The sequence below is a fragment of the Symphalangus syndactylus genome, chromosome 5 (assembly GCF_028878055.3).
Source record: "Symphalangus syndactylus isolate Jambi chromosome 5, NHGRI_mSymSyn1-v2.1_pri, whole genome shotgun sequence".
In the NCBI taxonomy this organism is placed as follows: domain Eukaryota; kingdom Metazoa; phylum Chordata; class Mammalia; order Primates; family Hylobatidae; genus Symphalangus; species Symphalangus syndactylus.
In genome coordinates this window covers 78,647,696-78,706,005 of record NC_072427.2, presented here as the reverse complement: position 1 = coordinate 78,706,005, position 58,310 = coordinate 78,647,696, and the positions used below count along the sequence as shown (strand labels likewise).

Here is a 58,310-nt window from a genome sequence, read left to right as displayed (position 1 = left end):
AGTATCTTTCAATGGCATGAGGTTAATTGTACAGTTAAACAACTTTCTATCCTCTGGAACTAGTATTATAGTGAAAATCTTTACAGTAAGTTGATGTTTACAACCTATAAGCAGGTGAAATCTCTGTATGTGACCTGTTTATCAGTTGTATTATCTTAGCTCTTGTGAACAGTGTGGAAAAGTAAGCCGTGAGGAGGGCGATGTAACCAGCTTTAAAGGACCTAAGGTGTGCTTTTTAAGCACACCCTGGATCACAGAAACTCACTAAGACAGGACTTCAGCAGCCTTTTGCGTTTGGACAAGTCAGCATAAATAAAGAATGACAAGGCAGCAGCAAGAGCTTCAACTACAGAGAAGTGAAGGCATAAGATACTATGAGGAGAGTGAGCAACTTTCCAAAAGCTAGTTAAATGTGCTTATACCAACTGAAATGTCGAAGAAAGTCTAGCAGGAAGGAGCTCTTGGCCTTTTGGAACATCAATGAGACATAGTTGCCACAGTCACTAGGTCTAGCACTTAGACCTGCAAGGAAGGGCAATAAGCATTAGGTAATCCTTGAATTTGAATTCTTTCACTAACTAAAGAGTAATTTACTGGAAAAAAAAAAAAAAAGAAAAAGAGAGAAGCAATGGGAAGCAGGAGGGGACCTGTGCCACAGTCCAAGCCACAGCTTGAAATCCCTGCCACAGGAGCAAGGAGCTTTCTGCAAGATTCACCCCACCCCCAACCCTCCACCGCCCAGGTAGTCCTGACCCAGTTGGCCCTGCACGCGACCGCAGCCGCAGTCCGGCGAAGTCCCTTTGGTTTCCTGACATTCCTTACAGCCAGAAGATTCAGGGAGAGAGTCGGCCTATGAGCAGAGGAGAGGATGTCCCTCAAGAGTGACACAGGAAGTGCAGAGGAAATGCGACAGCACCTGTCCTGGTAGACAAGGCCAGTGACGGTCGCCCAGCGCTGATTCTAGGATGCTAGGGCAATCCGCCCTGTGGACCCCGTGGAGAGGTCAGGCCGGAGCCTCGGAGGCCGGACACCCAAGGGCTGCCACGGAGGACTGCTGCGTTGCCCAGCGTCAGGGACTGGTTTGTAAGACAACCGTGGGAACCACAGTGACAGGAGAATCAGCTAGCTCCTCGCGCATGCGCACTGGCTGGGCCAACTCGCGCTCCGCTGCCAGCAGTCAGGCCTCGTCCCCTTTAAATAAGGGCAGCTGCGCCCCAGCAGAAGGGGATCCTGCTGCAGCCCCGGCGCTGCGGCTGGATCCGGGGTCCTGTTTGGGGCCGCGTGGGGGATGGGGGCGCAGGTGTCCCAGGGCCGAGCACCCAAGAGTCCGGTGTTCAGGACCTCCCTGAGCCGAGTTCCACCGATGCAGCGTGAGCTTCAGGGCGCCTGCAGGGTTCTCAGGACTCCTCTTCAGATGTGACTTTGGACCCCTCCGAGTGAGAATGGATGGGCTCACCACATGTGGTGAGGCGGGCCAGGGCCTCGCTGCAGCACAGAAGGATCCCATGGCCCTCGAGGCCTGGTGTCAGGTGAAAATTCACTGATCCGTGAGCCCTCTGCCTCCCTCCTCCTTTGAAAGAGCAGTGGACCGCCCCGCTTCTAAAAGCCCTGGGGCTCCTGCAAGCCGACACCGCTTTCCAGGACACGTGCAGACAGGGACCCGGCAAATCCGAGTAGAGACGAGGCGATCAGGCGCGCACTGACGTATCCTAGAGCTGATGGCGCGAATGCATGTCACCGGAGGCATATGGGGCGATAGCGAAACCAAGAAGGGTGTCCAGACATGTGCCCGGAGGCAAGGGGGAACAAGTGGCCTTTCCCTGAGTGCCAAGGGAAATGAAAGAAGACCTGGGATCCAGGAGGGGCCTGTGCCTCCGGCCAAGCCACAGTTTGAAATGCCTGCCAGAGGAGCAAAGAGCTTTCCGCAAGATTAACCCCACCCCCAACCCTTCACGCCCAGGCAGCCCTGACGCATCCTCCCCTGCACGCGACCCCAGCCGCAGTCCGGCGCAGTACCTTTGGTTTCCTGACATTCCTTACAGCCAGAAGATTCAGGGAGACAGTCCGCCTATGAGCAGAGGAGAGGATGTCCCTCAAGAGTGACACGGGAATTGCAGAGGAGATTCGACAGCACCTGTCCTAGAAGACAAGGCCTGTCAACGTCGCCCAGCGCTGATTCTAGGATTCTAGGGGAATCCGCCCTGTGGACCCCATGGAGAGGTCAGGCCGGAGCCTTGGAGGCTGGACACCCAAGGGCTGCCGCGGAGGACTGCTGCGTTGCCCAGCCTCAGGGACTGGTTTCTAAGACAACCGTGGGAAGCACTGTGACGGGAGAATCCGCTCGCTCCTCGCGCATGCGCACTGGCTGGGCCAACTCGCGCTCCGCTCCCAGCAGTCAGGCCCCGTCCCCTTTAAATAAGGGCAGCTGCGCCCCAGCAGAGGGGGATCCTGCTGCAGCCCCGGCGCTGCGGCTGGATCCGGGATCCAGTTTGGGGCCGGATGGGGGAGGGGGCCGCGCGTGTCCCAGGGCCCAGCACCCAAGAGTCCGGTGTTCGGGACCTCCTTGAGCCGAGTTCCACCGACGCAGCGGGAGCTTCAGGGTGCCTGCAGGGTTCTCAGGACTCCTCTTCAGATGTGACTTTGGACCCCTCCGAGTGAGAAAGGATGGGCTCACCACATGTGGTGAGGCGGGCCAGGGCCTCGCTGCAGCACAGAATGATCCCATGGCCCTCGAGGCGTGGTGTCAGCTGAAAATTCACTGATCCGTGAGCCCTCTGCCTCCCTCTTCCGTTGAAAGAGCAGTGGCCCGCCCCGCTTCTGAAAGCCCTGGGGCTCCTGCAAGCCGACACCGCTTTCCAGGACACGTGCGTGCAGACAAGGACCGGGCCAAACCGAGGTGGAGACGAGGCGATGAGGCGCGCACTGACGTATCCCAGAGCAGACGGCGTGAATGCCTGTCACCGGGGGCACGTGGGGCGATGGCGAAACCAACAAAGGTGTCCAGGCGTGTGCCCGGTGGCGAGCGGGAAGGAGTGGCCTTTCCCTGAGTGCCAAGGGAAATGAAAGGAGACCTGGGGAACTCGAGTTGGAAGAGCCGAGTCCGGACTCACAATGAAGCTGAAACCGCCACCCTGTCTTCCCCAGCCCGACTCCGGCCGTCGCCGTCGCCGCCGGGGGGAGGAGGGCCATGATCCAAAGGAATCAGAGCGGTTGAGAAAACGTTTTACTGGTGATCTGAGCTTGGAAACTACAGATGACAGTTTAAGAGCACATTCGGAGAAATGGGGCACACTCACAGATTCTGTGGTAATGAGAGACCCCCCATACAAATCGTTCCAGGGGCTTTGGTTTTGTGACTTATTCTTGTGTTGAAGAGGCGGATGCAGCCATGTGTGCTGGACCACACAAGGTTGATGGGCGTGTAGTGGAACCAAAGAGAGCTGTTTCTGGAGAGGATTCTGTAAAGCCTGGTGCCCATCTAACACTGAAAACAATTTTTGTTGGTGGTATTTAAGAAGATACAGAAGAATATAATTTGAGAGACTACGTTGAAAAGTACGGCAAGATGGAAACCATAGAAGTTCTGTGAGACGGGCAGAGTGGACAAAAGAGAGGATTTGCTTTTGTAACTTTTGACGATCATGACACAGTTGATAAAATTGTTGTTCAGCAATACCACACTATTAATGGGCATAATTATGAAGCGAAAAAGGCCCTCTCTAAACAAGAGATGCAGTCTGCAGGATCACACAGAGGTCGTGGAGGTGGATCTGGCAATTTTATGGGTCGCGCGGGAAACTTTGGAGGTGGCGGAGGTAATTTTGGCCGTGGTGGAAACTTTGGTGGAAGAGGATGCTATGGTGGTGGAGGTGGTGGCAGCAGAGGTAGTTATGGAGGAGGTGATGGTGGATATAGTGGATCTGGAGGAGATGGTGGCAACTATGGCGGTGGTCCTGGTTATAGAAGTAGAGGGGGCTATGGTGGTGGTGGACCAGGATACGGAAACCAAGGTGGTGCACACGGTGGAGGTGGTGGAGGATATGACGGTTACAATGAAGGAGGAAGTTTTGGCGGTGGCAACTACGGTGGTGGTGGCAACTCTAATGATTTTGGAAGTTATAGTGGACAACAGCAATCAAATTATGGACCCAGGGAAGGGGGCAGTTTTGGTGGAAGAGGCTCGGGCAGTCCCTATGGTGGTGGTTATGGATCTGGTGGTGGAAGTGGTGGATATGGTAGCAGCAGGTTCTAAAAACAGCAGAAAAGGGCTACAGTTCTTAGCAGGAGAGAGAGCGAGGAGTTGTCAGGAAAGCTGCAGGTTACTTTGCGACAGGCCTCCCAAAAGCGTTAGAGGAACTGTAAAAATCCGCCACAGAAGGAATGATGATCCATAGTCAGAAAAGTGAGTGCAGCTTAAACAGGGAACCCTTCTGGTTCAGGACTGTCGCAGCCACAGTTCGCAAAAAGTGCAGCTATTGATTAATGCAATGTAGTGTCAATTAGATGTACATTCCTGAGGTCTTTTATCTGTTGTAGCTTTGTCTTTTTCTTTTTCTTTTCATTACATCAGGTATATTGCCCTGTAAATTGTGGTAGTGGTACCAGGAATAGAAAATTAAGGAATTTTTAACTTGTCAATATTTGTGTAGTTCAGTTTTTCTACATTTTAGTACAGAAACTTTAACAAAATGCAGTTTCCAAGGTGTTTCCCTGTGAGTTAACAAGCAAAGAAGATCGTTGTTAATTACTACTTTGTAGGAATGTTGCTGAAGTTAACTGTGAAGAAACACCTGCCGACTTGCAGTTTAAGGGGAATCTATTCTCCCCATTTCCAAAGCATGATATGAATGGGCGCGGACATGTGGAGAGAATAGATCATTTGTGTGTTTGCAATGTGTGTTTTAGATAAATGGGGTTGTGTATTTAAATTAGCATTTGTGAATTTAATAGCATTAAGGTTACTTTCAAATGAGAAAAATGTCAACATTTCTATTTGGTTTTGTGCATTTTCTTTTAAAATGTAATCATGATTTTAGTGTGTTAGACTTGCTGAGTCCTAGCCGTGTTTAGAACATCTCTATTCTACATTTATCTTGGTCAGATTTGAACTGCAGCCATAGGTTTTGGGTGTAAGGAGGGTTTAGTGCCCTCCATTTATATTCTGAAAAGGGAGAGTGGATGTTTTCCCTCTCCTACATTAGAAACCATTCTTAAAACCTGTTGAAAATATAGAACCATTAGGCCTGCTATATCTGAGCAAATTAGTGGGTACCTTTTTTTTTCTTCTTTGAAGCACAAGCACCCCATAAATCTTGAGTTACTTTCCTTAAATTCTTTTTTTTTTTTGATATAAGTTTTCAGAGCAAGAGAATAAAAGTCATGTGTTATTAAACCTGTAAGTGGCTGGCATGCTTTCCTGTTTGTATTCTATTCCTTTTGCTGGATGAAACCAAGGATAGTTTAGGTATAATTGTCCAAAATAACCTAACTGCAGCAGAAATGTAGCACAGTTGCTTAGTACAGGCTTCTCACTTCTTACAGACCTGAATTCAAACTTGGATAGTCTGAGTTCTTAAGTTCCCAAAGAACACACGGTCATTTCTTGTTTACATTTCAACATAAATCATGTTGTCACCAATGATTTTGGAAGGCCCTGTTAGAGAAGAGTTTTAGTTACTTAGGTCGTATATTCGTATATTAATATAAACAAATGTCTAGTGTTTTGCTCCCGCGAGTGCTTACAATTTCATTCGAACCCTGAGTATGTGCCCTACCGTTACTCTTTCTTTGGTAGTTATACGTTGAATTCAAGTCTTTTTTGTTTGAAGAAGTACTAAGCAAACAAGCAATCAGAAGGGGAATGGGGCGTGCTAGTGTTTGAAAATGCTCTCTTGTTGCTCTAATTCTGGGCCTCTGTGCATGAATATTTGGATGCGTGCTGTGCCAGCATGGAAATTGGTCTTCACACACACTGCGGTTTTCCAGAAACATTCACAAACCAACAAATGGAACAGACATTCCATTTGTTAATGGGCATATATGTGAAGAGCAGTGTCGAAAATAGGCTAATATTAGGAAGTGGTTAAGTCCTTAATTACTTCAAGCGTGGTTATATAATGGACACTGTCAATGTTCATAACTTAAACCTGGGTACCCAGTCAAAATAATGCTTGGGAAATATTAAAATTCAGCTCAATTGTCTCACGTTCCTTTATTCATATAAATAAAGTTGAAAGGAATGGGGGAGATGAACATTTCCCGTTTTATGTTTGCGAAATGGTTTGACACAAACTTGACAGTATCTTTCAATGGCATGAGGTTAATTGTACAGTTAAACAACTTTCTATCCTCTGGAACTAGTATTATAGTGAAAATCTTTACAGTAAGTTGATGTTTACAACCTATAAGCAGCTGAAATCTCTGTATGTGACCTGTTTATCAGTTGTATTATCTTAGCTCTTGTGAACAGTGTGGAAAAGTAAGCCGTGAGGAGGGCGATGTAACCAGCTTTAAAGGACCTAAGGTTTGCTTTTTAAGCACACCCTGGATCACAGAAACTCACTAAGACAGGACTTCAGCAGCCTTTTGCGTTTGGACAAGTCAGCATAAATAAAGAATGACAAGGCAGCAGCAAGAGCTTCAACTACAGAGAAGTGAAGGCATAAGATACTATGAGGAGAGTGAGCAACTTTCCAAAAGCTAGTTAAATGTGCTTATACCAACTGAAATGTCGAAGAAAGTCTAGCAGGAAGGAGCTCTTGGCCTTTTGGAACATCAATAAGACATAGTTGCCACAGTCACTAGGTCTAGCACTTAGACCTGCAAGGAAGGGCAATAAGCATTAGGTAATCCTTGAATTTGAATTCTTTCACTAACTAAAGAGTAATTTACTGGAAAAAAAAAAAGAAAAAGAGAGAAGCAATGGGAAGCAGGAGGGGACCTGTGCCACAGTCCAAGCCACAGCTTGAAATTCCTGCCACAGGAGCAAGGAGCTTTCTGCAAGATTCACCCCACCCCCAACCCTCCACCGCCCAGGTAGTCCTGACCCAGTTGGCCCTGCACGCGACCGCAGCCGCAGTCCGGCGAAGTCCCTTTGGTTTCCTGACATTCCTTACAGCCAGAAGATTCAGGGAGAGAGTCGGCCTATGAGCAGAGGAGAGGATGTCCCTCAAGAGTGATACAGGAAGTGCAGAGGAAATGCGACAGCACCTGTCCTGGTAGACAAGGCCAGTGACGGTCGCCCAGCGCTGATTCTAGGATGCTAGGGCAATCCGCCCTGTGGACCCCGTGGAGAGGTCAGGCCGGAGCCTCGGAGGCCGGACACCCAAGGGCTGCCACGGAGGACTGCTGCGTTGCCCAGCGTCAGGGACTGGTTTGTAAGACAACCGTGGGAACCACAGTGACAGGAGATTCAGCTAGCTCCTCGCGCATGCGCACTGGCTGGGCCAACTCGCACTCCGCTGCCAGTAGTCAGGCCTCGTCCCCTTTAAATAAGGGCAGCTGCGCCCCAGCAGAAGGGGATCCTGCTGCAGCCCCGGCGCTGCGGCTGGATCCGGGGTCCAGTTTGGGGCCGCGTGGGGGATGGGGGCGCGGGTGTCCCAGGGCCGAGCACCCAAGAGTCCGGTGTTCAGGACCTCCCTGAGCCGAGTTCCACCGATGCAGCGTGAGCTTCAGGGCGCCTGCAGGGTTCTCAGGACTCCTCTTCAGATGTGACTTTGGACCCCTCCGAGTGAGAATGGATGGGCTCACCACATGTGGTGAGGCGGGCCAGGGCCTCGCTGCAGCACAGAAGGATCCCATGGCCCTCGAGGCGTGGTGTCAGGTGAAAATTCACTGATCCGTGAGCCCTCTGCCTCCCTCCTCCTTTGAAAGAGCAGTGGACCGCCCCGCTTCTAAAAGCCCTGGGGCTCCTGCAAGCCGACACCGCTTTCCAGGACACGTGCAGACAGGGACCCGGCAAATCCGAGTAGAGACGAGGCGATCAGGCGCGCACTGACGTATCCTAGAGCTGATGGCGCGAATGTATGTCACCGGAGGCATAAGGGGCGATAGCGAAACCAAGAAGGGTGTCCAGACATGTGCCCGGAGGCAAGGGGGAACAAGTGGCCTTTCCCTGAGTGCCAAGGGAAATGAAAGAAGACCTGGGATCCAGGAGGGGCCTGTGCCTCCGGCCAAGCCACAGTTTGAAATGCCTGCCAGAGGAGCAAAGAGCTTTCCGCAAGATTAACCCCACCCCCAACCCTTCACGCCCAGGCAGCCCTGACGCATCCTCCCCTGCACGCGACCCCAGCCGCAGTCCGGCGCAGTACCTTTGGTTTCCTGACATTCCTTACAGCCAGAAGATTCAGGGAGACAGTCCGCCTATGAGCAGAGGAGAGGATGTCCCTCAAGAGTGACACGGGAATTGCAGAGGAGATTCGACAGCACCTGTCCTAGAAGACAAGGCCTGTCAACGTCGCCCAGCGCTGATTCTAGGATTCTAGGGGAATCCGCCCTGTGGACCCCATGGAGAGGTCAGGCCGGAGCCTCGGAGGCTGGACACCCAAGGGCTGCCGCGGAGGACTGCTGCGTTGCCCAGCCTCAGGGACTGGTTTCTAAGACAACTGTGGGAAGCACTGTGACGGGAGAATCCGCTCGCTCCTCGCGCATGCGCACTGGCTGGGCCAACTCGCGCTCCGCTCCCAGCAGTCAGGCCCCGTCCCCTTTAAATAAGGGCAGCTGCGCCCCAGCAGAGGGGGATCCTGCTGCAGCCCCGGCGCTGCGGCTGGATCCGGGGTCCAGTTTGGGGCCGGATGGGGGAGGGGGCCGCGCGTGTCCCAGGGCCCAGCACCCAAGAGTCCGGTGTTCGGGACCTCCTTGAGCCGAGTTCCACCGACGCAGCGGGAGCTTCAGGGTGCCTGCAGGGTTCTCAGGACTCCTCTTCAGATGTGACTTTGGACCCCTCCGAGTGAGAAAGGATGGGCTCACCACATGTGGTGAGGCGGGCCAGGGCCTCGCTGCAGCACAGAATGATCCCATGGCCCTCGAGGCGTGGTGTCAGCTGAAAATTCACTGATCCGTGAGCCCTCTGCCTCCCTCTTCCGTTGAAAGAGCAGTGGCCCGCCCCGCTTCTGAAAGCCCTGGGGCTCCTGCAAGCCGACACCGCTTTCCAGGACACGTGCGTGCAGACAAGGACCGGGCCAAACCGAGGTGGAGACGAGGCGATGAGGCGCGCACTGACGTATCCCAGAGCAGACGGCGTGAATGCCTGTCACCGGGGGCACGTGGGGCGATGGCGAAACCAACAAAGGTGTCCAGGCGTGTGCCCGGTGGCGAGCGGGAAGGAGTGGCCTTTCCCTGAGTGCCAAGGGAAATGAAAGGAGACCTGGGGAACTCGAGTTGGAAGAGCCGAGTCCGGACTCACAATGAAGCTGAAACCGCCACCCTGTCTTCCCCAGCCCGACTCCGGCCGTCGCCGTCGCCGCCGGGGGGAGGAGGGCCATGATCCAAAGGAATCAGAGCGGTTGAGAAAACGTTTTACTGGTGATCTGAGCTTGGAAACTACAGATGACAGTTTAAGAGCACATTCGGAGAAATGGGGCACACTCACAGATTCTGTGGTAATGAGAGACCCCCCATACAAATCGTTCCAGGGGCTTTGGTTTTGTGACTTATTCTTGTGTTGAAGAGGCGGATGCAGCCATGTGTGCTGGACCACACAAGGTTGATGGGCGTGTAGTGGAACCAAAGAGAGCTGTTTCTGGAGAGGATTCTGTAAAGCCTGGTGCCCATCTAACACTGAAAACAATTTTTGTTGGTGGTATTTAAGAAGATACAGAAGAATATAATTTGAGAGACTACGTTGAAAAGTACGGCAAGATGGAAACCATAGAAGTTCTGTGAGACGGGCAGAGTGGACAAAAGAGAGGATTTGCTTTTGTAACTTTTGACGACCATGACACAGTTGATAAAATTGTTGTTCAGCAATACCACACTATTAATGGGCATAATTATGAAGCGAAAAAGGCCCTCTCTAAACAAGAGATGCAGTCTGCAGGATCACACAGAGGTCGTGGAGGTGGATCTGGCAATTTTATGGGTCGCGCGGGAAACTTTGGAGGTGGCGGAGGTAATTTTGGCCGTGGTGGAAACTTTGGTGGAAGAGGATGCTATGGTGGTGGAGGTGGTGGCAGCAGAGGTAGTTATGGAGGAGGTGATGGTGGATATAGTGGATCTGGAGGAGATGGTGGCAACTATGGCGGTGGTCCTGGTTATAGAAGTAGAGGGGGCTATGGTGGTGGTGGACCAGGATACGGAAACCAAGGTGGTGCACACGGTGGAGGTGGTGGAGGATATGACGGTTACAATGAAGGAGGAAGTTTTGGCGGTGGCAACTACGGTGGTGGTGGCAACTCTAATGATTTTGGAAGTTATAGTGGACAACAGCAATCAAATTATGGACCCAGGGAAGGGGGCAGTTTTGGTGGAAGAGGCTCGGGCAGTCCCTATGGTGGTGGTTATGGATCTGGTGGTGGAAGTGGTGGATATGGTAGCAGCAGGTTCTAAAAACAGCAGAAAAGGGCTACAGTTCTTAGCAGGAGAGAGAGCGAGGAGTTGTCAGGAAAGCTGCAGGTTACTTTGCGACAGGCCTCCCAAAAGCGTTAGAGGAACTGTAAAAATCCGCCACAGAAGGAACGATGATCCATAGTCAGAAAAGTGAGTGCAGCTTAAACAGGGAACCCTTCTGGTTCAGGACTGTCGCAGCCACAGTTCGCACAAAGTGCAGCTATTGATTAATGCAATGTAGTGTCAATTAGATGTACATTCCTGAGGTCTTTTATCTGTTGTAGCTTTGTCTTTTTCTTTTTCTTTTCATTACATCAGGTATATTGCCCTGTAAATTGTGGTAGTGGTACCGGGAATAGAAAATTAAGGAATTTTTAACTTGTCAATATTTGTGTAGTTCAGTTTTTCTACATTTTAGTACAGAAACTTTAACAAAATGCAGTTTCCAAGGTGTTTCCCTGTGAGTTAACAAGCAAAGAAGATCGTTGTTAATTACTACTTTGTAGGAATGTTGCTGAAGTTAACTGTGAAGAAACACCTGCCGACTTGCAGTTTAAGGGGAATCTATTCTCCCCATTTCCAAAGCATGATATGAATGGGCGCGGACATGTGGAGAGAATAGATCATTTGTGTGTTTGCAATGTGTGTTTTAGATAAATAGGGTTGTGTATTTAAATTAGCATTTGTGAATTTAATAGCATTAAGGTTACTTTCAAATGAGAAAAATGTCAACATTTCTATTTGGTTTTGTGCATTTTCTTTTAAAATGTAATCATGATTTTAGTGTGTTAGACTTGCTGAGTCCTAGCCGTGTTTAGAACATCTCTATTCTACATTTATCTTGGTCAGATTTGAACTGCAGCCATAGGTTTTGGGTGTAAGGAGGGTTTAGTGCCCTCCATTTATATTCTGAGAAGGGAGAGTGGATGTTTTCCCTCTCCTACATTAGAAACCATTCTTAAAACCTATTGAAAATATAGAACCATTAGGCCTGCTATATCTGAGCAAATTAGTGGGTACCTTTTTTTTTTCTTCTTTGAAGCACAAGCACCCCATAAATCTTGAGTTACTTTCCTTAAATTCTTTTTTTTTTTGATATAAGTTTTCAGAGCAAGAGAATAAAAGTCATGTGTTATTAAACCCGTAAGTGGCTGGCATGCTTTCCTGTTTGTATTCTATTCCTTTTGCTGGATGAAACCAAGGATAGTTTAGGTATAATTGTCCAAAATAACCTAACTGCAGCAGAAATGTAGCACAGTTGCTTAGTACAGGCTTCTCACTTCTTACAGACCTGAATTCAAACTTGGATAGTCTGAGTTCTTAAGTTCCCAAAGAACACACGGTCATTTCTTGTTTACATTTCAACATAAATCATGTTGTCACCAATGATTTTGGAAGGCCCTGTTAGAGAAGAGTTTTCGTTACTTAGGTCGTATATTCGTATATTAATATAAACAAATGTCTAGTGTTTTGCTCCCGCGAGTGCTTACAATTTCATTCGAACCCTGAGTATGTGCCCTACCGTTACTCTTTCTTTGGTAGTTATACGTTGAATTCAAGTCTTTTTTGTTTGAAGAAGTACTAAGCAAACAAGCAATCAGAAGGGGAATGGGGCGTGCTAGTGTTTGAAAATGCTCTCTTGTTGCTCTAATTCTGGGCCTCTGTGCATGAATATTTGGATGCGTGCTGTGCCAGCATGGAAATTGGTCTTCACACACACTGCGGTTTTCCAGAAACATTCACAAACCAACAAATGGAACAGACATTCCATTTGTTAATGGGCATATATGTGAAGAGCAGTGTCGAAAATAGGCTAATATTAGGAAGTGGTTAAGTCCTTAATTACTTCAAGCGTGGTTATATAATGGACACTGTCAATGTTCATAACTTAAACCTGGGTACCCGGTCAAAATAATGCTTGGTAAATATTAAAATTCAGCTCAATTGTCTCACGTTCCTTTATTCATATAAATAAAGTTGAAAGGAATGGGGGAGATGAACATTTCCCGTTTTATGTTTGTGAAATGGTTTGACACAAACTTGACAGTATCTTTCAATGGCATGAGGTTAATTGTACAGTTAAACAACTTTCTATCCTCTGGAACTAGTATTATAGTGAAAATCTTTACAGTAAGTTGATGTTTACAACCTATAAGCAGCTGAAATCTCTGTATGTGACCTGTTTATCAGTTGTATTATCTTAGCTCTTGTGAACAGTGTGGAAAAGTAAGCCGTGAGGAGGGCGATGTAACCAGCTTTAAAGGACCTAAGGTGTGCTTTTTAAGCACACCCTGGATCACAGAAACTCACTAAGACAGGACTTCAGCAGCCTTTTGCGTTTGGACAAGTCAGCATAAATAAAGAATGACAAGGCAGCAGCAAGAGCTTCAACTACAGAGAAGTGAAGGCATAAGATACTATGAGGAGAGTGAGCAACTTTCCAAAAGCTAGTTAAATGTGCTTATACCAACTGAAATGTCGAAGAAAGTCTAGCAGGAAGGAGCTCTTGGCCTTTTGGAACATCAATAAGACATAGTTGCCACAGTCACTAGGTCTAGCACTTAGACCTGCAAGGAAGGGCAATAAGCATTAGGTAATCCTTGAATTTGAATTCTTTCACTAACTAAAGAGTAATTTACTGGAAAAAAAAAAAGAAAAAGAGAGAAGCAATGGGAAGCAGGAGGGGACCTGTGCCACAGTCCAAGCCACAGCTTGAAATTCCTGCCACAGGAGCAAGGAGCTTTCTGCAAGATTCACCCCACCCCCAACCCTCCACCGCCCAGGTAGTCCTGACCCAGTTGGCCCTGCACGCGACCGCAGCCGCAGTCCGGCGAAGTCCCTTTGGTTTCCTGACATTCCTTACAGCCAGAAGATTCAGGGAGAGAGTCGGCCTATGAGCAGAGGAGAGGATGTCCCTCAAGAGTGATACAGGAAGTGCAGAGGAAATGCGACAGCACCTGTCCTGGTAGACAAGGCCAGTGACGGTCGCCCAGCGCTGATTCTAGGATGCTAGGGCAATCCGCCCTGTGGACCCCGTGGAGAGGTCAGGCCGGAGCCTCGGAGGCCGGACACCCAAGGGCTGCCACGGAGGACTGCTGCGTTGCCCAGCGTCAGGGACTGGTTTGTAAGACAACCGTGGGAACCACAGTGACAGGAGATTCAGCTAGCTCCTCGCGCATGCGCACTGGCTGGGCCAACTCGCACTCCGCTGCCAGTAGTCAGGCCTCGTCCCCTTTAAATAAGGGCAGCTGCGCCCCAGCAGAAGGGGATCCTGCTGCAGCCCCGGCGCTGCGGCTGGATCCGGGGTCCAGTTTGGGGCCGCGTGGGGGATGGGGGCGCGGGTGTCCCAGGGCCGAGCACCCAAGAGTCCGGTGTTCAGGACCTCCCTGAGCCGAGTTCCACCGATGCAGCGTGAGCTTCAGGGCGCCTGCAGGGTTCTCAGGACTCCTCTTCAGATGTGACTTTGGACCCCTCCGAGTGAGAATGGATGGGCTCACCACATGTGGTGAGGCGGGCCAGGGCCTCGCTGCAGCACAGAAGGATCCCATGGCCCTCGAGGCGTGGTGTCAGGTGAAAATTCACTGATCCGTGAGCCCTCTGCCTCCCTCCTCCTTTGAAAGAGCAGTGGACCGCCCCGCTTCTAAAAGCCCTGGGGCTCCTGCAAGCCGACACCGCTTTCCAGGACACGTGCAGACAGGGACCCGGCAAATCCGAGTAGAGACGAGGCGATCAGGCGCGCACTGACGTATCCTAGAGCTGATGGCGCGAATGTATGTCACCGGAGGCATAAGGGGCGATAGCGAAACCAAGAAGGGTGTCCAGACATGTGCCCGGAGGCAAGGGGGAACAAGTGGCCTTTCCCTGAGTGCCAAGGGAAATGAAAGAAGACCTGGGATCCAGGAGGGGCCTGTGCCTCCGGCCAAGCCACAGTTTGAAATGCCTGCCAGAGGAGCAAAGAGCTTTCCGCAAGATTAACCCCACCCCCAACCCTTCACGCCCAGGCAGCCCTGACGCATCCTCCCCTGCACGCGACCCCAGCCGCAGTCCGGCGCAGTACCTTTGGTTTCCTGACATTCCTTACAGCCAGAAGATTGAGGGAGACAGTCCGCCTATGAGCAGAGGAGAGGATGTCCCTCAAGAGTGACACGGGAATTGCAGAGGAGATTCGACAGCACCTGTCCTAGAAGACAAGGCCTGTCAACGTCGCCCAGCGCTGATTCTAGGATTCTAGGGGAATCCGCCCTGTGGACCCCATGGAGAGGTCAGGCCGGAGCCTCGGAGGCTGGACACCCAAGGGCTGCCGCGGAGGACTGCTGCGTTGCCCAGCCTCAGGGACTGGTTTCTAAGACAACTGTGGGAAGCACTGTGACGGGAGAATCCGCTCGCTCCTCGCGCATGCGCACTGGCTGGGCCAACTCGCGCTCCGCTCCCAGCAGTCAGGCCCCGTCCCCTTTAAATAAGGGCAGCTGCGCCCCAGCAGAGGGGGATCCTGCTGCAGCCCCGGCGCTGCGGCTGGATCCGGGGTCCAGTTTGGGGCCGGATGGGGGAGGGGGCCGCGCGTGTCCCAGGGCCCAGCACCCAAGAGTCCGGTGTTCGGGACCTCCTTGAGCCGAGTTCCACCGACGCAGCGGGAGCTTCAGGGTGCCTGCAGGGTTCTCAGGACTCCTCTTCAGATGTGACTTTGGACCCCTCCGAGTGAGAAAGGATGGGCTCACCACATGTGGTGAGGCGGGCCAGGGCCTCGCTGCAGCACAGAATGATCCCATGGCCCTCGAGGCGTGGTGTCAGCTGAAAATTCACTGATCCGTGAGCCCTCTGCCTCCCTCTTCCGTTGAAAGAGCAGTGGCCCGCCCCGCTTCTGAAAGCCCTGGGGCTCCTGCAAGCCGACACCGCTTTCCAGGACACGTGCGTGCAGACAAGGACCGGGCCAAACCGAGGTGGAGACGAGGCGATGAGGCGCGCACTGACGTATCCCAGAGCAGACGGCGTGAATGCCTGTCACCGGGGGCACGTGGGGCGATGGCGAAACCAACAAAGGTGTCCAGGCGTGTGCCCGGTGGCGAGCGGGAAGGAGTGGCCTTTCCCTGAGTGCCAAGGGAAATGAAAGGAGACCTGGGGAACTCGAGTTGGAAGAGCCGAGTCCGGACTCACAATGAAGCTGAAACCGCCACCCTGTCTTCCCCAGCCCGACTCCGGCCGTCGCCGTCGCCGCCGGGGGGAGGAGGGCCATGATCCAAAGGAATCAGAGCGGTTGAGAAAACGTTTTACTGGTGATCTGAGCTTGGAAACTACAGATGACAGTTTAAGAGCACATTCGGAGAAATGGGGCACACTCACAGATTCTGTGGTAATGAGAGACCCCCCATACAAATCGTTCCAGGGGCTTTGGTTTTGTGACTTATTCTTGTGTTGAAGAGGCGGATGCAGCCATGTGTGCTGGACCACACAAGGTTGATGGGCGTGTAGTGGAACCAAAGAGAGCTGTTTCTGGAGAGGATTCTGTAAAGCCTGGTGCCCATCTAACACTGAAAACAATTTTTGTTGGTGGTATTTAAGAAGATACAGAAGAATATAATTTGAGAGACTACGTTGAAAAGTACGGCAAGATGGAAACCATAGAAGTTCTGTGAGACGGGCAGAGTGGACAAAAGAGAGGATTTGCTTTTGTAACTTTTGACGACCATGACACAGTTGATAAAATTGTTGTTCAGCAATACCACACTATTAATGGGCATAATTATGAAGCGAAAAAGGCCCTCTCTAAACAAGAGATGCAGTCTGCAGGATCACACAGAGGTCGTGGAGGTGGATCTGGCAATTTTATGGGTCGCGCGGGAAACTTTGGAGGTGGCGGAGGTAATTTTGGCCGTGGTGGAAACTTTGGTGGAAGAGGATGCTATGGTGGTGGAGGTGGTGGCAGCAGAGGTAGTTATGGAGGAGGTGATGGTGGATATAGTGGATCTGGAGGAGATGGTGGCAACTATGGCGGTGGTCCTGGTTATAGAAGTAGAGGGGGCTATGGTGGTGGTGGACCAGGATACGGAAACCAAGGTGGTGCACACGGTGGAGGTGGTGGAGGATATGACGGTTACAATGAAGGAGGAAGTTTTGGCGGTGGCAACTACGGTGGTGGTGGCAACTCTAATGATTTTGGAAGTTATAGTGGACAACAGCAATCAAATTATGGACCCAGGGAAGGGGGCAGTTTTGGTGGAAGAGGCTCGGGCAGTCCCTATGGTGGTGGTTATGGATCTGGTGGTGGAAGTGGTGGATATGGTAGCAGCAGGTTCTAAAAACAGCAGAAAAGGGCTACAGTTCTTAGCAGGAGAGAGAGCGAGGAGTTGTCAGGAAAGCTGCAGGTTACTTTGCGACAGGCCTCCCAAAAGCGTTAGAGGAACTGTAAAAATCCGCCACAGAAGGAACGATGATCCATAGTCAGAAAAGTGAGTGCAGCTTAAACAGGGAACCCTTCTGGTTCAGGACTGTCGCAGCCACAGTTCGCACAAAGTGCAGCTATTGATTAATGCAATGTAGTGTCAATTAGATGTACATTCCTGAGGTCTTTTATCTGTTGTAGCTTTGTCTTTTTCTTTTTCTTTTCATTACATCAGGTATATTGCCCTGTAAATTGTGGTAGTGGTACCGGGAATAGAAAATTAAGGAATTTTTAACTTGTCAATATTTGTGTAGTTCAGTTTTTCTACATTTTAGTACAGAAACTTTAACAAAATGCAGTTTCCAAGGTGTTTCCCTGTGAGTTAACAAGCAAAGAAGATCGTTGTTAATTACTACTTTGTAGGAATGTTGCTGAAGTTAACTGTGAAGAAACACCTGCCGACTTGCAGTTTAAGGGGAATCTATTCTCCCCATTTCCAAAGCATGATATGAATGGGCGCGGACATGTGGAGAGAATAGATCATTTGTGTGTTTGCAATGTGTGTTTTAGATAAATAGGGTTGTGTATTTAAATTAGCATTTGTGAATTTAATAGCATTAAGGTTACTTTCAAATGAGAAAAATGTCAACATTTCTATTTGGTTTTGTGCATTTTCTTTTAAAATGTAATCATGATTTTAGTGTGTTAGACTTGCTGAGTCCTAGCCGTGTTTAGAACATCTCTATTCTACATTTATCTTGGTCAGATTTGAACTGCAGCCATAGGTTTTGGGTGTAAGGAGGGTTTAGTGCCCTCCATTTATATTCTGAGAAGGGAGAGTGGATGTTTTCCCTCTCCTACATTAGAAACCATTCTTAAAACCTATTGAAAATATAGAACCATTAGGCCTGCTATATCTGAGCAAATTAGTGGGTACCTTTTTTTTTTCTTCTTTGAAGCACAAGCACCCCATAAATCTTGAGTTACTTTCCTTAAATTCTTTTTTTTTTTGATATAAGTTTTCAGAGCAAGAGAATAAAAGTCATGTGTTATTAAACCCGTAAGTGGCTGGCATGCTTTCCTGTTTGTATTCTATTCCTTTTGCTGGATGAAACCAAGGATAGTTTAGGTATAATTGTCCAAAATAACCTAACTGCAGCAGAAATGTAGCACAGTTGCTTAGTACAGGCTTCTCACTTCTTACAGACCTGAATTCAAACTTGGATAGTCTGAGTTCTTAAGTTCCCAAAGAACACACGGTCATTTCTTGTTTACATTTCAACATAAATCATGTTGTCACCAATGATTTTGGAAGGCCCTGTTAGAGAAGAGTTTTCGTTACTTAGGTCGTATATTCGTATATTAATATAAACAAATGTCTAGTGTTTTGCTCCCGCGAGTGCTTACAATTTCATTCGAACCCTGAGTATGTGCCCTACCGTTACTCTTTCTTTGGTAGTTATACGTTGAATTCAAGTCTTTTTTGTTTGAAGAAGTACTAAGCAAACAAGCAATCAGAAGGGGAATGGGGCGTGCTAGTGTTTGAAAATGCTCTCTTGTTGCTCTAATTCTGGGCCTCTGTGCATGAATATTTGGATGCGTGCTGTGCCAGCATGGAAATTGGTCTTCACACACACTGCGGTTTTCCAGAAACATTCACAAACCAACAAATGGAACAGACATTCCATTTGTTAATGGGCATATATGTGAAGAGCAGTGTCGAAAATAGGCTAATATTAGGAAGTGGTTAAGTCCTTAATTACTTCAAGCGTGGTTATATAATGGACACTGTCAATGTTCATAACTTAAACCTGGGTACCCGGTCAAAATAATGCTTGGTAAATATTAAAATTCAGCTCAATTGTCTCACGTTCCTTTATTCATATAAATAAAGTTGAAAGGAATGGGGGAGATGAACATTTCCCGTTTTATGTTTGTGAAATGGTTTGACACAAACTTGACAGTATCTTTCAATGGCATGAGGTTAATTGTACAGTTAAACAACTTTCTATCCTCTGGAACTAGTATTATAGTGAAAATCTTTACAGTAAGTTGATGTTTACAACCTATAAGCAGCTGAAATCTCTGTATGTGACCTGTTTATCAGTTGTATTATCTTAGCTCTTGTGAACAGTGTGGAAAAGTAAGCCGTGAGGAGGGCGATGTAACCAGCTTTAAAGGACCTAAGGTGTGCTTTTTAAGCACACCCTGGATCACAGAAACTCACTAAGACAGGACTTCAGCAGCCTTTTGCGTTTGGACAAGTCAGCATAAATAAAGAATGACAAGGCAGCAGCAAGAGCTTCAACTACAGAGAAGTGAAGGCATAAGATACTATGAGGAGAGTGAGCAACTTTCCAAAAGCTAGTTAAATGTGCTTATACCAACTGAAATGTCGAAGAAAGTCTAGCAGGAAGGAGCTCTTGGCCTTTTGGAACATCAATGAGACATAGTTGCCACAGTCACTAGGTCTAGCACTTAGACCTGCAAGGAAGGGCAATAAGCATTAGGTAATCCTTGAATTTGAATTCTTTCACTAACTAAAGAGTAATTTACTGGAAAAAAAAAAAAAGAAAAAGAGAGAAGCAATGGGAAGCAGGAGGGGACCTGTGCCACAGTCCAAGCCACAGCTTGAAATCCCTGCCACAGGAGCAAGGAGCTTTCTGCAAGATTCACCCCACCCCCAACCCTCCACCGCCCAGGTAGTCCTGACCCAGTTGGCCCTGCACGCGACCGCAGCCGCAGTCCGGCGAAGTCCCTTTGGTTTCCTGACATTCCTTACAGCCAGAAGATTCAGGGAGAGAGTCGGCCTATGAGCAGAGGAGAGGATGTCCCTCAAGAGTGACACAGGAAGTGCAGAGGAAATGCGACAGCACCTGTCCTGGTAGACAAGGCCAGTGACGGTCGCCCAGCGCTGATTCTAGGATGCTAGGGCAATCCGCCCTGTGGACCCCGTGGAGAGGTCAGGCCGGAGCCTCGGAGGCCGGACACCCAAGGGCTGCCACGGAGGACTGCTGCGTTGCCCAGCGTCAGGGACTGGTTTGTAAGACAACCGTGGGAACCACAGTGACAGGAGAATCAGCTAGCTCCTCACGCATGCGCACTGGCTGGGCCAACTCGCACTCCGCTGCCAGCAGTCAGGCCTCGTCCCCTTTAAATAAGGGCAGCTGCGCCCCAGCAGAAGGGGATCCTGCTGCAGCCCCGGCGCTGCGGCTGGATCCGGGGTCCAGTTTGGGGCCGCGTGGGGGATGGGGGCGCGGGTGTCCCAGGGCCGAGCACCCAAGAGTCCGGTGTTCAGGACCTCCCTGAGCCGAGTTCCACCGATGCAGCGTGAGCTTCAGGGCGCCTGCAGGGTTCTCAGGACTCCTCTTCAGATGTGACTTTGGACCCCTCCGAGTGAGAATGGATGGGCTCACCACATGTGGTGAGGCGGGCCAGGGCCTCGCTGCAGCACAGAAGGATCCCATGGCCCTCGAGGCCTGGTGTCAGGTGAAAATTCACTGATCCGTGAGCCCTCTGCCTCCCTCCTCCTTTGAAAGAGCAGTGGACCGCCCCGCTTCTAAAAGCCCTGGGGCTCCTGCAAGCCGACACCGCTTTCCAGGACACGTGCAGACAGGGACCCGGCAAATCCGAGTAGAGACGAGGCGATCAGGCGCGCACTGACGTATCCTAGAGCTGATGGCGCGAATGCATGTCACCGGAGGCATATGGGGCGATAGCGAAACCAAGAAGGGTGTCCAGACATGTGCCCGGAGGCAAGGGGGAACAAGTGGCCTTTCCCTGAGTGCCAAGGGAAATGAAAGAAGACCTGGGATCCAGGAGGGGCCTGTGCCTCCGGCCAAGCCACAGTTTGAAATGCCTGCCAGAGGAGCAAAGAGCTTTCCGCAAGATTAACCCCACCCCCAACCCTTCACGCCCAGGCAGCCCTGACGCATCCTCCCCTGCACGCGACCCCAGCCGCAGTCCGGCGCAGTACCTTTGGTTTCCTGACATTCCTTACAGCCAGAAGATTCAGGGAGACAGTCCGCCTATGAGCAGAGGAGAGGATGTCCCTCAAGAGTGACACGGGAATTGCAGAGGAGATTCGACAGCACCTGTCCTAGAAGACAAGGCCTGTCAACGTCGCCCAGCGCTGATTCTAGGATTCTAGGGGAATCCGCCCTGTGGACCCCATGGAGAGGTCAGGCCGGAGCCTCGGAGGCTGGACACCCAAGGGCTGCCGCGGAGGACTGCTGCGTTGCCCAGCCTCAGGGACTGGTTTCTAAGACAACCGTGGGAAGCACTGTGACGGGAGAATCCGCTCGCTCCTCGCGCATGCGCACTGGCTGGGCCAACTCGCGCTCCGCTCCCAGCAGTCAGGCCCCGTCCCCTTTAAATAAGGGCAGCTGCGCCCCAGCAGAGGGGGATCCTGCTGCAGCCCCGGCGCTGCGGCTGGATCCGGGGTCCAGTTTGGGGCCGGATGGGGGAGGGGGCCGCGCGTGTCCCAGGGCCCAGCACCCAAGAGTCCGGTGTTCGGGACCTCCTTGAGCCGAGTTCCACCGACGCAGCGGGAGCTTCAGGGTGCCTGCAGGGTTCTCAGGACTCCTCTTCAGATGTGACTTTGGACCCCTCCGAGTGAGAAAGGATGGGCTCACCACATGTGGTGAGGCGGGCCAGGGCCTCGCTGCAGCACAGAATGATCCCATGGCCCTCGAGGCGTGGTGTCAGCTGAAAATTCACTGATCCGTGAGCCCTCTGCCTCCCTCTTCCGTTGAAAGAGCAGTGGCCCGCCCCGCTTCTGAAAGCCCTGGGGCTCCTGCAAGCCGACACCGCTTTCCAGGACACGTGCGTGCAGACAAGGACCGGGCCAAACCGAGGTGGAGACGAGGCGATGAGGCGCGCACTGACGTATCCCAGAGCAGACGGCGTGAATGCCTGTCACCGGGGGCACGTGGGGCGATGGCGAAACCAACAAAGGTGTCCAGGCGTGTGCCCGGTGGCGAGCGGGAAGGAGTGGCCTTTCCCTGAGTGCCAAGGGAAATGAAAGGAGACCTGGGGAACTCGAGTTGGAAGAGCCGAGTCCGGACTCACAATGAAGCTGAAACCGCCACCCTGTCGTCCCCAGCCCGACTCCGGCCGTCGCCGTCGCCGCCGGGGGGAGGAGGGCCATGATCCAAAGGAATCAGAGCGGTTGAGAAAACGTTTTACTGGTGATCTGAGCTTGGAAACTACAGATGACAGTTTAAGAGCACATTCGGAGAAATGGGGCACACTCACAGATTGTGTGGTAATGAGAGACCCCCCATACAAATCGTTCCAGGGGCTTTGGTTTTGTGACTTATTCTTGTGTTGAAGAGGCGGATGCAGCCATGTGTGCTGGACCACACAAGGTTGATGGGCGTGTAGTGGAACCAAAGAGAGCTGTTTCTGGAGAGGATTCTGTAAAGCCTGGTGCCCATCTAACACTGAAAACAATTTTTGTTGGTGGTATTTAAGAAGATACAGAAGAATATAATTTGAGAGACTACGTTGAAAAGTACGGCAAGATGGAAACCATAGAAGTTCTGTGAGACGGGCAGAGTGGACAAAAGAGAGGATTTGCTTTTGTAACTTTTGACGATCATGACACAGTTGATAAAATTGTTGTTCAGCAATACCACACTATTAATGGGCATAATTATGAAGCGAAAAAGGCCCTCTCTAAACAAGAGATGCAGTCTGCAGGATCACACAGAGGTCGTGGAGGTGGAAATGGCAATTTTATGGGTCGCGCGGGAAACTTTGGAGGTGGCGGAGGTAATTTTGGCCGTGGTGGAAACTTTGGTGGAAGAGGATGCTATGGTGGTGGAGGTGGTGGCAGCAGAGGTAGTTATGGAGGAGGTGATGGTGGATATAGTGGATCTGGAGGAGATGGTGGCAACTATGGCGGTGGTCCTGGTTATAGAAGTAGAGGGGGCTATGGTGGTGGTGGACCAGGATACGGAAACCAAGGTGGTGCACACGGTGGAGGTGGTGGAGGATATGACGGTTACAATGAAGGAGGAAGTTTTGGCGGTGGCAACTACGGTGGTGGTGGCAACTCTAATGATTTTGGAAGTTATAGTGGACAACAGCAATCAAATTATGGACCCAGGGAAGGGGGCAGTTTTGGTGGAAGAGGCTCGGGCAGTCCCTATGGTGGTGGTTATGGATCTGGTGGTGGAAGTGGTGGATATGGTAGCAGCAGGTTCTAAAAACAGCAGAAAAGGGCTACAGTTCTTAGCAGGAGAGAGAGCGAGGAGTTGTCAGGAAAGCTGCAGGTTACTTTGCGACAGGCCTCCCAAAAGCGTTAGAGGAACTGTAAAAATCCGCCACAGAAGGAACGATGATCCATAGTCAGAAAAGTGAGTGCAGCTTAAACAGGGAACCCTTCTGGTTCAGGACTGTCGCAGCCACAGTTCGCACAAAGTGCAGCTATTGATTAATGCAATGTAGTGTCAATTAGATGTACATTCCTGAGGTCTTTTATCTGTTGTAGCTTTGTCTTTTTCTTTTTCTTTTCATTACATCAGGTATATTGCCCTGTAAATTGTGGTAGTGGTACCGGGAATAGAAAATTAAGGAATTTTTAACTTGTCAATATTTGTGTAGTTCAGTTTTTCTACATTTTAGTACAGAAACTTTAACAAAATGCAGTTTCCAAGGTGTTTCCCTGTGAGTTAACAAGCAAAGAAGATCGTTGTTAATTACTACTTTGTAGGAATGTTGCTGAAGTTAACTGTGAAGAAACACCTGCCGACTTGCAGTTTAAGGGGAATCTATTCTCCCCATTTCCAAAGCATGATATGAATGGGCGCGGACATGTGGAGAGAATAGATCATTTGTGTGTTTGCAATGTGTGTTTTAGATAAATAGGGTTGTGTATTTAAATTAGCATTTGTGAATTTAATAGCATTAAGGTTACTTTCAAATGAGAAAAATGTCAACATTTCTATTTGGTTTTGTGCATTTTCTTTTAAAATGTAATCATGATTTTAGTGTGTTAGACTTGCTGAGTCCTAGCCGTGTTTAGAACATCTCTATTCTACATTTATCTTGGTCAGATTTGAACTGCAGCCATAGGTTTTGGGTGTAAGGAGGGTTTACTGCCCTCCATTTATATTCTGAAAAGGGAGAGTGGATGTTTTCCCTCTCCTACATTTGAAACCATTCTTAAAACCTGTTGAAAATATAGAACCATTAGGCCTGCTATATCTGAGCAAATTAGTGGGTACCTTTTTTTTTCTTCTTTGAAGCACAAGCACCCCATAAATCTTGAGTTACTTTCCTTAAATTCTTTTTTTTTTTGATATAAGTTTTCAGAGCAAGAGAATAAAAGTCCTGTGTTATTAAACCCGTAAGTGGCTGGCATGCTTTCCTGTTTGTATTCTATTCCTTTTGCTGGATGAAACCAAGGATAGTTTAGGTATAATTGTCCAAAATAACCTAACTGCAGCAGAAATGTAGCACAGTTGCTTAGTACAGGCTTCTCACTTCTTACAGACCTGAATTCAAACTTGGATAGTCTGAGTTCTTAAGTTCCCAAAGAACACACGGTCATTTCTTGTTTACATTTCAACATAAATCATGTTGTCACCAATGAGTTTGGAAGGCCCTGTTAGAGAAGAGTTTTAGTTACTTAGGTCGTATATTCGTATATTAATATAAACAAATGTCTAGTGTTTTGCTCCCGCGAGTGCTTACAATTTCATTCGAACCCTGAGTATGTGCCCTACCGTTACTCTTTCTTTGGTAGTTATACGTTGAATTCAAGTCTTTTTTGTTTGAAGAAGTACTAAGCAAACAAGCAATCAGAAGGGGAATGGGGCGTGCTAGTGTTTGAAAATGCTCTCTTGTTGCTCTAATTCTGGGCCTCTGTGCATGAATATTTGGATGCGTGCTGTGCCAGCATGGAAATTGGTCTTCACACACACTGCGGTTTTCCAGAAACATTCACAAACCAACAAATGGAACAGACATTCCATTTGTTAATGGGCATATATGTGAAGAGCAGTGTCGAAAATAGGCTAATATTAGGAAGTGGTTAAGTCCTTAATTATTTCAAGGGTGGTTATATAATGGACACTGTCAATGTTCATAACTTAAACCTGGGTACCCGGTCAAAATAATGCTTGGTAAATATTAAAATTCAGCTCAATTGTCTCACGTTCCTTTATTCATATAAATAAAGTTGAAAGGAATGGGGGAGATGAACATTTCCCGTTTTATGTTTGCGAAATGGTTTGACACAAACTTGACAGTATCTTTCAATGGCATGAGGTTAATTGTACAGTTAAACAACTTTCTATCCTCTGGAACTAGTATTATAGTGAAAATCTTTACAGTAAGTTGATGTTTACAACCTATAAGCAGCTGAAATCTCTGTATGTGACCTGTTTATCAGTTGTATTATCTTAGCTCTTGTGAACAGTGTGGAAAAGTAAGCCGTGAGGAGGGCGATGTAACCAGCTTTAAAGGACCTAAGGTGTGCTTTTTAAGCACACCCTGGATCACAGAAACTCACTAAGACAGGACTTCAGCAGCCTTTTGCGTTTGGACAAGTCAGCATAAATAAAGAATGACAAGGCAGCAGCAAGAGCTTCAACTACAGAGAAGTGAAGGCATAAGATACTATGAGGAGAGTGAGCAACTTTCCAAAAGCTAGTTAAATGTGCTTATACCAACTGAAATGTCGAAGAAAGTCTAGCAGGAAGGAGCTCTTGGCCTTTTGGAACATCAATGAGACATAGTTGCCACAGTCACTAGGTCTAGCACTTAGACCTGCAAGGAAGGGCAATAAGCATTAGGTAATCCTTGAATTTGAATTCTTTCACTAACTAAAGAGTAATTTACTGGAAAAAAAAAAAAAGAAAAAGAGAGAAGCAATGGGAAGCAGGAGGGGACCTGTGCCACAGTCCAAGCCACAGCTTGAAATCCCTGCCACAGGAGCAAGGAGCTTTCTGCAAGATTCACCCCACCCCCAACCCTCCACCGCCCAGGTAGTCCTGACCCAGTTGGCCCTGCACGCGACCGCAGCCGCAGTCCGGCGAAGTCCCTTTGGTTTCCTGACATTCCTTACAGCCAGAAGATTCAGGGAGAGAGTCGGCCTATGAGCAGAGGAGAGGATGTCCCTCAAGAGTGACACAGGAAGTGCAGAGGAAATGCGACAGCACCTGTCCTGGTAGACAAGGCCAGTGACGGTCGCCCAGCGCTGATTCTAGGATGCTAGGGCAATCCGCCCTGTGGACCCCGTGGAGAGGTCAGGCCGGAGCCTCGGAGGCCGGACACCCAAGGGCTGCCACGGAGGACTGCTGCGTTGCCCAGCGTCAGGGACTGGTTTGTAAGACAACCGTGGGAACCACAGTGACAGGAGAATCAGCTAGCTCCTCACGCATGCGCACTGGCTGGGCCAACTCGCACTCCGCTGCCAGCAGTCAGGCCTCGTCCCCTTTAAATAAGGGCAGCTGCGCCCCAGCAGAAGGGGATCCTGCTGCAGCCCCGGCGCTGCGGCTGGATCCGGGGTCCAGTTTGGGGCCGCGTGGGGGATGGGGGCGCGGGTGTCCCAGGGCCGAGCACCCAAGAGTCCGGTGTTCAGGACCTCCCTGAGCCGAGTTCCACCGATGCAGCGTGAGCTTCAGGGCGCCTGCAGGGTTCTCAGGACTCCTCTTCAGATGTGACTTTGGACCCCTCCGAGTGAGAATGGATGGGCTCACCACATGTGGTGAGGCGGGCCAGGGCCTCGCTGCAGCACAGAAGGATCCCATGGCCCTCGAGGCCTGGTGTCAGGTGAAAATTCACTGATCCGTGAGCCCTCTGCCTCCCTCCTCCTTTGAAAGAGCAGTGGACCGCCCCGCTTCTAAAAGCCCTGGGGCTCCTGCAAGCCGACACCGCTTTCCAGGACACGTGCAGACAGGGACCCGGCAAATCCGAGTAGAGACGAGGCGATCAGGCGCGCACTGACGTATCCTAGAGCTGATGGCGCGAATGCATGTCACCGGAGGCATATGGGGCGATAGCGAAACCAAGAAGGGTGTCCAGACATGTGCCCGGAGGCAAGGGGGAACAAGTGGCCTTTCCCTGAGTGCCAAGGGAAATGAAAGAAGACCTGGGATCCAGGAGGGGCCTGTGCCTCCGGCCAAGCCACAGTTTGAAATGCCTGCCAGAGGAGCAAAGAGCTTTCCGCAAGATTAACCCCACCCCCAACCCTTCACGCCCAGGCAGCCCTGACGCATCCTCCCCTGCACGCGACCCCAGCCGCAGTCCGGCGCAGTACCTTTGGTTTCCTGACATTCCTTACAGCCAGAAGATTCAGGGAGACAGTCCGCCTATGAGCAGAGGAGAGGATGTCCCTCAAGAGTGACACGGGAATTGCAGAGGAGATTCGACAGCACCTGTCCTAGAAGACAAGGCCTGTCAACGTCGCCCAGCGCTGATTCTAGGATTCTAGGGGAATCCGCCCTGTGGACCCCATGGAGAGGTCAGGCCGGAGCCTCGGAGGCTGGACACCCAAGGGCTGCCGCGGAGGACTGCTGCGTTGCCCAGCCTCAGGGACTGGTTTCTAAGACAACCGTGGGAAGCACTGTGACGGGAGAATCCGCTCGCTCCTCGCGCATGCGCACTGGCTGGGCCAACTCGCGCTCCGCTCCCAGCAGTCAGGCCCCGTCCCCTTTAAATAAGGGCAGCTGCGCCCCAGCAGAGGGGGATCCTGCTGCAGCCCCGGCGCTGCGGCTGGATCCGGGGTCCAGTTTGGGGCCGGATGGGGGAGGGGGCCGCGCGTGTCCCAGGGCCCAGCACCCAAGAGTCCGGTGTTCGGGACCTCCTTGAGCCGAGTTCCACCGACGCAGCGGGAGCTTCAGGGTGCCTGCAGGGTTCTCAGGACTCCTCTTCAGATGTGACTTTGGACCCCTCCGAGTGAGAAAGGATGGGCTCACCACATGTGGTGAGGCGGGCCAGGGCCTCGCTGCAGCACAGAATGATCCCATGGCCCTCGAGGCGTGGTGTCAGCTGAAAATTCACTGATCCGTGAGCCCTCTGCCTCCCTCTTCCGTTGAAAGAGCAGTGGCCCGCCCCGCTTCTGAAAGCCCTGGGGCTCCTGCAAGCCGACACCGCTTTCCAGGACACGTGCGTGCAGACAAGGACCGGGCCAAACCGAGGTGGAGACGAGGCGATGAGGCGCGCACTGACGTATCCCAGAGCAGACGGCATGAATGCCTGTCACCGGGGGCACGTGGGGCGATGGCGAAACCAACAAAGGTGTCCAGGCGTGTGCCCGGTGGCGAGCGGGAAGGAGTGGCCTTTCCCTGAGTGCCAAGGGAAATGAAAGGAGACCTGGGGAACTCGAGTTGGAAGAGCCGAGTCCGGACTCACAATGAAGCTGAAACCGCCACCCTGTCGTCCCCAGCCCGACTCCGGCCGTCGCCGTCGCCGCCGGGGGGAGGAGGGCCATGATCCAAAGGAATCAGAGCGGTTGAGAAAACGTTTTACTGGTGATCTGAGCTTGGAAACTACAGATGACAGTTTAAGAGCACATTCGGAGAAATGGGGCACACTCACAGATTCTGTGGTAATGAGAGACCCCCCATACAAATCGTTCCAGGGGCTTTGGTTTTGTGACTTATTCTTGTGTTGAAGAGGCGGATGCAGCCATGTGTGCTGGACCACACAAGGTTGATGGGCGTGTAGTGGAACCAAAGAGAGCTGTTTCTGGAGAGGATTCTGTAAAGCCTGGTGCCCATCTAACACTGAAAACAATTTTTGTTGGTGGTATTTAAGAAGATACAGAAGAATATAATTTGAGAGACTACGTTGAAAAGTACGGCAAGATGGAAACCATAGAAGTTCTGTGAGACGGGCAGAGTGGACAAAAGAGAGGATTTGCTTTTGTAACTTTTGACGATCATGACACAGTTGATAAAATTGTTGTTCAGCAATACCACACTATTAATGGGCATAATTATGAAGCGAAAAAGGCCCTCTCTAAACAAGAGATGCAGTCTGCAGGATCACACAGAGGTCGTGGAGGTGGAAATGGCAATTTTATGGGTCGCGCGGGAAACTTTGGAGGTGGCGGAGGTAATTTTGGCCGTGGTGGAAACTTTGGTGGAAGAGGATGCTATGGTGGTGGAGGTGGTGGCAGCAGAGGTAGTTATGGAGGAGGTGATGGTGGATATAGTGGATCTGGAGGAGATGGTGGCAACTATGGCGGTGGTCCTGGTTATAGAAGTAGAGGGGGCTATGGTGGTGGTGGACCAGGATACGGAAACCAAGGTGGTGCACACGGTGGAGGTGGTGGAGGATATGACGGTTACAATGAAGGAGGAAGTTTTGGCGGTGGCAACTACGGTGGTGGTGGCAACTCTAATGATTTTGGAAGTTATAGTGGACAACAGCAATCAAATTATGGACCCAGGGAAGGGGGCAGTTTTGGTGGAAGAGGCTCGGGCAGTCCCTATGGTGGTGGTTATGGATCTGGTGGTGGAAGTGGTGGATATGGTAGCAGCAGGTTCTAAAAACAGCAGAAAAGGGCTACAGTTCTTAGCAGGAGAGAGAGCGAGGAGTTGTCAGGAAAGCTGCAGGTTACTTTGCGACAGGCCTCCCAAAAGCGTTAGAGGAACTGTAAAAATCCGCCACAGAAGGAACGATGATCCATAGTCAGAAAAGTGAGTGCAGCTTAAACAGGGAACCCTTCTGGTTCAGGACTGTCGCAGCCACAGTTCGCACAAAGTGCAGCTATTGATTAATGCAATGTAGTGTCAATTAGATGTACATTCCTGAGGTCTTTTATCTGTTGTAGCTTTGTCTTTTTCTTTTTCTTTTCATTACATCAGGTATATTGCCCTGTAAATTGTGGTAGTGGTACCGGGAATAGAAAATTAAGGAATTTTTAACTTGTCAATATTTGTGTAGTTCAGTTTTTCTACATTTTAGTACAGAAACTTTAACAAAATGCAGTTTCCAAGGTGTTTCCCTGTGAGTTAACAAGCAAAGAAGATCGTTGTTAATTACTACTTTGTAGGAATGTTGCTGAAGTTAACTGTGAAGAAACACCTGCCGACTTGCAGTTTAAGGGGAATCTATTCTCCCCATTTCCAAAGCATGATATGAATGGGCGCGGACATGTGGAGAGAATAGATCATTTGTGTGTTTGCAATGTGTGTTTTAGATAAATAGGGTTGTGTATTTAAATTAGCATTTGTGAATTTAATAGCATTAAGGTTACTTTCAAATGAGAAAAATGTCAACATTTCTATTTGGTTTTGTGCATTTTCTTTTAAAATGTAATCATGATTTTAGTGTGTTAGACTTGCTGAGTCCTAGCCGTGTTTAGAACATCTCTATTCTACATTTATCTTGGTCAGATTTGAACTGCAGCCATAGGTTTTGGGTGTAAGGAGGGTTTACTGCCCTCCATTTATATTCTGAAAAGGGAGAGTGGATGTTTTCCCTCTCCTACATTTGAAACCATTCTTAAAACCTGTTGAAAATATAGAACCATTAGGCCTGCTATATCTGAGCAAATTAGTGGGTACCTTTTTTTTTCTTCTTTGAAGCACAAGCACCCCATAAATCTTGAGTTACTTTCCTTAAATTCTTTTTTTTTTTGATATAAGTTTTCAGAGCAAGAGAATAAAAGTCCTGTGTTATTAAACCCGTAAGTGGCTGGCATGCTTTCCTGTTTGTATTCTATTCCTTTTGCTGGATGAAACCAAGGATAGTTTAGGTATAATTGTCCAAAATAACCTAACTGCAGCAGAAATGTAGCACAGTTGCTTAGTACAGGCTTCTCACTTCTTACAGACCTGAATTCAAACTTGGATAGTCTGAGTTCTTAAGTTCCCAAAGAACACACGGTCATTTCTTGTTTACATTTCAACATAAATCATGTTGTCACCAATGAGTTTGGAAGGCCCTGTTAGAGAAGAGTTTTAGTTACTTAGGTCGTATATTCGTATATTAATATAAACAAATGTCTAGTGTTTTGCTCCCGCGAGTGCTTACAATTTCATTCGAACCCTGAGTATGTGCCCTACCGTTACTCTTTCTTTGGTAGTTATACGTTGAATTCAAGTCTTTTTTGTTTGAAGAAGTACTAAGCAAACAAGCAATCAGAAGGGGAATGGGGCGTGCTAGTGTTTGAAAATGCTCTCTTGTTGCTCTAATTCTGGGCCTCTGTGCATGAATATTTGGATGCGTGCTGTGCCAGCATGGTAATTGGTCTTCACACACACTGCGGTTTTCCAGAAACATTCACAAACCAACAAATGGAACAGACATTCCATTTGTTAATGGGCATATATGTGAAGAGCAATGTCGAAAATAGGCTAATATTAGGAAGTGGTTAAGTCCTTAATTATTTCAAGGGTGGTTATATAATGGACACTGTCAATGTTCATAACTTAAACCTGGGTACCCGGTCAAAATAATGCTTGGTAAATATTAAAATTCAGCTCAATTGTCTCACGTTCCTTTATTCATATAAATAAAGTTGAAAGGAATGGGGGAGATGAACATTTCCCGTTTTATGTTTGCGAAATGGTTTGACACAAACTTGACAGTATCTTTCAATGGCATGAGGTTAATTGTACAGTTAAACAACTTTCTATCCTCTGGAACTAGTATTATAGTGAAAATCTTTACAGTAAGTTGATGTTTACAACCTATAAGCAGGTGAAATCTCTGTATGTGACCTGTTTATCAGTTGTATTATCTTAGCTCTTGTGAACAGTGTGGAAAAGTAAGCCGTGAGGAGGGCGATGTAACCAGCTTTAAAGGACCTAAGGTGTGCTTTTTAAGCACACCCTGGATCACAGAAACTCACTAAGACAGGACTTCAGCAGCCTTTTGCGTTTGGACAAGTCAGCATAAATAAAGAATGACAAGGCAGCAGCAAGAGCTTCAACTACAGAGAAGTGAAGGCATAAGATACTATGAGGAGAGTGAGCAACTTTCCAAAAGCTAGTTAAATGTGCTTATACCAACTGAAATGTCGAAGAAAGTCTAGCAGGAAGGAGCTCTTGGCCTTTTGGAACATCAATGAGACATAGTTGCCACAGTCACTAGGTCTAGCACTTAGACCTGCAAGGAAGGGCAATAAGCATTAGGTAATCCTTGAATTTGAATTCTTTCACTAACTAAAGAGTAATTTACTGGAAAAAAAAAAAAAAAGAAAAAGAGAGAAGCAATGGGAAGCAGGAGGGGACCTGTGCCACAGTCCAAGCCACAGCTTGAAATCCCTGCCACAGGAGCAAGGAGCTTTCTGCAAGATTCACCCCACCCCCAACCCTCCACCGCCCAGGTAGTCCTGACCCAGTTGGCCCTGCACGCGACCGCAGCCGCAGTCCGGCGAAGTCCCTTTGGTTTCCTGACATTCCTTACAGCCAGAAGATTCAGGGAGAGAGTCGGCCTATGAGCAGAGGAGAGGATGTCCCTCAAGAGTGACACAGGAAGTGCAGAGGAAATGCGACAGCACCTGTCCTGGTAGACAAGGCCAGTGACGGTCGCCCAGCGCTGATTCTAGGATGCTAGGGCAATCCGCCCTGTGGACCCCGTGGAGAGGTCAGGCCGGAGCCTCGGAGGCCGGACACCCAAGGGCTGCCACGGAGGACTGCTGCGTTGCCCAGCGTCAGGGACTGGTTTGTAAGACAACCGTGGGAACCACAGTGACAGGAGAATCAGCTAGCTCCTCGCGCATGCGCACTGGCTGGGCCAACTCGCGCTCCGCTGCCAGCAGTCAGGCCTCGTCCCCTTTAAATAAGGGCAGCTGCGCCCCAGCAGAAGGGGATCCTGCTGCAGCCCCGGCGCTGCGGCTGGATCCGGGGTCCAGTTTGGGGCCGCGTGGGGGATGGGGGCGCGGGTGTCCCAGGGCCGAGCACCCAAGAGTCCGGTGTTCAGGACCTCCCTGAGCCGAGTTCCACCGATGCAGCGTGAGCTTCAGGGCGCCTGCAGGGTTCTCAGGACTCCTCTTCAGATGTGACTTTGGACCCCTCCGAGTGAGAATGGATGGGCTCACCACATGTGGTGAGGCGGGCCAGGGCCTCGCTGCAGCACAGAAGGATCCCATGGCCCTCGAGGCGTGGTGTCAGGTGAAAATTCACTGATCCGTGAGCCCTCTGCCTCCCTCCTCCTTTGAAAGAGCAGTGGACCGCCCCGCTTCTAAAAGCCCTGGGGCTCCTGCAAGCCGACACCGCTTTCCAGGACACGTGCAGACAGGGACCCGGCAAATCCGAGTAGAGACGAGGCGATCAGGCGCGCACTGACGTATCCTAGAGCTGATGGCGCGAATGCATGTCACCGGAGGCATATGGGGCGATAGCGAAACCAAGAAGGGTGTCCAGACATGTGCCCGGAGGCAAGGGGGAACAAGTGGCCTTTCCCTGAGTGCCAAGGGAAATGAAAGAAGACCTGGGATCCAGGAGGGGCCTGTGCCTCCGGCCAAGCCACAGTTTGAAATGCCTGCCAGAGGAGCAAAGAGCTTTCCGCAAGATTAACCCCACCCCCAACCCTTCACGCCCAGGCAGCCCTGACGCATCCTCCCCTGCACGCGACCCCAGCCGCAGTCCGGCGCAGTACCTTTGGTTTCCTGACATTCCTTACAGCCAGAAGATTCAGGGAGACAGTCCGCCTATGAGCAGAGGAGAGGATGTCCCTCAAGAGTGACACGGGAATTGCAGAGGAGATTCGACAGCACCTGTCCTAGAAGACAAGGCCTGTCAACGTCGCCCAGCGCTGATTCTAGGATTCTAGGGGAATCCGCCCTGTGGACCCCATGGAGAGGTCAGGCCGGAGCCTCGGAGGCTGGACACCCAAGGGCTGCCGCGGAGGACTGCTGCGTTGCCCAGCCTCAGGGACTGGTTTCTAAGACAACCGTGGGAAGCACTGTGACGGGAGAATCCGCTCGCTCCTCGCGCATGCGCACTGGCTGGGCCAACTCGCGCTCCGCTCCCAGCAGTCAGGCCCCGTCCCCTTTAAATAAGGGCAGCTGCGCCCCAGCAGAGGGGGATCCTGCTGCAGCCCCGGCGCTGCGGCTGGATCCGGGGTCCAGTTTGGGGCCGGATGGGGGAGGGGGCCGCGCGTGTCCCAGGGCCCAGCACCCAAGAGTCCGGTGTTCGGGACCTCCTTGAGCCGAGTTCCACCGACGCAGCGGGAGCTTCAGGGTGCCTGCAGGGTTCTCAGGACTCCTCTTCAGATGTGACTTTGGACCCCTCCGAGTGAGAAAGGATGGGCTCACCACATGTGGTGAGGCGGGCCAGGGCCTCGCTGCAGCACAGAATGATCCCATGGCCCTCGAGGCGTGGTGTCAGCTGAAAATTCACTGATCCGTGAGCCCTCTGCCTCCCTCTTCCGTTGAAAGAGCAGTGGCCCGCCCCGCTTCTGAAAGCCCTGGGGCTCCTGCAAGCCGACACCGCTTTCCAGGACACGTGCGTGCAGACAAGGACCGGGCCAAACCGAGGTGGAGACGAGGCGATGAGGCGCGCACTGACGTATCCCAGAGCAGACGGCGTGAATGCCTGTCACCGGGGGCACGTGGGGCGATGGCGAAACCAACAAAGGTGTCCAGGCGTGTGCCCGGTGGCGAGCGGGAAGGAGTGGCCTTTCCCTGAGTGCCAAGGGAAATGAAAGGAGACCTGGGGAACTCGAGTTGGAAGAGCCGAGTCCGGACTCACAATGAAGCTGAAACCGCCACCCTGTCGTCCCCAGCCCGACTCCGGCCGTCGCCGTCGCCGCCGGGGGGAGGAGGGCCATGATCCAAAGGAATCAGAGCGGTTGAGAAAACGTTTTACTGGTGATCTGAGCTTGGAAACTACAGATGACAGTTTAAGAGCACATTCGGAGAAATGGGGCACACTCACAGATTGTGTGGTAATGAGAGACCCCCCATACAAATCGTTCCAGGGGCTTTGGTTTTGTGACTTATTCTTGTGTTGAAGAGGCGGATGCAGCCATGTGTGCTGGACCACACAAGGTTGATGGGCGTGTAGTGGAACCAAAGAGAGCTGTTTCTGGAGAGGATTCTGTAAAGCCTGGTGCCCATCTAACACTGAAAACAATTTTTGTTGGTGGTATTTAAGAAGATACAGAAGAATATAATTTGAGAGACTACGTTGAAAAGTACGGCAAGATGGAAACCATAGAAGTTCTGTGAGACGGGCAGAGTGGACAAAAGAGAGGATTTGCTTTTGTAACTTTTGACGATCATGACACAGTTGATAAAATTGTTGTTCAGCAATACCACACTATTAATGGGCATAATTATGAAGCGAAAAAGGCCCTCTCTAAACAAGAGATGCAGTCTGCAGGATCACACAGAGGTCGTGGAGGTGGAAATGGCAATTTTATGGGTCGCGCGGGAAACTTTGGAGGTGGCGGAGGTAATTTTGGCCGTGGTGGAAACTTTGGTGGAAGAGGATGCTATGGTGGTGGAGGTGGTGGCAGCAGAGGTAGTTATGGAGGAGGTGATGGTGGATATAGTGGATCTGGAGGAGATGGTGGCAACTATGGCGGTGGTCCTGGTTATAGAAGTAGAGGGGGCTATGGTGGTGGTGGACCAGGATACGGAAACCAAGGTGGTGCACACGGTGGAGGTGGTGGAGGATATGACGGTTACAATGAAGGAGGAAGTTTTGGCGGTGGCAACTACGGTGGTGGTGGCAACTCTAATGATTTTGGAAGTTATAGTGGACAACAGCAATCAAATTATGGACCCAGGGAAGGGGGCAGTTTTGGTGGAAGAGGCTCGGGCAGTCCCTATGGTGGTGGTTATGGATCTGGTGGTGGAAGTGGTGGATATGGTAGCAGCAGGTTCTAAAAACAGCAGAAAAGGGCTACAGTTCTTAGCAGGAGAGAGAGCGAGGAGTTGTCAGGAAAGCTGCAGGTTACTTTGCGACAGGCCTCCCAAAAGCGTTAGAGGAACTGTAAAAATCCGCCACAGAAGGAACGATGATCCATAGTCAGAAAAGTGAGTGCAGCTTAAACAGGGAACCCTTCTGGTTCAGGACTGTCGCAGCCACAGTTCGCACAAAGTGCAGCTATTGATTAATGCAATGTAGTGTCAATTAGATGTACATTCCTGAGGTCTTTTATCTGTTGTAGCTTTGTCTTTTTCTTTTTCTTTTCATTACATCAGGTATATTGCCCTGTAAATTGTGGTAGTGGTACCGGGAATAGAAAATTAAGGAATTTTTAACTTGTCAATATTTGTGTAGTTCAGTTTTTCTACATTTTAGTACAGAAACTTTAACAAAATGCAGTTTCCAAGGTGTTTCCCTGTGAGTTAACAAGCAAAGAAGATCGTTGTTAATTACTACTTTGTAGGAATGTTGCTGAAGTTAACTGTGAAGAAACACCTGCCGACTTGCAGTTTAAGGGGAATCTATTCTCCCCATTTCCAAAGCATGATATGAATGGGCGCGGACATGTGGAGAGAATAGATCATTTGTGTGTTTGCAATGTGTGTTTTAGATAAATAGGGTTGTGTATTTAAATTAGCATTTGTGAATTTAATAGCATTAAGGTTACTTTCAAATGAGAAAAATGTCAACATTTCTATTTGGTTTTGTGCATTTTCTTTTAAAATGTAATCATGATTTTAGTGTGTTAGACTTGCTGAGTCCTAGCCGTGTTTAGAACATCTCTATTCTACATTTATCTTGGTCAGATTTGAACTGCAGCCATAGGTTTTGGGTGTAAGGAGGGTTTAGTGCCCTCCATTTATATTCTGAAAAGGGAGAGTGGATGTTTTCCCTCTCCTACATTAGAAACCATTCTTAAAACCTGTTGAAAATATAGAACCATTAGGCCTGCTATATCTGAGCAAATTAGTGGGTACCTTTTTTTTTCTTCTTTGAAGCACAAGCACCCCATAAATCTTGAGTTACTTTCCTTAAATTCTTTTTTTTTTTGATATAAGTTTTCAGAGCAAGAGAATAAAAGTCCTGTGTTATTAAACCCGTAAGTGGCTGGCATGCTTTCCTGTTTGTATTCTATTCCTTTTGCTGGATGAAACCAAGGATAGTTTAGGTATAATTGTCCAAAATAACCTAACTGCAGCAGAAATGTAGCACAGTTGCTTAGTACAGGCTTCTCACTTCTTACAGACCTGAATTCAAACTTGGATAGTCTGAGTTCTTAAGTTCCCAAAGAACACACGGTCATTTCTTGTTTACATTTCAACATAAATCATGTTGTCACCAATGAGTTTGGAAGGCCCTGTTAGAGAAGAGTTTTAGTTACTTAGGTCGTATATTCGTATATTAATATAAACAAATGTCTAGTGTTTTGCTCCCGCGAGTGCTTACAATTTCATTCGAACCCTGAGTATGTGCCCTACCGTTACTCTTTCTTTGGTAGTTATACGTTGAATTCAAGTCTTTTTTGTTTGAAGAAGTACTAAGCAAACAAGCAATCAGAAGGGGAATGGGGCGTGCTAGTGTTTGAAAATGCTCTCTTGTTGCTCTAATTCTGGGCCTCTGTGCATGAATATTTGGATGCGTGCTGTGCCAGCATGGTAATTGGTCTTCACACACACTGCGGTTTTCCAGAAACATTCACAAACCAACAAATGGAACAGACATTCCATTTGTTAATGGGCATATATGTGAAGAGCAATGTCGAAAATAGGCTAATATTAGGAAGTGGTTAAGTCCTTAATTATTTCAAGGGTGGTTATATAATGGACACTGTCAATGTTCATAACTTAAACCTGGGTACCCGGTCAAAATAATGCTTGGTAAATATTAAAATTCAGCTCAATTGTCTCACGTTCCTTTATTCATATAAATAAAGTTGAAAGGAATGGGGGAGATGAACATTTCCCGTTTTATGTTTGCGAAATGGTTTGACACAAACTTGACAGTATCTTTCAATGGCATGAGGTTAATTGTACAGTTAAACAACTTTCTATCCTCTGGAACTAGTATTATAGTGAAAATCTTTACAGTAAGTTGATGTTTACAACCTATAAGCAGGTGAAATCTCTGTATGTGACCTGTTTATCAGTTGTATTATCTTAGCTCTTGTGAACAGTGTGGAAAAGTAAGCCGTGAGGAGGGCGATGTAACCAGCTTTAAAGGACCTAAGGTGTGCTTTTTAAGCACACCCTGGATCACAGAAACTCACTAAGACAGGACTTCAGCAGCCTTTTGCGTTTGGACAAGTCAGCATAAATAAAGAATGACAAGGAAGCAGCAAGAGCTTCAACTACAGAGAAGTGAAGGCATAAGATACTATGAGGAGAGTGAGCAACTTTCCAAAAGCTAGTTAAATGTGCTTATACCAACTGAAATGTCGAAGAAAGTCTAGCAGGAAGGAGCTCTTGGCCTTTTGGAACATCAATGAGACATAGTTGCCACAGTCACTAGGTCTAGCACTTAGACCTGCAAGGAAGGGCAATAAGCATTAGGTAATCCTTGAATTTGAATTCTTTCACTAACTAAAGAGTAATTTACTGGAAAAAAAAAAAAAAAGAAAAAGAGAGAAGCAATGGGAAGCAGGAGGGGACCTGTGCCACAGTCCAAGCCACAGCTTGAAATCCCTGCCACAGGAGCAAGGAGCTTTCTGCAAGATTCACCCCACCCCCAACCCTCCACCGCCCAGGTAGTCCTGACCCAGTTGGCCCTGCACGCGACCGCAGCCGCAGTCCGGCGAAGTCCCTTTGGTTTCCTGACATTCCTTACAGCCAGAAGATTCAGGGAGAGAGTCGGCCTATGAGCAGAGGAGAGGATGTCCCTCAAGATTGACACAGGAAGTGCAGAGGAAATGCGACAGCACCTGTCCTGGTAGACAAGGCCAGTGACGGTCGCCCAGCGCTGATTCTAGGATGCTAGGGCAATCCGCCCTGTGGACCCCGTGGAGAGGTCAGGCCGGAGCCTCGGAGGCCGGACACCCAAGGGCTGCCACGGAGGACTGCTGCGTTGCCCAGCGTCAGGGACTGGTTTGTAAGACAACCGTGGGAACCACAGTGACAGGAGAATCAGCTAGCTCCTCGCGCATGCGCACTGGCTGGGCCAACTCGCGCTCCGCTGCCAGCAGTCAGGCCTCGTCCCCTTTAAATAAGGGCAGCTGCGCCCCAGCAGAAGGGGATCCTGCTGCAGCCCCGGCGCTGCGGCTGGATCCGGGGTCCAGTTTGGGGCCGCGTGGGGGATGGGGGCGCGGGTGTCCCAGGGCCGAGCACCCAAGAGTCCGGTGTTCAGGACCTCCCTGAGCCGAGTTCCACCGATGCAGCGTGAGCTTCAGGGCGCCTGCAGGGTTCTCAGGACTCCTCTTCAGATGTGACTTTGGACCCCTCCGAGTGAGAATGGATGGGCTCACCACATGTGGTGAGGCGGGCCAGGGCCTCGCTGCAGCACAGAAGGATCCCATGGCCCTCGAGGCGTGGTGTCAGGTGAAAATTCACTGATCCGTGAGCCCTCTGCCTCCCTCCTCCTTTGAAAGAGCAGTGGACCGCCCCGCTTCTAAAAGCCCTGGGGCTCCTGCAAGCCGACACCGCTTTCCAGGACACGTGCAGACAGGGACCCGGCAAATCCGAGTAGAGACGAGGCGATCAGGCGCGCACTGACGTATCCTAGAGCTGATGGCGCGAATGCATGTCACCGGAGGCATATGGGGCGATAGCGAAACCAAGAAGGGTGTCCAGACATGTGCCCGGAGGCAAGGGGGAACAAGTGGCCTTTCCCTGAGTGCCAAGGGAAATGAAAGAAGACCTGGGATCCAGGAGGGGCCTGTGCCTCCGGCCAAGCCACAGTTTGAAATGCCTGCCAGAGGAGCAAAGAGCTTTCCGCAAGATTAACCCCACCCCCAACCCTTCACGCCCAGGCAGCCCTGACGCATCCTCCCCTGCACGCGACCCCAGCCGCAGTCCGGCGCAGTACCTTTGGTTTCCTGACATTCCTTACAGCCAGAAGATTCAGGGAGACAGTCCGCCTATGAGCAGAGGAGAGGATGTCCCTCAAGAGTGACACGGGAATTGCAGAGGAGATTCGACAGCACCTGTCCTAGAAGACAAGGCCTGTCAACGTCGCCCAGCGCTGATTCTAGGATTCTAGGGGAATCCGCCCTGTGGACCCCATGGAGAGGTCAGGCCGGAGCCTCGGAGGCTGGACACCCAAGGGCTGCCGCGGAGGACTGCTGCGTTGCCCAGCCTCAGGGACTGGTTTCTAAGACAACCGTGGGAAGCACTGTGACGGGAGAATCCGCTCGCTCCTCGCGCATGCGCACTGGCTGGGCCAACTCGCGCTCCGCTCCCAGCAGTCAGGCCCCGTCCCCTTTAAATAAGGGCAGCTGCGCCCCAGCAGAGGGGGATCCTGCTGCAGCCCCGGCGCTGCGGCTGGATCCGGGGTCCAGTTTGGGGCCGGATGGGGGAGGGGGCCGCGCGTGTCCCAGGGCCCAGCACCCAAGAGTCCGGTGTTCGGGACCTCCTTGAGCCGAGTTCCACCGACGCAGCGGGAGCTTCAGGGTGCCTGCAGGGTTCTCAGGACTCCTCTTCAGATGTGACTTTGGACCCCTCCGAGTGAGAAAGGATGGGCTCACCACATGTGGTGAGGCGGGCCAGGGCCTCGCTGCAGCACAGAATGATCCCATGGCCCTCGAGGCGTGGTGTCAGCTGAAAATTCACTGATCCGTGAGCCCTCTGCCTCCCTCTTCCGTTGAAAGAGCAGTGGCCCGCCCCGCTTCTGAAAGCCCTGGGGCTCCTGCAAGCCGACACCGCTTTCCAGGACACGTGCGTGCAGACAAGGACCGGGCCAAACCGAGGTGGAGACGAGGCGATGAGGCGCGCACTGACGTATCCCAGAGCAGACGGCGTGAATGCCTGTCACCGGGGGCACGTGGGGCGATGGCGAAACCAACAAAGGTGTCCAGGCGTGTGCCCGGTGGCGAGCGGGAAGGAGTGGCCTTTCCCTGAGTGCCAAGGGAAATGAAAGGAGACCTGGGGAACTCGAGTTGGAAGAGCCGAGTCCGGACTCACAATGAAGCTGAAACCGCCACCCTGTCGTCCCCAGCCCGACTCCGGCCGTCGCCGTCGCCGCCGGGGGGAGGAGGGCCATGATCCAAAGGAATCAGAGCGGTTGAGAAAACGTTTTACTGGTGATCTGAGCTTGGAAACTACAGATGACAGTTTAAGAGCACATTCGGAGAAATGGGGCACACTCACAGATTGTGTGGTAATGAGAGACCCCCCATACAAATCGTTCCAGGGGCTTTGGTTTTGTGACTTATTCTTGTGTTGAAGAGGCGGATGCAGCCATGTGTGCTGGACCACACAAGGTTGATGGGCGTGTAGTGGAACCAAAGAGAGCTGTTTCTGGAGAGGATTCTGTAAAGCCTGGTGCCCATCTAACACTGAAAACAATTTTTGTTGGTGGTATTTAAGAAGATACAGAAGAATATAATTTGAGAGACTACGTTGAAAAGTACGGCAAGATGGAAACCATAGAAGTTCTGTGAGACGGGCAGAGTGGACAAAAGAGAGGATTTGCTTTTGTAACTTTTGACGATCATGACACAGTTGATAAAATTGTTGTTCAGCAATACCACACTATTAATGGGCATAATTATGAAGCGAAAAAGGCCCTCTCTAAACAAGAGATGCAGTCTGCAGGATCACACAGAGGTCGTGGAGGTGGAAATGGCAATTTTATGGGTCGCGCGGGAAACTTTGGAGGTGGCGGAGGTAATTTTGGCCGTGGTGGAAACTTTGGTGGAAGAGGATGCTATGGTGGTGGAGGTGGTGGCAGCAGAGGTAGTTATGGAGGAGGTGATGGTGGATATAGTGGATCTGGAGGAGATGGTGGCAACTATGGCGGTGGTCCTGGTTATAGAAGTAGAGGGGGCTATGGTGGTGGTGGACCAGGATACGGAAACCAAGGTGGTGCACACGGTGGAGGTGGTGGAGGATATGACGGTTACAATGAAGGAGGAAGTTTTGGCGGTGGCAACTACGGTGGTGGTGGCAACTCTAATGATTTTGGAAGTTATAGTGGACAACAGCAATCAAATTATGGACCCAGGGAAGGGGGCAGTTTTGGTGGAAGAGGCTCGGGCAGTCCCTATGGTGGTGGTTATGGATCTGGTGGTGGAAGTGGTGGATATGGTAGCAGCAGGTTCTAAAAACAGCAGAAAAGGGCTACAGTTCTTAGCAGGAGAGAGAGCGAGGAGTTGTCAGGAAAGCTGCAGGTTACTTTGCGACAGGCCTCCCAAAAGCGTTAGAGGAACTGTAAAAATCCGCCACAGAAGGAACGATGATCCATAGTCAGAAAAGTGAGTGCAGCTTAAACAGGGAACCCTTCTGGTTCAGGACTGTCGCAGCCACAGTTCGCACAAAGTGCAGCTATTGATTAATGCAATGTAGTGTCAATTAGATGTACATTCCTGAGGTCTTTTATCTGTTGTAGCTTTGTCTTTTTCTTTTTCTTTTCATTACATCAGGTATATTGCCCTGTAAATTGTGGTAGTGGTACCGGGAATAGAAAATTAAGGAATTTTTAACTTGTCAATATTTGTGTAGTTCAGTTTTTCTACATTTTAGTACAGAAACTTTAACAAAATGCAGTTTCCAAGGTGTTTCCCTGTGAGTTAACAAGCAAAGAAGATCGTTGTTAATTACTACTTTGTAGGAATGTTGCTGAAGTTAACTGTGAAGAAACACCTGCCGACTTGCAGTTTAAGGGGAATCTATTCTCCCCATTTCCAAAGCATGATATGAATGGGCGCGGACATGTGGAGAGAATAGATCATTTGTGTGTTTGCAATGTGTGTTTTAGATAAATAGGGTTGTGTATTTAAATTAGCATTTGTGAATTTAATAGCATTAAGGTTACTTTCAAATGAGAAAAATGTCAACATTTCTATTTGGTTTTGTGCATTTTCTTTTAAAATGTAATCATGATTTTAGTGTGTTAGACTTGCTGAGTCCTAGCCGTGTTTAGAACATCTCTATTCTACATTTATCTTGGTCAGATTTGAACTGCAGCCATAGGTTTTGGGTGTAAGGAGGGTTTACTGCCCTCCATTTATATTCTGAAAAGGGAGAGTGGATGTTTTCCCTCTCCTACATTTGAAACCATTCTTAAAACCTGTTGAAAATATAGAACCATTAGGCCTGCTATATCTGAGCAAATTAGTGGGTACCTTTTTTTTTCTTCTTTGAAGCACAAGCACCCCATAAATCTTGAGTTACTTTCCTTAAATTCTTTTTTTTTTTGATATAAGTTTTCAGAGCAAGAGAATAAAAGTCCTGTGTTATTAAACCCGTAAGTGGCTGGCATGCTTTCCTGTTTGTATTCTATTCCTTTTGCTGGATGAAACCAAGGATAGTTTAGGTATAATTGTCCAAAATAACCTAACTGCAGCAGAAATGTAGCACAGTTGCTTAGTACAGGCTTCTCACTTCTTACAGACCTGAATTCAAACTTGGATAGTCTGAGTTCTTAAGTTCCCAAAGAACACACGGTCATTTCTTGTTTACATTTCAACATAAATCATGTTGTCACCAATGAGTTTGGAAGGCCCTGTTAGAGAAGAGTTTTAGTTACTTAGGTCGTATATTCGTATATTAATATAAACAAATGTCTAGTGTTTTGCTCCCGCGAGTGCTTACAATTTCATTCGAACCCTGAGTATGTGCCCTACCGTTACTCTTTCTTTGGTAGTTATACGTTGAATTCAAGTCTTTTTTGTTTGAAGAAGTACTAAGCAAACAAGCAATCAGAAGGGGAATGGGGCGTGCTAGTGTTTGAAAATGCTCTCTTGTTGCTCTAATTCTGGGCCTCTGTGCATGAATATTTGGATGCGTGCTGTGCCAGCATGGAAATTGGTCTTCACACACACTGCGGTTTTCCAGAAACATTCACAAACCAACAAATGGAACAGACATTCCATTTGTTAATGGGCATATATGTGAAGAGCAATGTCGAAAATAGGCTAATATTAGGAAGTGGTTAAGTCCTTAATTATTTCAAGGGTGGTTATATAATGGACACTGTCAATGTTCATAACTTAAACCTGGGTACCCGGTCAAAATAATGCTTGGTAAATATTAAAATTCAGCTCAATTGTCTCACGTTCCTTTATTCATATAAATAAAGTTGAAAGGAATGGGGGAGATGAACATTTCCCGTTTTATGTTTGCGAAATGGTTTGACACAAACTTGACAGTATCTTTCAATGGCATGAGGTTAATTGTACAGTTAAACAACTTTCTATCCTCTGGAACTAGTATTATAGTGAAAATCTTTACAGTAAGTTGATGTTTACAACCTATAAGCAGGTGAAATCTCTGTATGTGACCTGTTTATCAGTTGTATTATCTTAGCTCTTGTGAACAGTGTGGAAAAGTAAGCCGTGAGGAGGGCGATGTAACCAGCTTTAAAGGACCTAAGGTGTGCTTTTTAAGCACACCCTGGATCACAGAAACTCACTAAGACAGGACTTCAGCAGCCTTTTGCGTTTGGACAAGTCAGCATAAATAAAGAATGACAAGGCAGCAGCAAGAGCTTCAACTACAGAGAAGTGAAGGCATAAGATACTATGAGGAGAGTGAGCAACTTTCCAAAAGCTAGTTAAATGTGCTTATACCAACTGAAATGTCGAAGAAAGTCTAGCAGGAAGGAGCTCTTGGCCTTTTGGAACATCAATGAGACATAGTTGCCACAGTCACTAGGTCTAGCACTTAGACCTGCAAGGAAGGGCAATAAGCATTAGGTAATCCTTGAATTTGAATTCTTTCACTAACTAAAGAGTAATTTACTGGAAAAAAAAAAAAAAGAAAAAGAGAGAAGCAATGGGAAGCAGGAGGGGACCTGTGCCACAGTCCAAGCCACAGCTTGAAATCCCTGCCACAGGAGCAAGGAGCTTTCTGCAAGATTCACCCCACCCCCAACCCTCCACCGCCCAGGTAGTCCTGACCCAGTTGGCCCTGCACGCGACCGCAGCCGCAGTCCGGCGAAGTCCCTTTGGTTTCCTGACATTCCTTACAGCCAGAAGATTCAGGGAGAGAGTCGGCCTATGAGCAGAGGAGAGGATGTCCCTCAAGATTGACACAGGAAGTGCAGAGGAAATGCGACAGCACCTGTCCTGGTAGACAAGGCCAGTGACGGTCGCCCAGCGCTGATTCTAGGATGCTAGGGCAATCCGCCCTGTGGACCCCGTGGAGAGGTCAGGCCGGAGCCTCGGAGGCCGGACACCCAAGGGCTGCCACGGAGGACTGCTGCGTTGCCCAGCGTCAGGGACTGGTTTGTAAGACAACCGTGGGAACCACAGTGACAGGAGAATCAGCTAGCTCCTCGCGCATGCGCACTGGCTGGGCCAACTCGCGCTCCGCTGCCAGCAGTCAGGCCTCGTCCCCTTTAAATAAGGGCAGCTGCGCCCCAGCAGAAGGGGATCCTGCTGCAGCCCCGGCGCTGCGGCTGGATCCGGGGTCCAGTTTGGGGCCGCGTGGGGGATGGGGGCGCGGGTGTCCCAGGGCCGAGCACCCAAGAGTCCGGTGTTCAGGACCTCCCTGAGCCGAGTTCCACCGATGCAGCGTGAGCTTCAGGGCGCCTGCAGGGTTCTCAGGACTCCTCTTCAGATGTGACTTTGGACCCCTCCGAGTGAGAATGGATGGGCTCACCACATGTGGTGAGGCGGGCCAGGGCCTCGCTGCAGCACAGAAGGATCCCATGGCCCTCGAGGCCTGGTGTCAGGTGAAAATTCACTGATCCGTGAGCCCTCTGCCTCCCTCCTCCTTTGAAAGATCAGTGGACCGCCCCGCTTCTAAAAGCCCTGGGGCTCCTGCAAGCCGACACCGCTTTCCAGGACACGTGCAGACAGGGACCCGGCAAATCCGAGTAGAGACGAGGCGATCAGGCGCGCACTGACGTATCCTAGAGCTGATGGCGCGAATGCATGTCACCGGAGGCATATGGGGCGATAGCGAAACCAAGAAGGGTGTCCAGACATGTGCCCGGAGGCAAGGGGGAACAAGTGGCCTTTCCCTGAGTGCCAAGGGAAATGAAAGAAGACCTGGGATCCAGGAGGGGCCTGTGCCTCCGGCCAAGCCACAGTTTGAAATGCCTGCCAGAGGAGCAAAGAGCTTTCCGCAAGATTAACCCCACCCCCAACCCTTCACGCCCAGGCAGCCCTGACGCATCCTCCCCTGCACGCGACCCCAGCCGCAGTCCGGCGCAGTACCTTTGGTTTCCTGACATTCCTTACAGCCAGAAGATTCAGGGAGACAGTCCGCCTATGAGCAGAGGAGAGGATGTCCCTCAAGAGTGACACGGGAATTGCAGAGGAGATTCGACAGCACCTGTCCTAGAAGACAAGGCCTGTCAACGTCGCCCAGCGCTGATTCTAGGATTCTAGGGGAATCCGCCCTGTGGACCCCATGGAGAGGTCAGGCCGGAGCCTCGGAGGCTGGACACCCAAGGGCTGCCGCGGAGGACTGCTGCGTTGCCCAGCCTCAGGGACTGGTTTCTAAGACAACCGTGGGAAGCACTGTGACGGGAGAATCCGCTCGCTCCTCGCGCATGCGCACTGGCTGGGCCAACTCGCGCTCCGCTCCCAGCAGTCAGGCCCCGTCCCCTTTAAATAAGGGCAGCTGCGCCCCAGCAGAGGGGGATCCTGCTGCAGCCCCGGCGCTGCGGCTGGATCCGGGGTCCAGTTTGGGGCCGGATGGGGGAGGGGGCCGCGCGTGTCCCAGGGCCCAGCACCCAAGAGTCCGGTGTTCGGGACCTCCTTGAGCCGAGTTCCACCGACGCAGCGGGAGCTTCAGGGTGCCTGCAGGGTTCTCAGGACTCCTCTTCAGATGTGACTTTGGACCCCTCCGAGTGAGAAACGATGGGCTCACCACATGTGGTGAGGCGGGCCAGGGCCTCGCTGCAGCACAGAATGATCCCATGGCCCTCGAGGCGTGGTGTCAGCTGAAAATTCACTGATCCGTGAGCCCTCTGCCTCCCTCTTCCGTTGAAAGAGCAGTGGCCCGCCCCGCTTCTGAAAGCCCTGGGGCTCCTGCAAGCCGACACCGCTTTCCAGGACACGTGCGTGCAGACAAGGACCGGGCCAAACCGAGGTGGAGACGAGGCGATGAGGCGCGCACTGACGTATCCCAGAGCAGACGGCGTGAATGCCTGTCACCGGGGGCACGTGGGGCGATGGCGAAACCAACAAAGGTGTCCAGGCGTGTGCCCGGTGGCGAGCGGGAAGGAGTGGCCTTTCCCTGAGTGCCAAGGGAAATGAAAGGAGACCTGGGGAACTCGAGTTGGAAGAGCCCAGTCCGGACTCAAAAGGAAGCTGAAACCGCCACCCTGTCTTCCCCAGCCCGACTCCGGCCGTCGCCGTCGCCGCCGGGGGGAGGAGGGCCATGATCCAAAGGAATCAGAGCGGTTGAGAAAACGTTTTACTGGTGATCTGAGCTTGGAAACTACAGATGACAGTTTAAGAGCACATTCTGAGAAATGGGGCACACTCACAGATTGTGTGGTAGTGAGAGACCCCCCATACAAATCGTTCCAGGGGCTTTGGTTTTGTGACTTATTCTTGTGTTGAAGAGGCGGATGCAGCCATGTGTGCTGGACCACACAAGGTTGATGGGCGTGTAGTGGAACCAAAGAGAGCTGTTTCTGGAGAGGATTCTGTAAAGCCTGGTGCCCATCTAACACTGAAAACAATTTTTGTTGGTGGTATTTAAGAAGATACAGAAGAATATAATTTGAGAGACTACGTTGAAATGTACGGCAAGATGGAAACCATAGAAGTTCTGTGAGACGGGCAGAGTGGACAAAAGAGAGGATTTGCTTTTGTAACTTTTGACGATCATGACACAGTTGATAAAATTGTTGTTCATCAATAACACACTATTAATGGGCATAATTATGAAGCGAAAAAGGCCCTCTCTAAACAAGAGATGCAGTCTGCAGGATCACACAGAGGTCGTGGAGGTGGATCTGGCAATTTTATGGGTCGCGCGGGAAACTTTGGAGGTGGCGGAGGTAATTTTGGCCGTGGTGGAAACTTTGGTGGAAGAGGATGCTATGGTGGTGGAGGTGGTGGCAGCAGAGGTAGTTATGGAGGAGGTGATGGTGGATATAGTGGATCTGGAGGAGATGGTGGCAACTATGGCGGTGGTCCTGGTTATAGAAGTAGAGGGGGCTATGGTGGTGGTGGACCAGGATACGGAAACCAAGGTGGTGCACACGGTGGAGGTGGTGGAGGATATGACGGTTACAATGAAGGAGGAAGTTTTGGCGGTGGCAACTACGGTGGTGGTGGCAACTCTAATGATTTTGGAAGTTATAGTGGACAACAGCAATCAAATTATGGACCCAGGGAAGGGGGCAGTTTTGGTGGAAGAGGCTCGGGCAGTCCCTATGGTGGTGGTTATGGATCTGGTGGTGGAAGTGGTGGATATGGTAGCAGCAGGTTCTAAAAACAGCAGAAAAGGGCTACAGTTCTTAGCAGGAGAGAGAGCGAGGAGTTGTCAGGAAAGCTGCAGGTTACTTTGCGACAGGCCTCCCAAAAGCGTTAGAGGAACTGTAAAAATCCGCCACAGAAGGAACGATGATCCATAGTCAGAAAAGTGAGTGCAGCTTAAACAGGGAACCCTTCTGGTTCAGGACTGTCGCAGCCACAGTTCGCACAAAGTGCAGCTATTGATTAATGCAATGTAGTGTCAATTAGATGTACATTCCTGAGGTCTTTTATCTGTTGTAGCTTTGTCTTTTTCTTTTTCTTTTCATTACATCAGGTATATCGCCCTGTAAATTGTGGTAGTGGTACCGGGAATAGAAAATTAAGGAATTTTTAACTTGTCAATATTTGTGTAGTTCAGTTTTTCTACATTTTAGTACAGAAACTTTAACAAAATGCAGTTTCCAAGGTGTTTCCCTGTGAGTTAACAAGCAAAGAAGATCGTTGTTAATTACTACTTTGTAGGAATGTTGCTGAAGTTAACTGTGAAGAAACACCTGCCGACTTGCAGTTTAAGGGGAATCTATTCTCCCCATTTCCAAAGCATGATATGAATGGGCGCGGACATGTGGAGAGAATAGATCATTTGTGTGTTTGCAATGTGTGTTTTAGATAAATAGGGTTGTGTATTTAAATTAGCATTTGTGAATTTAATAGCATTAAGGTTACTTTCAAATGAGAAAAATGTCAACATTTCTATTTGGTTTTGTGCATTTTCTTTTAAAATGTAATCATGATTTTAGTGTGTTAGACTTGCTGAGTCCTAGCCGTGTTTAGAACATCTCTATTCTACATTTATCTTGGTCAGATTTGAACTGCAGCCATAGGTTTTGGGTGTAAGGAGGGTTTAGTGCCCTCCATTTATATTCTGAAAAGGGAGAGTGGATGTTTTCCCTCTCCTACATTAGAAACCATTCTTAAAACCTGTTGAAAATATAGAACCATTAGGCCTGCTATATCTGAGCAAATTAGTGGGTACCTTTTTTTTTCTGCTTTGAAGCACAAGCGGCCCATAAATCTTGAGTTGCTTTCCTTAAATTCTTTTTTTTTTTGATATAAGTTTTCAGAGCAAGAGAATAAAAATCACGTGTTATTAAACCCGTAAGTGGCTGGCATGCCTTCCTGTTTGTATTCTATTCCTTTTGCTGGATGAAACCAAGGATAGTTTAGGTATAATTGTCCAAAATAACCTAACTGCAGCAGAAATGTAGCACAGTTGCTTAGTACAGGCTTCTCACTTCTTACAGACCTGAATTCAAACTTGGATAGTCTGAGTTCTTAAGTTCCCAAAGAACACACGGTCATTTCTTGTTTACATTTCAACATAAATCATGTTGTCACCAATGAGTTTGGAAGGCCCTGTTAGAGAAGAGTTTTAGTTACTTAGGTCGTATATTCGTATATTAATATAAACAAATGTCTAGTGTTTTGCTCCCGCGAGTGCTTACAATTTCATTCGAACCCTGAGTATGTGCCCTACCGTTACTCTTTCTTTGGTAGTTATACGTTGAATTCAAGTCTTTTTTGTTTGAAGAAGTACTAAGCAAACAAGCAATCAGAAGGGGAATGGGGCGTGCTAGTGTTTGAAAATGCTCTCTTGTTGCTCTAATTCTGGGCCTCTGTGCATGAATATTTGGATGCGTGCTGTGCCAGCATGGAAATTGGTCTTCACACACACTGCAGTTTTCCAGAAACATTCACAAACCAACAAATGGAACAGACATTCCATTTGTTAATGGGCATATATGTGAAGAGCAGTGTCGAAAATAGGCTAATATTAGGAAGTGGTTAAGTCCTTAATTACTTCAAGCGTGGTTATATAATGGACACTGTCAATGTTCATAACTTAAACCTGGGTACCCGGTCAAAATAATGCTTGGGAAATATTAACATTGAGCTCAATTGTCTCACGTTCCTTTATTCATATAAATAAAGTTGAAAGGAATGGGGGAGATCAACATTTCCCGATTTATGTTTGCGAAATGGTTTGACACAAACTTGACAGTATCTTTCAATGGCATGAGGTTAATTGTACAGTTAAACAACTTTCTATCCTCTGGAACTAGTATTATAGTGAAAATCTTTACAGTAAGTTGATGTTTACAACCTATAAGCAGGTGAAATCTCTGTATGTGACCTGTTTATCAGTTGTATTATCTTAGCTCTTGTGAACAGTGTGGAAAAGTAAGCCGTGAGGAGGGCGATGTAACCAGCTTTAAAGGACCTAAGGTGTGCTTTTTAAGCACACCCTGGATCACAGAAACTCACTAAGACAGGACTTCAGCAGCCTTTTGCGTTTGGACAAGTCAGCATAAATAAAGAATGACAAGGCAGCAGCAAGAGCTTCAACTACAGAGAAGTGAAGGCATAAGATACTATGAGGAGAGTGAGCAACTTTCCAAAAGCTAGTTAAATGTGCTTATACCAACTGAAATGTCGAAGAAAGTCTAGCAGGAAGGAGCTCTTGGCCTTTTGGAACATCAATGAGACATAGTTGCCACAGTCACTAGGTCTAGCACTTAGACCTGCAAGGAAGGGCAATAAGCATTAGGTAATCCTTGAATTTGAATTCTTTCACTAACTAAAGAGTAATTTACTGGAAAAAAAAAAAAAGAAAAAGAGAGAAGCAATGGGAAGCAGGAGGGTACCTGTGCCACAGTCCAAGCCACAGCTTGAAATCCCTGCCACAGGAGCAAGGAGCTTTCTGCAAGATTCACCCCACCCCCAACCCTCCACCGCCCAGGTAGTCCTGACCCAGTTGGCCCTGCACGCGACCGCAGCCGCAGTCCGGCGAAGTCCCTTTGGTTTCCTGACATTCCTTACAGCCAGAAGATTCAGGGAGAGAGTCGGCCTATGAGCAGAGGAGAGGATGTCCCTCAAGAGTGACACAGGAAGTGCAGAGGAAATGCGACAGCACCTGTCCTGGTAGACAAGGCCAGTGACGGTCGCCCAGCGCTGATTCTAGGATGCTAGGGCAATCCGCCCTGTGGACCCCGTGGAGAGGTCAGGCCGGAGCCTCGGAGGCCGGACACCCAAGGGCTGCCACGGAGGACTGCTGCGTTGCCCAGCGTCAGGGACTGGTTTGTAAGACAACCGTGGGAACCACAGTGACAGGAGAATCAGCTAGCTCCTCGCGCATGCGCACTGGCTGGGCCAACTCGCGCTCCGCTGCCAGCAGTCAGGCCTCGTCCCCTTTAAATAAGGGCAGCTGTGCCCCAGCAGAAGGGGATCCTGCTGCAGCCCCGGCGCTGCGGCTGGATCCGGGGTCCTGTTTGGGGCCGCGTGGGGGATGGGGGCGCGGGTGTCCCAGGGCCGAGCACCCAAGAGTCCGGTGTTCAGGACCTCCCTGAGCCGAGTTCCACCGATGCAGCGTGAGCTTCAGGGCGCCTGCAGGGTTCTCAGGACTCCTCTTCAGATGTGACTTTGGACCCCTCCGAGTGAGAATGGATGGGCTCACCACATGTGGTGAGGCGGGCCAGGGCCTCGCTGCAGCACAGAAGGATCCCATGGCCCTCGAGGCGTGGTGTCAGGTGAAAATTCACTGATCCGTGAGCCCTCTGCCTCCCTCCTCCTTTGAAAGAGCAGTGGACCGCCCCGCTTCTAAAAGCCCTGGGGCTCCTGCAAGCCGACACCGCTTTCCAGGACACGTGCAGACAGGGACCCGGCAAATCCGAGTAGAGACGAGGCGATCAGGCGCGCACTGACGTATCCTAGAGCTGATGGCGCGAATGCATGTCACCGGAGGCATATGGGGCGATAGCGAAACCAAGAAGGGTGTCCAGACATGTGCCCGGAGGCAAGGGGGAACAAGTGGCCTTTCCCTGAGTGCCAAGGGAAATGAAAGAAGACCTGGGATCCAGGAGGGGCCTGTGCCTCCGGCCAAGCCACAGTTTGAAATGCCTGCCAGAGGAGCAAAGAGCTTTCCGCAAGATTAACCCCACCCCCAACCCTTCACGCCCAGGCAGCCCTGACGCATCCTCCCCTGCACGCGACCCCAGCCGCAGTCCGGCGCAGTACCTTTGGTTTCCTGACATTCCTTACAGCCAGAAGGTTGAGGGAGACAGTCCGCCTATGAGCAGAGGAGAGGATGTCCCTCAAGAGTGACACGGGAATTGCAGAGGAGATTCGACAGCACCTGTCCTAGAAGACAAGGCCTGTCAACGTCGCCCAGCGCTGATTCTAGGATTCTAGGGGAATCCGCCCTGTGGACCCCATGGAGAGGTCAGGCCGGAGCCTCGGAGGCTGGACACCCAAGGGCTGCCGCGGAGGACTGCTGCGTTGCCCAGCCTCAGGGACTGGTTTCTAAGACAACCGTGGGAAGCACTGTGACGGGAGAATCCGCTCGCTCCTCGCGCATGCGCACTGGCTGGGCCAACTCGCGCTCCGCTCCCAGCAGTCAGGCCCCGTCCCCTTTAAATAAGGGCAGCTGCGCCCCAGCAGAGGGGGATCCTGCTGCAGCCCCGGCGCTGCGGCTGGATCCGGGGTCCAGTTTGGGGCCGGATGGGGGAGGGGGCCGCGCGTGTCCCAGGGCCCAGCACCCAAGAGTCCGGTGTTCGGGACCTCCTTGAGCCGAGTTCCACCGACGCAGCGGGAGCTTCAGGGTGCCTGCAGGGTTCTCAGGACTCCTCTTCAGATGTGACTTTGGACCCCTCCGAGTGAGAAACGATGGGCTCACCACATGTGGTGAGGCGGGCCAGGGCCTCGCTGCAGCACAGAATGATCCCATGGCCCTCGAGGCGTGGTGTCAGCTGAAAATTCACTGATCCGTGAGCCCTCTGCCTCCCTCTTCCGTTGAAAGAGCAGTGGCCCGCCCCGCTTCTGAAAGCCCTGGGGCTCCTGCAAGCCGACACCGCTTTCCAGGACACGTGCGTGCAGACAAGGACCGGGCCAAACCGAGGTGGAGACGAGGCGATGAGGCGCGCACTGACGTATCCCAGAGCAGACGGCGTGAATGCCTGTCACCGGGGGCACGTGGGGCGATGGCGAAACCAACAAAGGTGTCCAGGCGTGTGCCCGGTGGCGAGCGGGAAGGAGTGGCCTTTCCCTGAGTGCCAAGGGAAATGAAAGGAGACCTGGGGAACTCGAGTTGGAAGAGCCCAGTCCGGACTCAAAAGGAAGCTGAAACCGCCACCCTGTCTTCCCCAGCCCGACTCCGGCCGTCGCCGTCGCCGCCGGGGGGAGGAGGGCCATGATCCAAAGGAATCAGAGCGGTTGAGAAAACGTTTTACTGGTGATCTGAGCTTGGAAACTACAGATGACAGTTTAAGAGCACATTCTGAGAAATGGGGCACACTCACAGATTGTGTGGTAGTGAGAGACCCCCCATACAAATCGTTCCAGGGGCTTTGGTTTTGTGACTTATTCTTGTGTTGAAGAGGCGGATGCAGCCATGTGTGCTGGACCACACAAGGTTGATGGGCGTGTAGTGGAACCAAAGAGAGCTGTTTCTGGAGAGGATTCTGTAAAGCCTGGTGCCCATCTAACACTGAAAACAATTTTTGTTGGTGGTATTTAAGAAGATACAGAAGAATATAATTTGAGAGACTACGTTGAAATGTACGGCAAGATGGAAACCATAGAAGTTCTGTGAGACGGGCAGAGTGGACAAAAGAGAGGATTTGCTTTTGTAACTTTTGACGATCATGACACAGTTGATAAAATTGTTGTTCATCAATAACACACTATTAATGGGCATAATTATGAAGCGAAAAAGGCCCTCTCTAAACAAGAGATGCAGTCTGCAGGATCACACAGAGGTCGTGGAGGTGGATCTGGCAATTTTATGGGTCGCGCGGGAAACTTTGGAGGTGGCGGAGGTAATTTTGGCCGTGGTGGAAACTTTGGTGGAAGAGGATGCTATGGTGGTGGAGGTGGTGGCAGCAGAGGTAGTTATGGAGGAGGTGATGGTGGATATAGTGGATCTGGAGGAGATGGTGGCAACTATGGCGGTGGTCCTGGTTATAGAAGTAGAGGGGGCTATGGTGGTGGTGGACCAGGATACGGAAACCAAGGTGGTGCACACGGTGGAGGTGGTGGAGGATATGACGGTTACAATGAAGGAGGAAGTTTTGGCGGTGGCAACTACGGTGGTGGTGGCAACTCTAATGATTTTGGAAGTTATAGTGGACAACAGCAATCAAATTATGGACCCAGGGAAGGGGGCAGTTTTGGTGGAAGAGGCTCGGGCAGTCCCTATGGTGGTGGTTATGGATCTGGTGGTGGAAGTGGTGGATATGGTAGCAGCAGGTTCTAAAAACAGCAGAAAAGGGCTACAGTTCTTAGCAGGAGAGAGAGCGAGGAGTTGTCAGGAAAGCTGCAGGTTACTTTGCGACAGGCCTCCCAAAAGCGTTAGAGGAACTGTAAAAATCCGCCACAGAAGGAACGATGATCCATAGTCAGAAAAGTGAGTGCAGCTTAAACAGGGAACCCTTCTGGTTCAGGACTGTCGCAGCCACAGTTCGCAAAAAGTGCAGCTATTGATTAATGCAATGTAGTGTCAATTAGATGTACATTCCTGAGGTCTTTTATCTGTTGTAGCTTTGTCTTTTTCTTTTTCTTTTCATTACATCAGGTATATCGCCCTGTAAATTGTGGTAGTGGTACCGGGAATAGAAAATTAAGGAATTTTTAACTTGTCAATATTTGTGTAGTTCAGTTTTTCTACATTTTAGTACAGAAACTTTAACAAAATGCAGTTTCCAAGGTGTTTCCCTGTGAGTTAACAAGCAAAGAAGATCGTTGTTAATTACTACTTTGTAGGAATGTTGCTGAAGTTAACTGTGAAGAAACACCTGCCGACTTGCAGTTTAAGGGGAATCTATTCTCCCCATTTCCAAAGCATGATATGAATGGGCGCGGACATGTGGAGAGAATAGATCATTTGTGTGTTTGCAATGTGTGTTTTAGATAAATAGGGTTGTGTATTTAAATTAGCATTTGTGAATTTAATAGCATTAAGGTTACTTTCAAATGAGAAAAATGTCAACATTTCTATTTGGTTTTGTGCATTTTCTTTTAAAATGTAATCATGATTTTAGTGTGTTAGACTTGCTGAGTCCTAGCCGTGTTTAGAACATCTCTATTCTACATTTATCTTGGTCAGATTTGAACTGCAGCCATAGGTTTTGGGTGTAAGGAGGGTTTAGTGCCCTCCATTTATATTCTGAAAAGGGAGAGTGGATGTTTTCCCTCTCCTACATTAGAAACCATTCTTAAAACCTGTTGAAAATATAGAACCATTAGGCCTGCTATATCTGAGCAAATTAGTGGGTACCTTTTTTTTTCTGCTTTGAAGCACAAGCGGCCCATAAATCTTGAGTTGCTTTCCTTAAATTCTTTTTTTTTTTGATATAAGTTTTCAGAGCAAGAGAATAAAAATCACGTGTTATTAAACCCGTAAGTGGCTGGCATGCCTTCCTGTTTGTATTCTATTCCTTTTGCTGGATGAAACCAAGGATAGTTTAGGTATAATTGTCCAAAATAACCTAACTGCAGCAGAAATGTAGCACAGTTGCTTAGTACAGGCTTCTCACTTCTTACAGACCTGAATTCAAACTTGGATAGTCTGAGTTCTTAAGTTCCCAAAGAACACACGGTCATTTCTTGTTTACATTTCAACATAAATCATGTTGTCACCAATGAGTTTGGAAGGCCCTGTTAGAGAAGAGTTTTAGTTACTTAGGTCGTATATTCGTATATTAATATAAACAAATGTCTAGTGTTTTGCTCCCGCGAGTGCTTACAATTTCATTCGAACCCTGAGTATGTGCCCTACCGTTACTCTTTCTTTGGTAGTTATACGTTGAATTCAAGTCTTTTTTGTTTGAAGAAGTACTAAGCAAACAAGCAATCAGAAGGGGAATGGGGCGTGCTAGTGTTTGAAAATGCTCTCTTGTTGCTCTAATTCTGGGCCTCTGTGCATGAATATTTGGATGCGTGCTGTGCCAGCATGGAAATTGGTCTTCACACACACTGCAGTTTTCCAGAAACATTCACAAACCAACAAATGGAACAGACATTCCATTTGTTAATGGGCATATATGTGAAGAGCAGTGTCGAAAATAGGCTAATATTAGGAAGTGGTTAAGTCCTTAATTACTTCAAGCGTGGTTATATAATGGACACTGTCAATGTTCATAACTTAAACCTGGGTACCCGGTCAAAATAATGCTTGGGAAATATTAACATTGAGCTCAATTGTCTCACGTTCCTTTATTCATATAAATAAAGTTGAAAGGAATGGGGGAGATCAACATTTCCCGATTTATGTTTGCGAAATGGTTTGACACAAACTTGACAGTATCTTTCAATGGCATGAGGTTAATTGTACAGTTAAACAACTTTCTATCCTCTGGAACTAGTATTATAGTGAAAATCTTTACAGTAAGTTGATGTTTACAACCTATAAGCAGGTGAAATCTCTGTATGTGACCTGTTTATCAGTTGTATTATCTTAGCTCTTGTGAACAGTGTGGAAAAGTAAGCCGTGAGGAGGGCGATGTAACCAGCTTTAAAGGACCTAAGGTGTGCTTTTTAAGCACACCCTGGATCACAGAAACTCACTAAGACAGGACTTCAGCAGCCTTTTGCGTTTGGACAAGTCAGCATAAATAAAGAATGACAAGGCAGCAGCAAGAGCTTCAACTACAGAGAAGTGAAGGCATAAGATACTATGAGGAGAGTGAGCAACTTTCCAAAAGCTAGTTAAATGTGCTTATACCAACTGAAATGTCGAAGAAAGTCTAGCAGGAAGGAGCTCTTGGCCTTTTGGAACATCAATGAGACATAGTTGCCACAGTCACTAGGTCTAGCACTTAGACCTGCAAGGAAGGGCAATAAGCATTAGGTAATCCTTGAATTTGAATTCTTTCACTAACTAAAGAGTAATTTACTGGAAAAAAAAAAAAAGAAAAAGAGAGAAGCAATGGGAAGCAGGAGGGGACCTGTGCCACAGTCCAAGCCACAGCTTGAAATCCCTGCCACAGGAGCAAGGAGCTTTCTGCAAGATTCACCCCACCCCCAACCCTCCACCGCCCAGGTAGTCCTGACCCAGTTGGCCCTGCACTCGACCGCAGCCGCAGTCCGGTGAAGTCCCTTTGGTTTCCTGACATTCCTTACAGCCAGAAGATTCAGGGAGAGAGTCGGCCTATGAGCAGAGGAGAGGATGTCCCTCACGAGTGACACAGAAAGTGCAGAGGAAATGCGACAGCACCTGTCCTGATAGACAAGGCCAGTGACGGTCACCCAGCGCTGATTCTAGGATGCTAGGGCAATCCGCCCTGTGGACCCCGTGGAGAGGTCAGGCCGGAGCCTCGGAGGCCGGACACCCAAGGGCTGCCACGGAGGACTGCTGCGTTGCCCAGCGTCAGGGACTGGTTTGTAAGACAACCGTGGGAACCACAGTGACAGGAGAATCAGCTAGCTCCTCGCGCATGCGCACTGGCTGGGCCAACTCGCTCTCCGTTCCCAGCAGTCAGGACTCCTCCCCTTTAAATAAGGGCAGCTGCGCCCCAGCAGAGGGGGATCCTGCTGCAGCCCCGGCGCTGCGGCTGGATCCCGGGTCCAGTTTGGGGCCCCGTGGGGGATGGGGGCGCGGGTGTCCCAGGGCCGAGCACCCAAGAGTCCGGTGTTCAGGACCTCCCTGAGCGGAGTTCCACCGATGCAGCGGGAGCTTCAGGGCGCCTGCAGGTTTCTCAGGACTCCTCTTCAGATGTGACTTTGGACCCCTCCGAGTGAGAATAGATGGGCTCACCACATCTGGTGAGGCGGGCCAGGGCCTCGCTGCAGCACAGAAGGATCCCATGGCCCTCGAGGCGTGGTGTCAGGTGAAAATTCACTGATCCGTGAGCCCTCTGCCTCCCTCCTCCTATGAAAGAGCAGTGGACCGCCCCGCTTCTAAAAGCCCTGGGGCTCCTGCAAGCCGACACCGCTTTCCAGGACACGTGCAGACAGGGAC

At 49.7% G+C, this 58,310-nt stretch overlaps 2 protein-coding genes and 7 pseudogenes across 2 annotated transcripts; all 9 read left to right on the top strand.

Annotated features, from left to right (window-relative positions):
• Positions 1 to 3,067: 3,067 nt before the first annotated feature.
• Positions 3,068 to 4,252, top strand: LOC134736722 (heterogeneous nuclear ribonucleoprotein A3-like; annotated as a pseudogene).
• A 5,108-nt stretch (positions 4,253 to 9,360) lies between these two features.
• LOC134736721 (heterogeneous nuclear ribonucleoprotein A3-like) lies at positions 9,361 to 10,545 on the top strand (annotated as a pseudogene).
• Positions 10,546 to 15,653: 5,108 nt separating this feature from the next.
• LOC134736720 (heterogeneous nuclear ribonucleoprotein A3-like) lies at positions 15,654 to 16,838 on the top strand (annotated as a pseudogene).
• A 5,086-nt stretch (positions 16,839 to 21,924) lies between these two features.
• LOC134736719 (heterogeneous nuclear ribonucleoprotein A3-like) lies at positions 21,925 to 23,133 on the top strand (annotated as a pseudogene).
• Positions 23,134 to 28,218: 5,085 nt separating this feature from the next.
• Positions 28,219 to 29,427, top strand: LOC129481872 (heterogeneous nuclear ribonucleoprotein A3-like; annotated as a pseudogene).
• A 5,087-nt stretch (positions 29,428 to 34,514) lies between these two features.
• LOC129481873 (heterogeneous nuclear ribonucleoprotein A3-like) lies at positions 34,515 to 35,723 on the top strand (annotated as a pseudogene).
• A 5,087-nt stretch (positions 35,724 to 40,810) lies between these two features.
• On the top strand, positions 40,811 to 42,019 carry LOC134736718 (heterogeneous nuclear ribonucleoprotein A3-like; annotated as a pseudogene).
• A 5,728-nt stretch (positions 42,020 to 47,747) lies between these two features.
• On the top strand, positions 47,748 to 48,314 carry LOC134736717 (heterogeneous nuclear ribonucleoprotein A3-like; the record flags this gene model as incomplete). The annotated part of the gene is made up of 1 exon (XM_063639988.1): positions 47,748 to 48,314. A coding segment is annotated over one exon (567 nt), but the record flags the coding sequence as incomplete, so codon positions are not given.
• Positions 48,315 to 54,041: 5,727 nt separating this feature from the next.
• Positions 54,042 to 54,608, top strand: LOC134736716 (heterogeneous nuclear ribonucleoprotein A3-like; the record flags this gene model as incomplete). Its single annotated transcript, XM_063639987.1, has 1 exon — positions 54,042 to 54,608. A coding segment is annotated over one exon (567 nt), but the record flags the coding sequence as incomplete, so codon positions are not given.
• Positions 54,609 to 58,310: the final 3,702 nt, after the last annotated feature.